At 42.8% G+C, this 72089-nt stretch overlaps 2 protein-coding genes across 3 annotated transcripts; one reads left to right on the forward strand and one right to left on the reverse strand.

The window, feature by feature from the left end:
* Nucleotides 1–20862: 20862 nt before the first annotated feature.
* Nucleotides 20863–53905, reverse strand: pdgfaa (platelet-derived growth factor alpha polypeptide a). 2 transcript variants are annotated; one of them, XM_084006528.1, is made up of 6 exons: nucleotides 53163–53769; nucleotides 52859–52955; nucleotides 34802–34909; nucleotides 31798–31991; nucleotides 22880–23006; nucleotides 20863–21376 (listed from the first exon to the last, which is right to left on the reverse strand). In XM_084006528.1, the coding sequence occupies exons 1-6, from the start codon at nucleotides 53223–53225 to the stop codon at nucleotides 21366–21368; spliced, it is 600 nt and encodes a 199-aa protein (XP_083862654.1). In that variant the 5' UTR covers nucleotides 53226–53769; the 3' UTR covers nucleotides 20863–21365. The 2 variants fall into 2 exon arrangements, with proteins under 2 accessions (XP_083862654.1, XP_083862655.1); XM_084006529.1 differs by lacking the exons at nucleotides 20863–21376; nucleotides 22880–23006 and adding an exon at nucleotides 28137–28260 and having other exon boundaries at nucleotides 31780–31991; nucleotides 53163–53905.
* Nucleotides 37413–49806, forward strand: LOC311010808 (uncharacterized protein; the record flags this gene model as incomplete). Its single annotated transcript, XM_084005457.1, has 7 exons — nucleotides 37413–37498; nucleotides 37615–37672; nucleotides 37878–37949; nucleotides 38038–38103; nucleotides 38344–38545; nucleotides 48919–49106; nucleotides 49762–49806. The coding sequence occupies exons 1-7, from the start codon at nucleotides 37443–37445 to the stop codon at nucleotides 49804–49806; spliced, it is 687 nt and encodes a 228-aa protein (XP_083861583.1). The 5' UTR covers nucleotides 37413–37442.
* Nucleotides 53906–72089: the final 18184 nt, after the last annotated feature.

The raw sequence follows: 72089 nt of genomic DNA on the forward strand, positions 1-72089 counted from the left end.
GAATATCAGGTTTAACAGTCATGTAATACAATAAACCCAAATATTTACTTAACAACACCAAGCAAAGAGGTCCACAACAAGAGGATGGTATAACATTCATGTCTCACGTTATAATCTCATCGCAACAACAACGTTGAATGGATGTCAGTTTGTCTGTGACCTGATGAAAGAGAAGCTCACACTCCCTTTCAGCTGCTCCACGCCATCTCTCTCCCATTCCCCGCCGTCACCAAGGCGATCTGCACAACAGCATCCCAGCTGTGTGTCTGTGAGGAATGTATCATCAGAGGAGGCTGACATTTGCCACTAATTCATGTAAATATCACAGAGAGCAACGAGGCATATCTTGATCAAGATGTTCTTACTGGTTAATGGTAATGATGTGTGTGTGTGTGTGTGTGTGTGTGTGTGTGTGTGTGTGTGTGTGTGTGTGTGTGTGTGTGTGTGTGTGTATGTATGTGTGTGTGTGTGTGTGTGTGTGTGTGTGTGTGTGTGTGTGTGTGTGCGTGTGTGAATGTTGACCAAATAAGCTGAGTGATGGTTTATGTCTCATGTGACTGAATCATTTGAGCCATTGTTTCTTTGCTTTTTAATCTCTCCAGCTATGGAGACGGAGGCTCCGAGGTCAAGTCATCCAACCAGTGGGTGGTGGGGCCGCGGTGTCAATCTCCACTCAGCTGCTTCTGCTCCTCCGCTGCGTTTTTCAGAGCAGCATGCTCATGGGAAGTCTGTGGAAGTAACCAGTGTGTTGGAGGTTATGAACGCTCAGCACGACCGACACACATATGCTCCTGTGCAACGCAAACAAAATGCAAAAAACAGTTGAATTATAGTGCCTACTCTGAGAATTCTCCATTCTGATTGGCTGCAGGAGTCTCTTTTAGTAACCATATAGTATAACTGGACACCCATAGTGGTTTTACTGAACGGGCTGATTGGACCCAGGACAAGGAGCCCAAAGTCCAAAGGTCAAAACCGCGTGCTCACCAACAAAAGTCACTCAAAGAGACATTAACCAACAAGGTGGAGACTCAAACACACCACGAAGAAGCATAAAATGACTGCGGAGATACAGAAAGATGACAAAGACACACACAAAATAGACAAAAGAGACACAAACACACAATCTATCTATCTATCTATCTATCTATATGTATATTTATGTATCATCACTTGAGTCACTGGTAATGACATTTTCTTTCCTTCATTCTCATTACGTTCCAGTAATTCAGCTGATCTGTTGAATGTTGAGGGTTAGATGAGATAGTGTGTCCTCCCAACAGCATGTAGGTGGTCCCCTCCATTATAAGACACTCAATATAACCCATCCACTCATGTGAGTCTGGGAGTAGCACCTGCTTTGCCTTTTTTACCATTTGCAAAGTGCAAAAGAGTACAGACATAGACTACATCAAAAGTTTGTGATTAGCGTCAATTTCGTCAACGAAAACTGTGACTAAATATGGTCGTCAACAAAGCTTTTTTCCCTGACGACAACGAGACGTTAATGGAGATCATGTGACACTAACGTGACTAAATAATACATGCAATGTTGTTGACTAAAAAGACGAGACAAAATGTAGTTTACAAAATAGAAACCAAAGCCAAAATCTTTCCATTTTGATTGACTAAAACTTGATTAGACAAAATTATCATAACTTTTAGAATAATTCATTTTATTATTGTTGTGGTATTTCCGTCTCCTGTTGTTCGGCTCAAGCACCTGCGACGTTCGTTGTTTTGGTTTGGTGGTAGACAGTAGCTGTGGACACAACAGGAGATTTTAATGGAATAATGGCAGGGTGACAGGGTTCCGGTGAGCTACGCTACAATGGTTGTGAAGGATCCTGTCTGGGGAAAGAGATGAAAACGACTGCATAATTGAGTGGCATATGTTAACATAGCTAGCATTAATGTTACCTAACTCGCGCTGATAGGTTAGCACTAGCTGAATTAGCAACATGTGGCAAATCGGCACTTTTAACTTGTAACTAAAAGCAAGGTAAACGTTTGAGCTTGCACACCTGTGTTTCTCTGAGTCTAGGAGTGAATAAGAGGCTTTATATGATGATATGATGACTGGGAATTAAAAAAAACACTGATGTTTCAGCTAGGTTTATTGGTCCTTGATAGCCATCATCACACTTAATCGTGACAAAACAAAAAAGACTAAGATGAGAATAAAATGCTCAGACATGTAGTTAACTAAAACTTGACTAAACAAAAAAAGGAGGAAGGTGACTAAATATGATAAAAACTAAAAAGCGCATTTGACACATGACTAAGACGAAAACTTCAAATTAGCTGCCAAAATTAACACTAGCTGTGATGACCTTCCGCCATCATCATTCCTTGCGTGTCTCCATGCATCCCCGGTAGAGGGGGACTAAAATGCAAGTGAGGGAAATGTGGATGCAATTAGGAGACTTGGGATGGGGCGATACAGTTTCTGCTCGCGTCAGGCATCGTGTCTTTTCAGAATAAACTTCTGTGTTCACAGGAAGGGGTTAGGATTAGGTTAGGGTTAAAATGTTTGCTTGTTACATCAAACAAGTCCACGTTTAATTGATTGGACGGGAACATCTTGTGAACGTCTTGTTTGTTTGGTGTTGGTGATGTTTGTTGGACAAACCCTGAGTTTTTCCCTACCTGTCTCCTCCCGTTTGCTGATCTTGAACCAGCTGTGAAAAAATGGGATGTCCTTTCCTCGCCAACCCTTCGATATGGAAACACAACTGATCTGAGCAGCTTCACGTCAGGGGAGGATGTTGAGACCCAGCATAGATGTGCTTTTCATTCCCTGACCATTACTTAGTTTGAATATATAGGACAGCAGCATTTCGATTCATCACAAATTAATCAAATGAATACCGCCTGCATTGCCAGGGCCGAGATATTGTGCAGGCTTGCCATGCTCACCTCACAGCCATGAGGCTATATGGTGAAATTAATAAAATAGCAAACCTGCGTCTGTTTACCGGTATACAGTTTATCAAAACTACATCTAATCAGCATCTCAAGGTGAACTTTTACAATCAAGAGTCCAAATGAAACAAAGGTTTGATAATATCTCGTTATAGTTTCTCAGAAGCCTTTCCAGAAAGAGCCCTCAGGGTTTCAGTCAGTCTATTACAAGTGTGGTGGTGGTAGTGGTAGAGAGAGAGCGAGAGAGAGAGCGAGAGAGAGAGAGAGAGAGAGAGAGCACAGAATATAAAGTATACACAGAATATAAAGTCAGGAATGTGTATATATTTTATTTGCTGGTGAATAAATGCTACAACTCATCAAGACACAAAAGTTCCTGTGTCTTTCGAAGGGAGTCAGCAGTTGTAACTGATTGTGTTAAAGGACCATCCCAGTCTAGTTCTGATGCTGCTGAACAGATGCTGTTTAATGACGACACACAGACTGCCTGTCTTTTATTAATCTGTCCTATATAAAGGAACTTTTTTACAATCCACTACTTTCAGTCGTACACAATGGGGATCGTCAACTCAGAGTTCCTTTTGACAGTTTTCCTGGAAGCATTTTGTAGGAGACAGAATTGTCTGAGCTTTAACAACATTTTATGAATTGATCTAGAATATTAAAATGTTATGGAATGGATCAGCTTCAAAAACCTATTGTATTATATTATACATTTGTAAACATGTAGCTTCTATAAACAGCTGGAACAAGATACAGGTTGATATGTGATTATGTCAGAAAGTATGGAATAGCAACCTTAAGGTCACTTCAGGGATCAGGGAAGGCTGTATGTATTGGCGGATTAGTGGCTTAATACCTGTCACTGTGAAGGTATATCACAGGTAGGTGTATAAGCTTTTACGGGTGTGTCTGTAGGTTCGGTGAATAAAGCTTGGTGTACTGGACAAGATTTCTGCTATTTACTTTTTGATGGACTTGAGGTCAGCACCTCGCTATGTGTACAAAAGCATTGCAATCACAAATAAACACATTAAAGCACTTGTGGTTGATTAAAGCACAGAATTAAACTTTGCGCCCTGCGGCTGGGAAGTGTGTAAAGGTCCCGTCCATGTTAGTTTGGCAGCTTTCCATTGGCTGTAACACTCATCATCTGGATGGGTGTGTGATGAAACAGCACCAGCACTTTACAGTAAAAGCAGACTTGCGGTCAGTGTGGACATCAGATTTTTCAACACAGTTTCACCACAGTTTTTGAAGTAGTCATGACATTTAACTATTGATTTATGGACCTAAAATTTAATTCAATTTCCATTTTCCCCATTCAGCAAGACTTTCAAATTAGTGTATTTTGATTGGAAGTATCTTTTGTGCCTAGACCACGTTTTTTATTTTCTGTCAACTGGGACGACATTATGCAATAGAACGTTTAGGCAACAAGCTACTTAGTTTAGAAAGAACTTCATGTTTGGTGTGATGGCCACAGACGTGGCCACACAGCCATGATACAAGGGTAGTAGCCCTTTGCACCTACACTCACACTATACACCATGTTTCTATATTTGTTACCATATTTTGTTTATGGGCATTATACATTCAATAGGTTAACATTTAAATATTGAAATAACTCCCACAGGTTTTGGTTGTATACAATATACTTTATTATTTGACAGTACATTAGTTTCTATTTGAGCACACATGTTTAGTTAGCTTTTGTTCAGTATTGTTTCTAATTTCTCTTTTGTTCTTTTGAGTTACCGGTGCTGCTGGTGCTGTTGGTGCGGCTGCTGGGATCCTCCAGATAAAAGGATCCGCCCCCACAAGCTCGACCCTTTTATAACAGGCAGCACTAATTGGGCCAACCCAAGGACCGGTGCACCGTGGGGGGAAGTTTAGTGGTTTAGTTATGTTTATTATTTTCCTTAGATCATTAGCAATTTCAGTTTTGTTTGGTTATGTATAGACTGTGTTTATTTTATAAGTTACCTTTCCTAAGTTGTTTTGTTTGGGAATTAGCTGTGGTCTTTTGTGTTTAGGGTTAAGTTAACCCCTCTTTTGGTAGTATGGGCTGACCTCCCAGTATATAAGTTCGCCCTTGTGTTCATTAGTTAGATCTGTTTAATTCTGTTCTGTTTTGTCTTCTGTTAGTTTATTCAGTTGACTTTTGTACAGTTCTGTTAATTTGACCTCTTTTAAGGGCCCAGACCTTATGTTCATTTGAGTAATTTTGTTTCTGTGTATTTTGGGTAAATAAAACCCCCTTTTTTTGAAGTTACTATCTGTTGTCCTCATTGCAACCGACTCGGTCCCTCACATTTGGGTTAAAAATAAGTATGTAAACGTTAGGTTCAGGAAACAAAACCAACTTTAGGTTTAGGCAACAAAAAAATGTTAGATTTAGGCAACAGCGAGAGGGTCCCGGGTTCAATTCCCGGGTCGGGTTTGGGTTCCTTCTGTCCCTTAGACCCTGCATAGACTATAGCCCATTGAATGACATTGCAATAAAGAACAGTTACCCACTTCCTCTTATGTCTTCTGTCTTCGACCAGCTCCAGCAGGCCAAGGTGTGCTCCAACTGTGTTTCAAGCCATGATAAACGATGTACTAAGAGACTTTCTTGACCATTTTGTTTGTTTATCTTGATGATATTCTTATTTATTCCCCTGACCTTGACACACGAGACCATGTGACCAGGGTTTTAAAAAGACTGTTGGTGAACCAACTCTATGTCAAAGCCGAAAAGAGTGCATTCCATGCCGACACTGTCTCCTTCCTGAGCTTCATCATAGCCCCTGAAAGAGTACAGATGGACCCAGCTGAAATTAGCACTGTGGCTGAGTGCCCCACACCTGATAGCCGCAAGAAGGTTCAGCAGTAAAGGGTTCACTAACTTTTACAGGCTTGCAATAGCTGCTCCCCTCCATGCTCTTACCTCCTCCCAGGTGCAGTTCCACTGATCTCCAGAAGCAGAGATTACCTTCCAGGCCCTCAAGTGTCGCTTCACCTCGGCCCCCATTCTCACCATGCCGGACCCGCAGTGTCAGTTCGTGGTCGAAGTAGACACCTCCAACGAAGGGGTCGGGGCGATCCTCTCTCAACACTCAGAGCAGGATGGCAAGATGCACCCCTGCGTCTTCCTGTCACGGCGGCTGTCCAAAGCCGAGAGGAATTATGAAGTTGGCAACCGGGAGCTGCTGGTGGTCAAGGTCGCTCTAGAGGAGTGGAGACACTGGCGGAGCTAACCATCCATTCATCGTCTGGACTGATCACAAGAACCGGTTCTCCTTTTCTCTCTCTTACAGTCCGGGGTCCCGGAACATCAAGCCAGGCGCCCTGTCCCTACTCTTCGAGCCCGAACCTGTTGCCAAGGAACCAGAAACCATCCTTCCACTAACCTGTGGGGTTGGAGCGGTAACTTGGCAGATAGAAAAAGAGGTTAAGCAACGGTAGAGTCCCACCAGTGGGTGCCCGGAGAATCGTTTTTTGTCCCGGCTGAGTTGCGCCCATAGGGGATCCACTGGGCCCATACCTCGCTGCTTTCTTCCCACCCAGAAGTTCGGAGGATGATGTGCGTCATATGCCGGTGCTTCTGGTGGCCATATATAGAGGGTCTGGGAGTAAGTAGAGGCGTGTTCGCTCTTTTAAAGCATGTCATCCCTCTCTCTCGCCCTTTTCACTCTTATGCTGTCCTCCCGCACTAAAAGGCCAGAAAAATAACTTTAAAAAAATGAATGTGAAGCTGAGATGTATGTTTATACTATATTTGAAATGTTGCTGTTTTCATGACAAAAGCTGAGGAACCCCCCACCCTCCTCTGACGAGAAATTGTTGGGTGACCCACCCCTCAACAAAGAATATTAAGACATAACCCCCTCTATTTTCCTCCAGTGGTTCCAGAAATACTGAACGGTCCCTTAGGCAACAAAACCAACGTTAGATTTAGGCAACAAAACGAACCTTAGACTTAGGCAACAAAACCATTGTTAGGTTTTGGCAACACAAATGCTTGGTTTAGGCAACAAAACCATTGTTATGTTTAGGCAACAAAACAAACATCAGGCTTAGGCAACAAAACCAACGTTAGATTTAGTTAATTTAAAATAAATATATTTAAATTAGTTTATTTAATCTAAAAGGGTTAAAAAGGCAGTTTTCATTTCAGCTTGACTTTAATATCAATATTTTAGGGCACACTCTCTTGTGGTATGTTTTGCCCCAACACACGCTATAAGAAGTCTTTGTCTACATCACTAGCTCTGGACATTGTGTAGTCACATGGGTGCATGTGTCCATCAGGAAAAGGGATCTTTAATAACGTTCCATTGGCATCGTTTTGCTGCGTCACACGCTTTGTCAACGTTCCCTTCACTTTTAGATGGCCATTGTTAAAGTTGCAGCGTAACTACTTTGTCCATTAAAGAGATTATATAACCAGTCTGCTCCTTCTTCACATATTCCCTGAGCGCAGCAGAGAGAAAGGCAGCCTTTGTGTGGTTATATTAAGTCACTAATCTGCAGAGTCAACAGGCGGAGGGTTTCTCTGCCGCTGTGGTTGTGTGGCAGCCGTCCTGTTTGGCTGACGGCTGCCATGAGGCTGCTCGTAAATGTCTTTGTGGTCACCTATTTTCTTCCCAAGCCTATGAGTGTGTGTTCTGGTGGATATCTGCTGCTTCAAATAAGAGGGTCTCTCCAGCGGTAGAGGACATTTTGGTTTTGGCGCACAACAAGTTATTACCACCAATATACTGAGGCATTATTGCTTTTTCACTGAAAGCAGCTGCAGATGGATAAACGCTTCGGATGAGAGCGGTGAGACTCAACAAATCAGTAACGCCTTCGGAGGCCATCCCTGTTAATTCTGATGAAATAGGTAAATCGCAAGATCCCCTTCGATCCTCAACTATAAGTGGAGGTTCAACATAAATTAAATGACGCAGGAATATGTTACTTAAAATTTCAATCAGCTAGCAAATAATCAGCTCATAAATAAATATAGTTTGAAAGTAGTTAAAGTTGTAAGACAAAGACATGGTCTATCTGACTCTAAATGGTAAATCATCATTTACAAAATAGAGATTATGCTGTATTGAAGAAGACAAGAAACAACTGTTAACAATGGAAAAGCAAAAGAGGAACAATGTTGTTGTGAAATGGAGGAATGGATTTATGTTACTATGGCTACAGCTCAGCCTCTCTTGTTTCCTCGAGGGACCATCACAACAGATTGAAGAAAGGAAAATGAGAGAAATGGGGAGAAATAGTTCTTCAGCAACCAGGTGAGAAGGGATGGCGTGTAGTGAAAGTCAACCAGTGATTGGATTTAATAGGTGGCAACCTCTGGTTCTGAAAAGTGAATCCAGTGCTGAAGTGCTTTAAAATTGCATTGTCTCTCCTGGCCATCAGGGGGCGACACCTTTGGTTGCAAAAAGAAGTCTGAATGCATCTGATATGACCTAATTTCTCATTTGATTTATGATCGCAGTAAACATTGTGAATATGAGTTTATGGTCTCGTTTCAAGTCATGATTCATGGTTCATGAAGTAAATTATGGTCCGTTGATATTCAAATAGACCATAAAGCAGGGGATGCTTTAGGGAACCTGGTCAAGTCGTCTAGTCACTGTTTATATCTGCTTTAAACATTTATATGTAAGTATGTGTTATTTATAAGTTTTGTTGGATACCAACCATTTAAGCTATTTTATAAATATATTATTTTCCCTTTCAATAAAAAAAGCTCATAGACTACTGAATGAAAATCATTATTATCTTTCTGCTGCCCAACTGCCTTGTTCCTGTTTTTATCCATCTCTCAATCAGCCCTGAAGCCCTCTGAATGCTGCGGTGACGTCTTGCGGTTGATTGTTTGAAGCCCTCGCTGCCAGCTGGGCTTCCAGTTTGAGGAGCATTTTTGTGGTTTGCCGATTGGTGGTTTCCACAGGGAGAACATTATAATATTAACTGATAAAACCCCTCAATAAGTGGAACACAGTGTATGTTTTGTATATGTTGTGTACGTGCCTGTCAGTGTTGGTTCATGCAGATCTGGAGGAGGCCACCCACTCTGACTGTGGACTGGGCAGCTCCCAGGACTGTGACCAGGCCAAAATTATCCCGGCTCCATCCGGATCCAGGGAACATGCTGTACCTGCACTAATGAACACTTATGTGCTTTCTGAAGATGTTTTCATAAGGACTTATTTAACAAGGGAAAGTATTACAAAAAAAAATACTGCTGTGGGCATCACTATCCTCCTGCAATAGAATAGCTGGATAGCAAGAAACAGTGCTAGTAGTACATCAAAAGCAGGAAGGAAAAGTTTGTGAGGGAAAGAAAGGTGCAAGTCTGGCTTTACTGGCAGAAGGATACAGTGAGCGTCAGGTTGCTTTACCATATCCAAGACGATGGTTCATAAGAACAAGGTCAAGGTGCACACATTGGGGACAACAAAACCCTCAACTGCCCGGGATGACCGCTGACTCATATGGGACTGGTACCAAAATGCGGCCCGCTTACCGTTTTTTTCCACATTAACTGGCAACCCCAAAGACTCTTGACCCCTGACTACGCAGATACCACGTGATACCAACGTCATTATTCTATTGGCTCACAAGCCTTGCTAGCCACACGTCACACATCTACACAGAGGTAAACAAAAAATGAATTATGGACCGACAACATATTTTTGAAATGATTAATCAAAGAAATTGTGCTAATGCAGGGGTGATGCTAATGCAGGGGTGGTGCTAATGCAGGGGTGGTGCTAATGCAGCGGTGGTGCTAACGCAGCAGTGGTGCTAATGCAGCGTGGGTGCTAACGCAGTGTGGGTGCTAACGCAGCGGTGGTGCTAACGCAGCGGTGGTGCTCACGCCATTCCTGAGCGTAAACCCATTTATACCGTTGCTGCGTAGCGCAACATTGTTGATTTGTTGACATTTTCATGACGCATGCAGCATAAATCAGTAGGCACGTTTCGAATCATGCATGCGCATGCATTTGCCTCGCAAAACCAGGCATTCTGGGAAAAAAACATCAGAAATGCTGGTGATAACTTCCCTTTGCGACATGTCACATGACTTTAAAAACTTGCGGTATCTCCAGGGTACCTCCCTCCGCATGCTTTTCTGTGCAGATGGTCTGAAATAAGTGCGGACATAAGACACTCCCCTCAACGTTGCCCTAGTTGGTTAGAATTATCACGTGGTATTTCCCACATGAGAAAATTCCTCAGCCTCCGTCAACAACGGGACTTCAAATGCCTTGGCTCGAGTTTGTCAGCGACAAAGAAAGCCAGCATTACTGAGCAGGCCATATTCTTTGTGCAAAGTCCGTGAAGTTTCCCCTGGCGCGACAGTTTTTGTTATGTATATAATTATTAATAAAGTTTAAATTAAAAAAATTAATTAAAAAAAGTCAGTGAAGTGCACCTGTGTCCGACTTGACGTGGTGGGAATTTGACGTGTTTATGACGAGTTCCGGCGGATCCTCTCAAGTCTCGTGCATGCATAGGCGCAAATGCATGCGATCCGAAACGCAGCCATTGGTTCAAATACACATGTGGTGGGTCTTGTTGATATTTTAAAACCATGTGACCAACAAAATGTCGTGTGATTCGTCGACAATAATGAGTCAATTAGGCATACATGTGCGTTTGTTTAAACAAACAAAACAGGAAGGAAAACACGTGAGCTTCCTGCGCGATAAACTAGTGTTGCCATGGCGACTGAATGGCTGCAGGTTGTAGCTTTTATTAACAAACTGTGTCGTCACACGTCATCGGTTACACACAGTAAACTGTAAAAGGATCTCTCGTGTTAATACCTGAGGGTGAACTAGACTACCACCCTGTCTAATTTGTAAAACTTTGTGAGACAACTCCCTGACCTCCAAGCATTCATTTCCCAAATAAAGTAAGTCACTATCTTCACTATCAGCTCTGGAACAAAGTGTCCTACTGCAGCCTTGGGCAACCTGGTCCAGCCCGTCGTTTCTCCCATTTCCTTCCCCTCCCTCGGGTGATGAATCGAACCCACCTGAGTGCAGCCCCAGGTCATTGAACACCTCATTGTGTGTGGAGCAAGAGCTCACCCAGGTCAGAGAGAAACAACCTTTCCAGAAAAGTTAGAAACACATTGCAACAAGAAGTGGAGGTGAGGCATGCAAGTGTTCCCTTCCTTCTCTCAGCAGGAAGCACCCAAACTCCTTTTTATCTTTGTCTGAATTTGACAAGTTCACTTGAGTCCTGCGGCAAAGTGAGCGAGGCTCCAATAAGCGAGGGATGAAAGGTGTGCGGTGAGGGGAGGACGGACACGGTTGTAAACGCCAGACTTGGCAGGATGTTACGTTCTCTGAGTTGTTTTGGCAACACTTGAAGATATAATTGCACACTTGACTTGAGATGATCTCACTGAAGTCTTCACCACTCCACAGCCGCCGCAAAGGACGGCGTTTTAAAGAGAAAGGAGGCTGTCGGGTCGCTCAGTTGCGAGTTGATGTGATAACACTTCCCCCCGTCACTTTTAATTGTTTTCATGACACGGTTCAGGCAACGTTGTACCCATAATTCCTCCTGTCAGACCAAGTGTGAAACTCACAAAAGAGAGTGAATCAGAGCAACGGAGCAATTCAAGATTGTTGTTTTTTAACATGGTGCAATCTAAAATGTGTTAGAGGTGGTTTTATTTCGTAAAACAACATTTCGTTCCATTGTCAATGGAGCAGATTCATTAGTTAGACACAGCAATGTTTGTATATGCTGTACAATAAACGAGGCTTTTTCTCTCTTCTGTAAGTTAGTAAATTGTTTAAGTTCCCAAAGTAAGGGAGAATATTTATTTCTGTAGTTTTAAACTACAACAACATGGATTACTTTTTCTTTTTTCTTTTTTCTTTTTTGATTGCTAAAGGACAGCAGGCACAACTGGAGTCACATGTAAGACTCTAACAGTCTGCATAGCACAGTTCATGAAGACCAAACTCTAGTTCCTGTTTCATTGTTGGAACACAGTTTTATAAACTCTCCACACTTCTCTGCTGACGTTAACCACAACCTGCACAACACTGTGGATTTACAGCACTTTGTTCACGTGTAGTGTAATGGGTAGCACGGTCGCCTCACAGTGAGAGGGTCCCGGGTTCGATTCCTGGTTTGGGTCTGAGTTCCTTCTGTGGAGCAACCCAAACTCAATATATTTTTACAATATAGGACCCAGGCCCAACAGGAGGAAAATGCTGTTGTTGACATGGTTGTTGTCAACAATAGCATTAGTAAATGACTATAGACAAATTAAAACTATATAGTGTAGCTGCAAAGGGTGGACCGACGTCATATTAAACCCTATGGATTAAGAATGGGACGTCACTTAAGTTCATATGCGAGTCAAGGCAGGTGAGCCAATACTTCTGGCAATATAGTGTATGATGTTTGTGAAAATGTTTCTGAAAATTCAAGTCCAGAAAGTCCCAGTTTGACAAATATCGTGTGTAATTCATGGTACATCTCAAATGGGATCGAAACATTTGTTGATTCGTGCCGTTTTTTTTTTTACGAAAATAAAGCCGTTAACCAGGTTCTACGCATTCATTCCTTCTGACCACCTGATAAACATAACTCCAAGAACTCTCTCCTTTAGCTCTATTTTGGTCTGAAGGGAATATCTTTTTAGCTGCTAAAAGCTCCACTGTGTTTGTTATCTTTGTCACCAAGTCATGTGCTGCTGGGCAGGAGGTGTACAGACAGTATGAGAGTGGTGAAGCAACACAATCAAGTTGTTTGTCTTATAATATATAAGCATCCACTGGCAAACCTTATTTACATTTTTTTCATCAATCCTTTTTTTTGTGTCAAATCATTCTAACTGACCTCGTAATCATTCCACGAGATTCAAGGAAACTACATCCAACATATAAACTATAACTTGTTCTGGTTTTATATATTTCACTTGGCAACAGGAGCGCTTATATAAAAACGTCCCTCTGTTACGATAGTAATATGCATGGTTGCATGTGCAAAAATGCATTTACTATCTATAATAGATTTGTTTTCACCTCAAGACATTCAAATGTTCTTAATGGATATTATCAAAACATTGTGTTTGTTATTCCTGCTTCTTGTGAATGGAGAATCTTTTTTACTAATTTAAAGGCACACTAAGTGGTGATCTTCCTCACTTTTCTGTCGGCTGTTGACGCAGCCACGTGCAAACATGCAGTTGAACTATCGATGCCCTGGCCTAAATCAGCTTACCAGAGGAATGAAGCAGAAATGTTCCTCAAATGTAAAGTGCTGTACGGAGAAAAGCAGGCTTAATAAATTTAAATTGTGGAGGCTCCCTAAAATGGCAGCAGATGTTTGAAGGAGACGAGGCTGAGTGAAGATGACAGTGGAATTACAGCGAAGATAAAAAACAAGACATTTTGAAAGAAGGAGAAAAGCCGGCGAGAACGAGAAGAAGACTGAAGTCAGTGAAAAGGATTATGATCATCAACTTACAATTCACCAATATGTAAACCTTATGACAAGATTTTTGGTTTTGAATTGAGTTCAAATGAGCTGAGAGAATGCTTCTCCTTGTATAGACATAAATAAGGTTCATTTCCTGAGCTAAAAGTGGTGAATTTGTTCACCTCTAATACTAGTATGCATTCGCCCTGCACATACATTCTCCTTATAGAGGTCAGAGGTCATTGCCTGTATCATCTGGCTCCTGCAGTCTGTTAATCATGATGGATGTGACACCAGCCGCCCTCCTGCTCACAGGTGCCATAAAATGTCCCGTTGGTTCCTGGTTCACCTCGGCACCTGCAGGCCGACCTGCCCGCCTCCATGTGTAGAAGAAGAGAATGACAAGACAAGTGTGGAGAGGAGGTCAGCCTTCAGGGTCGTACCAAGCACTAAGCAAGTTTATTTGTAGACACCAACCAGGTTTCCTCCATCAGCTGAAATCACCACTATTGCTGCTTTGTACATGTTGAAGTCCCAGATCCACCAGGAAACCAAACTCCGTTCTGTGTGTTCATGACATCATCCAGAGGTGCTCGGTGAATTTCATTGAACTGGATTCACTGTGAATACAAGGCTGGTTTACTACAGCAGTATGAACCCAAAATAAACTTTTTGTTGTGATTAAATTGCAATAAACTGATGAAAATGATGCTGAAATAACAACATGATGACCACGATATGTAAATAGTCCAAAATCATGGTTTGTTAGGTCTGCCTGCCAGATGATAAGCAAACAACTGTTTAACTGCCTGTTTCCTGAATGGTGTTCGGATCGAGGTAGTTTATGCTAACACTGTAACATTGTAGCTGCTTCATCAACGAATACGGCAGCGATCTTGTTGTTTGTACCATAGACAGCCTCTGGTTTCTCCTCAGTCACTGTACTATCCTGAATCTTACGGACCACAAACCACTACAATATGTTTTGTTTCCACTTCTGATGCAGTAACGGCAGGAGGGGAATCTTAACGCTGAGGCTTTTGTGTCACGGCGACATGCAAATTATTCGCTCAAGTTGAAATATTTCCACTAAAACTAGAGATTGAGACCATAAACTAATGTTTACAATGTTGACTGAGATAATGCATCAAGTGAGAAGTGGGCTCATTTGCTCGTAGACTTCCATACATAGACTTCTGTTTTGCAACTAGAGGAGTCGCCCCCTGATGGCCAGTAGAGAGAACACAAGTTCAAAGCACTTCCAGAGTGGGAGGTTGACCTCTTTTCTTCCAGTTGATAAAACTAATGATTAACTCTGATTAACTTTTACCCTCGTTCGTTTCTCTGTCTGTCTCCACTGACCCTCCTCTCTCTCTTTACAAACAGCAGCCATGAACACACTTCCCGGCCTTAATCCTCCCTGAGTTTAGGAGCCTGACTTTGATCCCACATTTTGTGCTGCTCTGGTCGGCAGAAGGCGAGGCGAGAGAGGAAGGTGGAGAAAGACTCGGAGGGGGCAAAGAACAAAGAAGACTGTGAAAACAATAACTAGGTCCACTGCTGCCTAGATGGATATCTTTGGTTTCCAAAGGCAGGGAGGATTCGACTCCACCACCAGCCTGATGCAGTTAATCGTGATGAGAGATGGATGGAGAACAGAAGGGGAGGAGGAGGAGGCATGTGTGATATGAATTCTTGTTGGGGAGGACAGCTATATCAAAGCCAGTGGGCAAATGTGATTTGTGGTAGAACCGGCATGATATTCAGACAGAATGATATGTGTGCAGCACTTTGACCTCAGCTAGGAGACTGACAAGATGCCCACAAGATGTTACAACTCCTCCAAATGTTGTAACGTCTTTCTCCGGGAGAAGGGAGAGAGACGTGATGAAAACCATGCACAAGTAGAAAAAACCAACACAGTGTCGTTCATGGACATGGGAGTGTGATTGGTCCTTTCTCTTTCTTTGTCCAGGAAGGACAATACTAAACACCCTAGGGCAAGCGCATCTTGAAGGAATCCCGAAGGCAAGCTGGCACCTGATGGCCAAACAAAGGCGAGGTCGAGAGGTCAGGAGTCAAAGGTCGGGAGCGGAGTCCTGATGTGGACGCAGAAGGAAAACCAGTGAATCACCTTATATGATGTCTCCTTATTAACTGTGGAGCTCCTTGGGAGGCAGGGGTGCAGCTGCTTCTTTCTGTTTGGGGAAAAGGTTTGGCTGATTGATGATGATCTTTCTGTCTCATCTTCTCTCATTCTGCCTGTATCTCTGTTGTCGTTTAACAGTTATGTTATATTTTTAACATACTAACGGCCAGAGCTGCCAGGGCTCAGGCTTTGACCATGAGACACACGCAAATCAACGATCTCTCACGCTCACACGTTTCTCACGCCGAAAACCCCAAATAATAAAAGAACAAAAGAAGAAGATACTCCATACCATACAAATTATTTATAATATACTTTTTTTATTAAATGATGACAGCCGCGGCCCAAAAATGTGTGTCACACACAAAAAGAAAAATAATTTCTTCAAAAATGGGTTGATTTGAAGAAAATGGTTCAGGGTAGAAACTCTGTTTTTAAGAGTGTATATATTTTCTTGTCAGTATCAGTTTGTTGTTGGTTTTGGGGATTTTTTCACAATATAAAGAACATTGAATATGTCTTGAAGCCAGAGTCAGGATGACGTCAACACATGATTCTATCAGTGTAGGAAAAGTACTTCATGCTTCACATTCAGAGAAGTGAAAAGGATGGTTTATGGGTAATAAAGAGGGTAGGCATTGTAGTCTTCTGGGGATCTCTGCATGGTTTTCTCTCTGAAGTCAGGCCCCCTTTATGCCGACTTGAATGAAGCACATTTACTGGCCTTAGTCATGTGACGGCTATTTCTTTTATGTTGTGTGTCTTCCACAGTCAACAAAACACAAGCTGCTGTAGCCGCTGGACATCTCACTCTTCCTCTTGCTACTTCGTCACTGTGAGGAATGTGTTCTCTCTTTAGTTTTAGTGTCAACTCGGAGAGCTATAGAATTCAATGAGCAACAGTAAAACACTTGGACTGAAACCTTCGAATTAGCATTATTACTATAAACAACTGACTTCTATACTAAATGCACAAGTTGTTGACTTTGACATCATTTCATATTTAATTTTTTTGATTAAAAATGTTTCACTGATGTCATTAAAAATCACTTTCCCCAAACTGCCTCACAAGCAAAAGCATGTATTTATTTTAAATTTTTAAAGCAACTATTTTATCATAACCGCTACATTCCTCCTGCATCTGGGACCGAAGTCGGCTATTTTATATGGGTTCAAAAGTCTCGACCGAACACCAGCGAATGTGTCTCAAGTGCAACTTGAACGCACCACCATCCTTTTGACCATCCATTAATTTATACTTCCTGTCAACCGTGTCTCCTCCTCGCCATAATTCCCAAGATTACCATCTCATGAACTGACCTCATTCCCGCATGTAAACGGCAGCTAATCCTCTTGTTGCAGCAGCAAATGGTTTGCATGAATGTGGGAGGAGAGATTCCTCCCATCGCTTTGTCTCAATATCATACAGTTTATTGTGTAATTGGAAGAAATTAGGTTTTCTTGTAATTTCATAACTTCAACAGAAGTCCGTATACAAACGAAAACCTGAAAATAAGTATTTTCTAATGTCACGGAAATTTGAATTCTCTGAAATGTATTTTACTGATTTGTTTATTTTGTGAGATAAGCAAGATTACATCTATTTCCTTGTTCTGTGTTATAAAAAAGTTCAAAATGACATCGACATAGCCTAATTAAGTGAAGGCATGCCAACGCAAATGTCTTTTTTAATTCACTCTGGCCCTTTTAATCGAGTCCCCAGTTAGAAATGTGCTTGCATGAATAGATATGAAAAAGATGAGGAGAGTTGTAGCTCTCACATGTACAGTAATATTCATATTCTAAAGGAGATTGTTGGTATCACAATGACTCTTAATGGATTTGTGGTAAATGAGAGCGGATTAAAGAGGGCGACACAAAAATAACTTTGCTCACATGTGACATCGGGCTTAATCTCTGAGCACAGCTCCTGCAAAATAGGTTAGAGGAGAGTCCCAGCTCGTTGGCTCTGTGGACGACATTTTCCTCATGTTGTCTGAGTTTGATGCAGGCGTACACACCGTCATCCTTTAACAGTCCAGCTCCCTCCCCCCCAGAGTCCATCAAAAGCGTGTTGCCCCCTCTCTCTCTTTATTACCCTGTTCATTTCCCTTTGTGTTTCTCAGCGGTAGCAGCGGGCCTCCTGCTCAGCCCAGACAACGGTGAAGCTGCAGGAGACGGAGACGACCAGGAGGAGAAGAGGGAGGAGGTTTATTTTGCTGAGTGCTTGATAGCAGGGAGGCTTTTTTGTGTTGTGTGTGTGGAAGAGGCTTAAAAAAACTGTGCTGAAGTCAAACAGTGACCAGCAGGAGGTGTGTGCAACACAGTCTCACGGCAGTTTGTGGAACAGTTGTTAAATAGTATCTTTTGCTTTTGTGTTGAGAGACGGGAATGGCAAAAAATGTTTGTGTTGCTTGGCAAGACTTATTTTTCTGTCAGTCAGGACGATGACACGCTACAAACACAAACATTAGGACGGAGGCAACAATAGCATTTATTTAGCTTCCGCAATCCAAGAAAAACTTTAAGTTGTTCAAGGGCCATTTGATCAATCGTGCCTGGGGACGGAATGGTTGGCCAAGTGTGAGTAACTTATTACATTGGTAGCGAAGGCAGAGACGATGGAGAAGGTTGAGAAGGTAGAGAAGATAGAAAAGGTAGAGAAGATAGAGACATTAGAGAAGGTAGCGGAGGTAGAAAAGGTATAGAAGAGACGGGAGAGAAGTTAGCGAAGGTAGAGAAGGTATAGAAGAGTTGGGACTTTGAAATTGTGATGACTCTTGAAATTTTGAGCGTATTCTAGTCCTGCTCAATGTTAAGTGTCCTGAGATGACTTCTGTTGTTTGACACTATAAAATTGAATTGAATTGAATTTATCATGTAAGGTGACCCTGGGTGTTTGAAAGGCGCCAACAAATAAAATGTATTATTATTATTATTAAGAGACGGTAGAGAAGTTAGCCAAGGTAGAGAAGGTATAGAAGAGACGGTAGAGAAGGTAGAGAAGGCATAGAAGAGACGGTAGAGAAGGTAGAGAAGGTATAGAAGAGACGGTAGAGAAGGTATAGAAGAGACGGTAGCGAAGGTAGAGACGGAAGAGAAGGTAGAGACGGTAGAGAAGATATAGAAGAGACGGTAGCGAAGGTAGAGGCGGTAGAGAAGGTAGAGACAAAAATCATATGTTCATGGTACAATTCCAATGGGATCAAAACTTTGTTGTTGTTTCTAGTCGTTTACTACCACACATATTTATTCTGAAATTAGGTCCCATGGGAGAAACAGGAAGATGCCTTTCTATGGCCTGTAGGTATACTCGGGTTTGTGAATCTGATCTGAGGTCTGTAGCTAATTTCCTTCACTTGATATCAGGTTGTATTTGACCTGTGGAGTGTTCAGCAATTTAGCATGTTTTAATCTGCTTAACTGAGCTTTGGAGTTTCTGTCTGTTTCACACAAATCCACCTCCATCCTGTTTTCATTTCCTCCCTTTCACCTTTCAGACCTTGTTGAACTGTCTTATCGCCATCTGTCTCTTCTCTCTCTTTAGTCTTGACATCCACCAGACTTCCTCTAATATATGTTCACATGTTGGATATTCAGCTGCATCTTTAGAAAACAAAAGGAAGCGTTTCGCTGCTGCACATTTCAGATGGGGGCCAAAAACCAAAGCTTTTTTTTTATTATTAAGTCTCCATGCACAGTGTCTTCTTTGTGAAGCTCAATGAGAAACCACTCAATTATGAACTTTATATATTTACCCACTCTGGTTCCAGTGTTGGCCGGCGTCTCCATGTGGGTTTATGACGGCTCCACCAGCGAGTTACGCAAAGTCACCTCAAGCTCGCATGACGACTATCTGCTCTTCCACCACCGAAACCACCAAAAATGTGTCCTCGGCTTGCTGTGACTGCAGTCAGCTGTAGAAGTCTGTCCCAATAGGTGTTTAAAGCTTGAGACCGCAGCATCACATTGTGGGACGCCAGCCGTGGTTTGAACACCCTCCTGGCTCAGAGGCTTGGCTCTGTGGCTTCACCACCACAAATAACAAACTACTTCCCTTTACTTTGCTTGTTCACTGAACGGCTGCCGTCCCCAAATCAGAGTCGCTTTTACGTAACAATGATTTGACTTTTGCAGAATGAAACAAAGATGACGACAGCTTTCTCACCATTCAGCGTCCGTCCTTTGGAGGCTGCGGTTGAACACTGAATGCGTCACAGTGGCTGAGACCAGGCGGCCCAGTGTCAAATGTGACCTTCTTTTCCCGGATTCAGAGGATCCCACTGATGGATCCTTCACAGCCCATTATATCCCATGATGTATTGCGTGCCGGTGATGATTGTTTATTAAAGAGTGGGTCTACGAGCACGTCAGCAGCAGCAGGAGATGCAGCAGAATACACTCTCTAAGCCTGAAACATCATGGAGCACATCCTCCATCAGAATAGAACATAAAAAGAACAAAATGTGATGTCATAAAATATGAAATATGATCTCTCTCTCTCTCATATAGGCTAACGTTAGTTACCTTTTCTATGCTCTTTGCTGTCAACAACAACAGGTAGCTAGCTGATGGGAGCAGCAGAGGGTGGGGGTGGGAACAGCTGGTGACGCTAACAGGAAATCCTCCGTAAACCGTACCGTCTCATTTCAGAGAGCGCTTGGTTCGGCCCTAGTAGTCTTCAACACGACGCAGCTGAAAGGACGACGCTAATTGGGACTCAACTAATATGTCACAACTCGCTAACATTACGGCTGTCAGACTGGTAACAAGCAGAATCCTCTGGTTGCTGATGGCAACAAAAGGCCAATGATTGGTTGCCAACAGCCAATAACGTGTCAACTGTTGTATCGAGCTGTGCACACAAAGAATAATGAGGACGGACGCATGGCGAGCAGCTGTCGGATGTGTGGTGTTAAAATATGAAGTCATGGTTTCCTCCACTCCATCACCCTGAAGACATTTACCTTCATCTGTACTGAGTCACCTGTCATTATATGTTATTCCACCGTGTTAACAGCATGCAGGTCAATCTGTTAGCAGGGTATTATGTGTGTGTGACTCAACTCACAGGGTTTAACTTCAGTAGCATGATCTCTCTCTCACACACACAGAAGCCTGCTCGCTAACCCTTTAGGTTGAGATTCTGTTTTTCAGCCTTAAAAATAACAGCTGAAAGACATTTTATTTTTTAGCCATATCAATTAAAGGGTAAAATAATCTAGTAAAAATAAAAGCTGAAGGCACTTTGTTTTCAGCATTAAAAATATATAAATAAAAGCATTGTGTTTCTGCTTTCAGCATTCATCAAACATGATGTTCTGATCACCACGCTCACTTAGTTTTCATATAAATAGTTTATTAGTATCAGTAACGTGTTTATTTCCCTCCATTCTTTCTGCTGATAATGTACCAGAAATACAGAGAGCCATAGAAAATGAGAGGTTATAAAAATAAGAGGATATACATGCATGCGTGTGTGTGAGAGAGTACAAAAACCTAATCCCAGTCACTGTTTCTAGAAAGGATTCCACCCCATTTATAATCCAAGTCACTGAGCGGTTTATACTCGGAAGAAGGAGCAATATATCCCAGAATCCACCTCACTTCTTTTCTCTGTCGAGGAATCACAGCGAGGAAACCGTCGGCATGATTCTCGTTCTGTTGCAAAGCAAAGTTTCAAAGTGCAGCGTGGGTCCGTCATCCATCAAAGCTCCCAAAGGTCACAGTTCAGAATATAAACTCCATCCAACCCTTCCCAGGCAGCTGAGGGAGATGTTGGAGGCTGAAGGTGCTGGTCCTCATCTTCCCGTCCTCCACATGTCCTCCATCTGTCCATCCGTCTTCACCTGACACCTGCCGGGAGAACAAAACTCAGAATTCAACATAGTTCCTTTTCAAAAGAATGTTGATGCTGTTTCACAGCTGCACCAGTTAGCTCAAAATATATGTTATATTTTTGGACAGATGTTACAGAGTCACACTGAAAAAAGATTTGTTATATTTATTTATATTATTTCTAAATTATGAAATATTTATAAGATAACATAACAGTGAAAAGAGCAGTATTTTTTGTCATTATTTCAGCATATGTTGTACATTAGTGAACTTTAAAACAAGACATCAAGTAGGCTATTGCATGTGCAGAATGTGATGTACTTTTCTGGATATTCACAGTTTGATGCAGTTGGCATGGATGAAAATCTAGAAAAGAAGTTCTGCTGTGATTATTAATGGAGACAAGTCACCGTTTAAAAACAACCTGTGGTTTTACACATTAAAAAGGAAAAAGTGCATCGGAAGAAGAAAAGTGGGTTTCAGCCTGGATTTGATACAAACATGGTGGCTGATTGAACTGTGAGGAAAGCGGTTCCAGGAAGGGATTAAAATATGAGAACCTGTTCTTCAAACACCACTTGAACACAGCCAGAGCTTTCAACAGTTACTGTGGTGTCTTCCTCACAGAACTGAGTACCACCCTCCACCTGAACCGTTCCTGTCACACAACAATGTGTGATTTGTAAAGAGGTTGAGAGAATCACTGATAGGCCTTTACAACACATCGTCATGCAAATGTTTTGCTTGAGTTTAAATATCTCAACTCCAAAGAATATGCAAATGAAGCAATTTTCATATTCACCTCATTCACAAATTTGCGTCTATGGTAATCGCCATGAAAAATTTGCCCCACATTTGGTGAGAAGTTACGCAACATTATTAATCAGTTGACTGCGACCTCTTTACTTCAATAGTCATTTTGTTGAGGTTTTATTTTGTATTACTTATATTATTTGTATTACTTGTATCACTTGCATCACTCTTATTACTTGTGTAAAGAGCACATCTCTGGTAAAGTGGCGTTTCTGTGTGACTCTGTTTTACAGATCTGTCCATTAAAACAACTAACACACACACACACACACACACACACACACACACACACACACACACACACTCACACTTTGTGAGTCCATCTCCATTTAGCTTGATGCATGTTGGAACTGTGAAAAAGCATTTTTATCAAGTCGGCTTTCTGTAGTTGGCTCTAGTTCAGGAAAGAGATTTGGATAATCAAGAGGAGTGTGTGTGTGTGTGTGTGTGTGTGTGTGTGTGTGTGTGTGTGTGTGTGTGTGTGTGTGTGTGTGTGTGTGCGTGCGTGTGTCTGCGTGTGTGTGTGGTTACCCTGAGGGAGGACTAATTCAAGCAGAGAGGAGAAACAGTAAATACCTCAGATCTCTTATCAGCTCCTTTTGGTATCAGAGACACATTAGGACAGGAGCAGCCTTCACACTCTCTCTCTCTCTCTCTCTCTCTCTCTCTCTCTCTCCCTGTGAGTGTGTGTGTGTGTCGTGTGCTCACCGTTGTCTGTGTCTACGTTGAGGCTGATGTGGCGTTTGTTGGTGCACATACATGCCAGGTGATCCTCCAGTCTCACCTGAACCTCCCTCAGCTTGGGCCGCCGCCGCACGTACTCCACCTTCGCCACCTGGAGACAAGCAGACAGACAGACAGACAGACAGACAGACAGACAGACAGACAGACAGACAGACAGGCAGACAGACAGACAGACAGAAAAAGACAGACAGAGAGAGAGAGAGAGAGAGAGAGAGACAGAGAGAGAGAGAGAGAGAGAGACAGAGTAACAGAGACAAAGAGAGAAAGACAGACAGACAGACAGACAGACAGAGAGAGAGAGAGAGAGAGAGAGAGAGAGACAGAGAGAGAGAGAGAGAGAGAGAGAGAGAGAGAGAGAGAGAGAGAGAGAGAGAGAGAGAGAGAGACAGAGTAACAGAGACAAAGAGAGAAAGACAGACAGACAGACAGACAGACAGACAGACAGACAGACAGACAGACAGACAGACAGACAGAATGTACTTTAAAAAAGACATTTTTGAAAGTTTGGTTCTATATTTTAACTAATTCCGTCTCTCTACCATCACACTGTGTTAATTGTTGTTCACCACGGACAATTAAAAATCTAACTTGTAGAAATAGAATCACAATCACATTTATTAATGTGAATATATACAAGGATACAATGTTTTACATCTCTCACACTGAAGCTAACAGAAATAGAAACAAAAGTTAGGATTCTATGAATAAGACGACAAAATGTCTGTCTGTAGGATTTATATTGACAGTGCCAGATCATATACACGTTGCAAACTTTTAAATTATAATCTACAACGGCAGCAGCAGATGCTTGGATAACAAACTGATTCTCAGAGACAGACATGCAGGACATTTCTAAATGACAAAGAAAATACTTGCTTGTATCTTTTATTCATCACTTATTTAATTATTTATATATTCAAATTCCTTAATTTATTCTTTTCTTGTGTCGCTGTATAGCCTTTCTTTAATCCACGATATAGCACTTATTTTATGCATGTTTTAAATTTAGAGTTTGAATGAATACATTTTAAGTTTATGTTTATTTTTTTGCTTTGTGTTGCATATTCACACTACAACACATGGTGCTTAAATTACAACCCCGATCACGTATAGCAGGTTTTTATTTGTGTGATTTGCCCTTTTTAATTATTATTTCTGTTATTGTAATATATTCATGCATCGTATTGCCTGAGCATTACCTTATAAAGTTATGAATCTTCTTGATATATCAAATATTACACTTCTTAAAGGGACAGTGTGTAACGTTTTAAGTAATGTATTAGCTAAAATCAATATCTTTATTCATAAATAGGTCCTCATAAGTGTGTATGGTAATCTGATTTATCCTCGGAAGCAAAGAATTTCTTATTTGTATTTACATGGACGAGTAAGTCCTCAGGAGGCTTCCGTGTCGTTCCGCCATTTTGAAGACTATGACGGCCGAGGAGGGACATGACGCCTGAACGTGTTTCGTTTAGAGCCAGCATGAATGAAAGGAGATCACATCAGCGAGAGACGCTTCCAGACACACAGGGGTGGCGTGGAGGACCGGCTCTCCCAAGCTTTTCATCCGCCCATGGTGGACGTCCCGGACATGACCTCTTGCCTTTTACAGTCAGTGTTGTAGAGCAATATAAGCACTTTAGTAACATTTGTTTGTGTTTGTTGTGTCTAGTTGTTAGCTGATGCTATAGGCTACGACATAGTAATGGAAGGCTACAAAAAATAAACCAATATAAATCACTATCTTGCTGGAGGAGTAATTACTTATAGATGCTCACATGTTTGTTTGAAATACCAACCTCATCCCCTGAAGGAATACTGGTGAAGTGGTGTTAGATGACATGCTTCTTGGAACGTAACGGCTACCGTATTTGCAACAAAGCGATGCGCTAGAGAGCACTATTCATCTGAATGCAAAATATAATTTCACCACTAGATGGGAGTAATTCCTACACACTTTAAGAAGTGGACGTCCCCCAAAGGTTTGTGGACTACGGCTTTGAAGCCTCGAGTTCAGCAGTTTGGCAGACAACATCTTGGATTTTAGACATTGCCATCTTGGAATCTTTCCAACCAGTGACCATATTTGGACTGTGGAGGAGCGACGGGTGGATCTGACGAACACAAGCAGCAGATTGACACCCTGGGCAGAAACTCACTGGATCTAGATCCATCTGGATTCTGGTGTGAAGCTGCTAACAAAGTTAGCGTCATAATTCAAGGTCAACTTTACAGCAAAGTGTTAAAGTCTTAGGGCACGCTCACACCAGGGCCATTTGATCAGTACCATGCCGAAGCACGATATTCTCCCCTCCCCTACCTGCACACTGCTGCAGACCCCAACTGGGCCGAAGCAGCCTTTTGTACATATGTTATCACGTCGTAATACAACACATGTATTTAGTTTCCAAGAAGCGCCGTCTAAAAGTCATCACAACAGAGAACATGTCTGACACTTTACTGCCGTCTACACATATTTCTAGAAACACTCGATCTCTGCATCAGAGCAGAGAGTAGCGCAGCATTTATATTATAAAAGGAGCGGTTCCCGGTTCTGCTCTGGTACAGCTCACACCACGAGTCTGAAATGTGCCCAAGCCAAGGGGGGGGGGGGGGGGGGGGGGGGTTGAGTACATGAGCAACCTTTTCCAACTGTGCCAGGGTCAAGAAAATGTACGGAGCACTCACACCAGTAAAAAAAAAAGGACTTTTAAACGTGCTTAGGTACGGTATGGATTGCCTGTGAGTCGCTAATTGGTAGGACGAGTAGCTCCGCCCCCTAAATCATCCCCTGCTTTCTGGTCTGTTGGACTCTAAATGGACCATAATGTACTAAATGAACATCATGCTGGATTGAAGAAGACTTTGAATAAGCAATTTACACCATGAATGCATTTTTTAAATGTTAACTGAGTCTAACTAAATCAAGTGAGACCTCCATGCAATTTGACCTCTTTCTGCAACCAGAGGTTGTTTCTACATAAAATACAACAGTGTACATTATGAAGCATTTCCAATCTAGTGCACACATATCACATTTGTATTAATATAATTTATGTATTATTATCCCTCACATTTTAACTACAGCTATACTCTTAGCGTGCCCACAGTCCACTTCCAGTGCAGCAGAACAGGACCAGGACCCCAAACCCAAACCTCCCCCAATATGCAGCCGTCCTATCATAGCTTAGCAACCATAACCAGCCACAGTGGGCCAGTCAAGTTCAGATGGTCAAATATTTACAGAAACAAAAGAAACGGCTTAGTGATTTGTCTGCTGAGTGAGGAAGGGAGCACCGGATGCAGAGCAACACTTCAAATAGAATACTACTGTGAATATGTAGTACAAGTACTACAAATGTCTGACAGCCTTGTCTCTATTGCGGCTGTAAACACACAGGTGTGTATCCATGAATGAGTCGCTCCACATACCCGACAACGAGCCAAGTCAGTGGAGCTCCAGTTCTGATTGCACAAGTATCTCTGCTTCAAGTCTGAACAGACTCAAGAGGTTCAGCTGAGGTGACGAACTGCTCTGACCAAGCACCCATCAGGCCGGGATTAAAGCTAACACCAAGTATGCTTTTTACTATATTATCCCAAAAGTCTGCACAGAAATGTATAAAAACAGATTTTGTTTTGTGGGTTCTTATGAATGGAGAGTCCAAGTCCTTCCACTGGACCACTATTCATTTCATGAATTACACATATGATGTTTGTCAATTGAAAAGATAATATTACACATCAAGAAACTCACATTTTGTAGTATAACTGTAGTATACAACTGTGAAAGATGACACACCCACCTTTCTATAGCTACCCTGCGTGTGTGTTGGGTACCAGGATGTAACGTTACTATAACAACAGGTCTCTCTGTGTGTTGGGTACCAGGATGTAACGTTACTATAACAACAGGTCTCTCTGTGTGTTGGGTACCAGGATGTAACGTTACTATAACAACAGGTCTCTCTGTGTGTTGGGTACCAGGATGTAACGTTACTATAACAACAGGTCTCTCTGTGTGTTGGGTACCAGGATGTAACGTTACTATAACAACAGGTCTCTCTGTGTGTTGGGTACCAGGATGTAACGTTACTATAACAACAGGTCTCTCTGTGTGTTGGGTACCAGGATGTAACGTTACTATAACAACAGGTCTCTCTGTGTGTTGGGTACCAGGATGTAACGTTACTATAACAACAGGTCTCTCTGTGTGTTGGGTACCAGGATGTAACGTTACTATAACAACAGGTCTCTCCGTGTGTTGGGTACCAGGATGTAACGTTACTATAACAACAGGTCTCTCTGTGTGTCGGTTATCAGGATGTAATGTTACTATAACAGGTCTCTCTGTGTGTTGGGTACCAGGATGTAATGTTACTATAACAACAGGTCTCTCTGTGTGTTGGGTATCAGGATGTAACGTTACTATAACAACAGGTCTCTCTGTGTGTTGGGTACCAGGATGTAACGTTACTATAACAACAGGTCTCTCTGTGTGTTGGGTACCAGGATGTAACGTTACTATAACAACAGGTCTCTCTGTGTGTTGGGTACCAGGATGTAACGTTACTATAACAACAGGTCTCTGTGTCTGTTGGGTACCAGGATGTAACGTTACTATAACAACAGCTCTCTCTGTGTGTTGGGTACCAGGATGTAACGTTACTATAACAACAGGTCTCTCTGTGTGTTGGGTACCAGGATGTAACGTTACAATAACAACAGGTCTCTCTGTGTGTTGGGTACCAGGATGTAACGTTACTATAACAACAGGTCTCTCTTAGACTGGAGTGACATTGTGTTGGAACGTAGCAAAGTTATTGCTGATTGCTAGCTCTTACTCCTACATATTGATCTGTTAGCTAAACAGATGTGTTATAACCAGCAAACATTGTTTAATGTTAGCCTAACGTGGCTCAAAGATAATTTTAGTTTAGTTATGTTATAACAAAGTTTTATTATATTAATATTACCATAGCATTCAACCGCTAAGCAGCTAATTCCATGCCAGTCAATTGTAACACTTTCTACTTCTCCCCCACAACATCATAGAGGGGAAAATTGTACTATTTAATGCAATAAATGTATCTGACATTTTTAGTTACTTTACGGATTCCGATTATTAACACAACATATAATCAACTATCCATCCATCCATCCATCCATCCATTCATCCATCCATTCATCCATCCATCCATCCATCCATCCATCCATCCATCTATCCATCCATCCATCCATCCATTCATCCATTCATCCATCGTCTACCGCTTATCCTGTATTCAGGGTCGCGGGGGGGCTGGAGCCGATCCCAGCTGATATTGGGCGAAGGCAGGGTTCACCTGGACAGGTAACCAGTCTATCACAGGGCTGACATGTAGAGACAGACAGATAACCAGTCTATCACAGGGCTGACATGTAGAGACAGACAGGTAACCAGTCTATCACAGGGCTGACATGTAGAGACAGACAGGTAACCAGTCTATCACAGGGCTGACATGTAGAGACAGACAGGTAACCAGTCTATCACAGGGCCGACATGTAGAGACAGACAGGTAACCAGTCTATCACAGGGCTGACATGTAGCGACAGACAGGTAACCAGTCTATCACAGGGCTGACATGTAGAGACAGACAGGTAACCAGTCTATCACAGGGCTGACATGTAGAGACAGACAGGTAACCAGTCTATCACAGGGAGACATGTAGAGACAGACAGGTAACCAGTCTATCAAAGGGCCGACATGTAGAGACAGACAGGTAACCAGTCTATCACAGGGCCGACATGTAGAGACAGACAGGTAACCAGTCTATCACAGGGCCGACATGTAGAGACAGACAGGTAACCAGTCTATCACAGGGCCGACATGTAGAGACAGACAGGTAACCAGTCTATCACAGGGAGACATGTAGAGACAGACAGGTAACCAGTCTATCACAGGGAGACATGTAGAGACAGACAGGTAACCAGTCTATCACAGGGAGACATGTAGAGACAGACAGGTAACCAGTCTATCACAGGGCTGACATGTAGAGACAGACAGGTAACCAGTCTATCACAGGGCTGACATGTAGAGACAGACAGGTAACCAGTCTATCACAGGGCCGACATGTAGAGACAGACAGGTAACCAGTCTATCAAAGGGCCGACATGTAGAGACAGACAGGTAACCAGTCTATCACAGGGCCAACATGTAGAGACAGACAGGTAACCAGTCTATCACAGGGCCGACATGTAGAGACAGACAGGTAACCAGTCTATCACAGGGAGACATGTAGAGACAGACAGGTAACCAGTCTATCACAGGGCCGACATGTAGAGACAGACAGGTAACCAGTCTATCACAGGGCCGACATGTAGAGACAGACAGGTAACCAGTCTATCACAGGGAGACATGTAGAGACAGACAGGTAACCAGTCTATCACAGGGAGACATGTAGAGACAGACAGGTAACCAGTCTATCACAGGGAGACATGTAGAGACAGACAGGTAACCAGTCTATCACAGGGCTGACATGTAGAGACAGACAGGTAACCAGTCTATCACAGGGCCGACATGTAGAGACAGACAGGTAACCAGTCTATTACAGGGCTGACATGTAGAGACAGACAGGTAACCAGTCTATCACAGGGAGACATGTAGAGACAGACAGGTAACCAGTCTATCACAGGGCTGACATGTAGAGACAGACAGGTAACCAGTCTATCACAGGGCCGACATGTAGAGACAGACAGGTAACCAGTCTATCACAGGACTGACATGTAGAGACAGACAGGTAACCAGTCTATCACAGGGCCGACATGTAGAGACAGACAGGTAACCAGTCTATCACAGGGCTGACATGTAGCGACAGACAGGTAACCAGTCTATCACAGGGCTGACATGTAGAGACAGACAGGTAACCAGTCTATCACAGGGCTGACATGTAGAGACAGACAGGTAACCAGTCTATCACAGGGCCGACATGTAGAGACAGACAGGTAACCAGTCTATCACAGGGCTGACATGTAGCGACAGACAGGTAACCAGTCTATCACAGGGCTGACATGTAGAGACAGACAGGTAACCAGTCTATCACAGGGCTGACATGTAGAGACAGACAGGTAACCAGTCTATCACAGGGAGACATGTAGAGACAGACAGGTAACCGGTCTATCACAGGGCTGACATGTAGAGACAGACAGATAACCAGTCTATCACAGGGCTGACATGTAGAGACAGACAGGTAACCAGTCTATCACAGGGCTGACATGTAGAGACAGACAGGTAACCAGTCTATCACAGGGCTGACATGTAGAGACAGACAGGTAACCAGTCTATCACAGGGCCGACATGTAGAGACAGACAGGTAACCAGTCTATCACAGGGCTGACATGTAGAGACAGACAGGTAACCAGTCTATCACAGGGCAGACATGTAGAGACAGACAGGTAACCAGTCTATCACAGGGATGACATGTAGCGACAGACAGGTAACCAGTCTATCACAGGGCTGACATGTAGAGACAGACAGGTAACCAGTCTATCACAGGGCTGACATGTAGAGACAGACAGGTAACCAGTCTATCACAGGGAGACATGTAGAGACAGACAGGTAACCAGTCTATCAAAGGGCCGACATGTAGAGACAGACAGGTAACCAGTCTATCACAGGGCCGACATGTAGAGACAGACAGGTAACCAGTCTATCACAGGGCCGACATGTAGAGACAGACAGGTAACCAGTCTATTACAGGGCTGACATGTAGAGACAGACAGGTAACCAGTCTATCACAGGGAGACATGTAGAGACAGACAGGTAACCAGTCTATCACAGGGCTGACATGTAGAGACAGACAGGTAACCAGTCTATCACAGGGCCGACATGTAGAGACAGACAGGTAACCAGTCTATCACAGGACTGACATGTAGAGACAGACAGGTAACCAGTCTATCACAGGGCCGACATGTAGAGACAGACAGGTAACCAGTCTATCACAGGGAGACATGTAGAGACAGACAGGTAACCAGTCTATCACAGGGAGACATGTAGAGACAGACAGGTAACCAGTCTATCACAGGGAGACATGTAGAGACAGACAGGTAACCAGTCTATCACAGGGCTGACATGTAGAGACAGACAGGTAACCAGTCTATCACAGGGAGACATGTAGAGACAGACAGGTAAACAGTCTATCACAGGGCTGACATGTAGAGACAGACAGGTAACCAGTCTATCACAGGGCTGACATGTAGAGACAGACAGGTAACCAGTCTATCACAGGGCCGACATGTAGAGACAGACAGGTAACCAGTCTATCACAGGGCCGACATGTAGAGACAGACAGGTAACCAGTCTATCACAGGGAGACATGTAGAGACAGACAGGTAAACAGTCTATCACAGGGCTGACATGTAGAGACAGACAGGTAACCAGTCTATCACAGGGCTGACATGTAGAGACAGACAGGTTACCAGTCTATCTAAGGGATTATAATCAACTAACAAATGAAAAAGATGAACAATACATTTTTTCAGGTTGTTGTGAACCAAAAACCTTTTGATTGCCTTACTTCCCTCCTCATCGTCCAGCAGCAGCTGGAACATGCAGCCCCACTACACAAGCTCAGCAGCTGCTTTGACTGATGCCAAGTGGCGTTTCTGAGGCGGCAGCACCTGTTGCAACATGTCTTGATGGGATCTTAATCTCCTCTTTATTTGCACATTTGGTTAAGAGGTAATACAAAAGTAATGGAAAGGGATCAAGTACTTTAATATCTGATTAGGTTGTCACCTGATCTTCTCGGATTACATTTTTGTAATGTTCACAACGCTGGTGATGGTCGAGTGCAGAAATCTTTTCCTATAAAGGTCCTTCAGACACAAGTTCTGGTTCCTACCTTGACCGTGCGGTGGTGCTTGTGGGCTGCCTGGCATCTCATGTTGCTAGTGTTGCAGCAGCCGGTGCAGCGCTTCACCTCAACGCAGGGTGGCCAGATGATGAAGTTGGCTGATGTGGGATCCACCAGGCTCCTAGGGATCTCGTAGATCACGGTGCGCACCTTACACACCGCCGGCAAGGCCTCCTCAACCACTGCAGGGGAACACAGAAGTCAAAGGTCAATCTAACTGAGCAGGAAAGAGCACTTATGGTATATTTCACACCAAAGGTGAATGTTTTGTGCGTTCGTGATTGCATAAGAAGTGTCACTAAAGCCTATCAGTCTTAAGATTCTCCTCCTGTCGTCTTGATGTTACTGAATGAGAAATGGAGGAAACAGGTATTGTATCAGAGCTCAAAGATAGTACCTCATGTTATTACAGAGACCTGACCAAACCATGTGTAAGAATGTATGTGTATAAAACCAACAATATCGCTGTCGTATTTTTACACTCTTTGAGTGTTGATGGAGCACCCATCACTGCCTTTTAAAAGACCAAGAGGTTCAGCTGAGGTGAGGAGTTGTGCTGACGAAGCAACCATGAGGCCAACAATGAAGCTGTTTCACACCAACTACATATTATACATCCATCCATCCATTGTCTACCGCTTATCCTGTATTCAGGGTCACGGGGGGGCTTGAGCCGATCCCAGCTAACTACATATTATACATTATATAATTATAAAAACAGGTGGGAAATGAAAGGCTAGCATGGGACGACCATGCCAAAAATCATGGGCCATGAAAAAAAAGTAGTCAATTGTTTTTTATCCAGTTTGAAATGTATCATGAATTACACATGTTTGTCAATTTAAAAGATAATTGTATATACAACAATAAAGTCTCATTTTGTCAAATAACTATTGAGACAGTGGAAATACATAATTCCAAAAACGACACACCTAAAAATGTGATAAGTGACGTCTCTCAGTGAAGCTATGATGCCTGTGTGTTTGGTACCAGGATGTAAACTTACTCACACTAACTACAGGTCTTGTTTTTTCTCTTTCCATGTAAGATAAGCACCTATTAATCCAAACACCATTCAGAAAACCAGCTTTTTTCAAAGATGTTCGGTTGTCGTCTTGCAGACAGACCTAACAAAGCATTCAGACTTTTCACAAATCACATCATTATTAAGGGTGGGCTATATTGTTACGTTTAGAGAGACAGTTCTTTCAAATCCGTTCAACCAATTGATTCCTTCCTTTTCATTCAGTCCATTCCTTTTAGTCCTGGTGCAAAGCAAGGCAAGTGCCTCTAGTTGGTTTTTTGAATGGGCAGGGTCATCTTGGCAGCCTTTTCTGTCACACAAGCCAACACTTTGTCTGTTACATTCCACTCTCCAGAATTACCCTTACCACTGCTGGGGATTTCATCTTCTTCATCTGGATCTGTCTCTACCCTTTCTCTATCACTGCTGGGGGTTTCATCTTCTTCTTCTGGATCTGCCTCTACCCTTAATTGTATCAGCAGCACAATGGGATGTTTTACTTTTAAATGGCGGTTTAAGTTTGCTATAGATCCTCCACTAAAAGATCTGGATGTCTTTTATAATATGCTTGATTAAATCTTCTTTACACTTGCTAAATTGTGTGTCACTGGTCAAAAGGTCAGTCAAACCAATACAGATAAAGAGGGATGGGTATTAAGATAATACAAAATAGAATCATAAAACTCTTATTATCGGATAGAATTATCCGAAGATGACAAATGTGGTAATACGTTTATGACTTCCTCACTGTTGTTACTCTTTCCACAAATCGTGAGTCAGTGTCCATAACTCTCGTTCACCTGTAGGGGGTGGCGAACAAGAGTTCTGGAGTCAGACCTTGTCAGTGAGAATGTTATGGTTGGTGAAAGAGGAACTTGTGATTGTCGGAGCTCTCTCGCCTCGCCACTCGTTCTTGACTGAAACTGAAAGGCAGGCACAGATAGAACAGTGGTGGCAAAGGCAGAAATAAGCACACACACACAAACCTGGCTAATGAAAACGCTGCTAATGTTGAACACAACGACAACTTTATTTTCATCTATCAAATAAATTGTATCTCCAATAATAACATTGTAATGTAGTTTGTCATCTAGTTATTAACTTAAACTAATATCCAAGTCAAGTGTCAACATAGTGTGTTGGTGTTGCATGTTAGACTTGGATATATCTATCGTCAGTCACAGTTATCCTGCCTCCTCCATGAACTGTTGCCTATCTCGACCAATAAGACAGTCGATTTTCACTTCCACAGTCAAATCAGGGAGGAATCCTGCCCACAAGGCACAACTCTGCTGCACATATTTAAAAAAAAGCCTCGGGAAAGCAAGGGATGAGATGGAAGATTGACAGAATGGTTCTCGTTCACTGAAAAGATTTCATCCTGAAGACATGTTCATTCACGAACGACGCATCTCTATTACATAGTTATTTAAGCATCCTTTTTATGCTGTTATTGCAATGAAATCAAAGCTGTATTGTTTTTGGATTCATCTCGCTGTGGTAAACCAGCCATGTTTGTCTTACTAGATATGGTTATATCATAGGTAGACAGGTTTAGACAGGTTTCCCGGCATAACTGGGACTTCATTACAGGTTCAAAGCACCAATAGTGATCATTTCAGCCATGATTGATGAAACACTGCTGGTGTCTATGGACGTAAACCCCTCCACTCCTGCAGGTCTAGTGTGACACGAATAAACACAAATGATCAAACTCACGCTGAACGTTTGCTTCAGGTTTGCTTTGGTGTTAGAATCCCTTTGAACTTCATTCTGGAGAACGTTCAGTACAATGAGAAGGTACATGATATGAACATGTGATATAAATGTATTGATACATTAGACTGTCATCTTTGTGATCATTGTGGTTATTTTCATACAATACTGTATACTGTGTTTCAGTGTGTGTGTGTGTGTGTGTGTGTGTGTGTGTGTGTGTGTGTGTGTGCGTGTGTGTGTTCATCTCACCAGTGCTCCTCCTGCGTCTGGTGTGTGTGTGTGCTCTCTTCAGGTCGGGGAGGCCGTGAGAGAAGTCCTTGTGGTAGCTGTGTTTGGTCTCCTCGATCACCTCGTTCTCTGGATGAAAGACAAAACAACACATTCAGTGCTCTCGTTGTTCAACCACAACATTCACAAACAATCCCCATCAAACACACACACACACACACACACACACACAATGTAATGCTAGCATGAATGGAAGGAGTTGGAATAACGCATCAACTTTCTTGATATTCAACCTCCGACCTCAAGATATGTGAATGAGAAGGGTTTCTATGTCTCTCCTTTATAGACACGCCCACTTGATATTATAATCCAATGTAGTGTTGGGCACCATCAACAGTGTTTCCCCGGTGACTGACTGACAGGCTGCAGGTTGTAGAGACGGTTTGAGGAGAGAGAGAGGGAGATGGATTTTATTTCATGTGGTGTTTAATCAAATAATGGGTGAGGTTGAGAAGTTTATCTTATCTACAGTTAAGCACATTGACCAACACGGTCCAGCAGATACAAGGTCACCTGGTCCTGTTTAAACTTGACGTCACTCGTTGAACTGTGACCTCTAGGATAATCACCGCATCATACAACAAGACAGAGGACATTCAGAGGACGGACGGCTTTCCTCGGTCGAGTGACAATAAGGGCCCTAGTTTCGTGGCGCAGCGCAGGGTGGCGGAGCCAGCGCAATGCAAGTTTCGATCAGCGCAGCCTTGCACACGGTCAGTTTGGCAGTTTGGTGGATCGCCTGCGCCAAGATGGGTGTGGCGGCGCAGCAGGGGGAGGCGTCACAGATTCAGCTTGGTGCAGTGGAAGTTTCGCCAAAAAGTCTCGCCGAGACTTCGCCGAAAGCCCGCCAGCTCCAACCTGGTCTACTCTTGGCATAAGGCGAACCACAGCTGGCGGAGTGGAAGTTTGGCTGACGGCGCGCAGTGCGCACACGTCACCGAGACCTCACAGGCAGGTTTCCAGAGAAGCCCCTGACTGCAGCCCCGCAGACCTCAACGTGGGCGGAGTTAAACGTTTAACCCGACCCACCTCAACATTGAACTCCGCCCACTCCCCGACATTTGACACCGCAACTACAGTGATGATTCCTGAGACATGGGTCTGACCTATTCCTCCGGTCTCCGTCCACGCTTCTGACTGCAGCTTTGTAAATAATGGAAGTAAGTGTGACTTTTATAATATTGTTTATGTAATTCTAGGTGTATCGTTAGGTTATGTGAATTTAAACTAACGTAATCCTAATATAAGAGTGCATTCGGTGGTATGCACTGTAAGTTAATTAGACTAATCAGAGTACAAGAAAAAAGAGTTAATGTCAGTATTTTGTGACTTTGTAATCATGTAATCCTTTTTTTTTTATGTATAGAGACACATTACAGTGATACGTGGAGGCGACCTTCCCAAGTCCGCAACAGGCTTGTCTTGTCCGTTTTGCAAATACAGTGCATCCTCTAAATCTCATGTGGACAACCATATTAAGTGCCATGCGTCAGTGAGGCACAAAGGTAGCACTTTTGAAATGTAGTTATTGAATACACTGTAATTAAGTAATTACTGACATTTCCCCCTAATTTACAGTGCAATGTATTTCATTCAATTTATATATTTATGTTTATGCTTTAATGTTATGCCTCTTTCAGAATTCACAATCATCAAATGTGGATTGGGTTGTCGAAAGACAAGTCACTTCCACTGCTTGTATTGCCAAGCAACACTCATCAACAGGGCTCAATTTATAAAGCACCTAGTGCAACATGATCGTGATGAAGATTGTCCAGCAGCTCCTAATCAGGCCACCATGGCCCCTCCAGACCGTCCACAGGCCACTGTCGCCCCCCCAGACCGTCCACAGGCTACTGTCGCCCCTCCAGATCCTCCACAGGCCACTGTCGCCCCCCCAGACCGTCCACAGGCTACTGTCGCCCCTCCAGATCCTCCACAGGCCACTGTCGCCCCCCCAGACCGTCCACAGGCCACTGTCGCCCCTCCAGACCACCCACAGGCCACTGTCAGCCCTCCAGATCCTCAGGCCCCCCCTGTGGATCCCAAAAATGGGGTGTTTGCTGTTGAGAAGACATTTTGTGGTCCAGCAACACCAGTCCATGTTATAAAAAATACTTGGGGGCCCACACCAAAATTGATGTGCGAGGTGGAACAGTGCTGTCGCAATGCTGACTTTGCTGTGAGGTAGAGGATGCTCCCTTTTGAATGTCAACATATGCAGTCCTTAAAGTTCTGCCCGCGTGCTGACAAACCAGCAGTGGATTTGCCACAGGAGGCCTTGGTGGAAATGGTTGAAAATAAATGGTTTGGAGAGGATCGAAAAGCCAGTCTCCTTCAGCGTCAACAGGAGGCAGATGCCGCAGGTGTGCCCCTGTCTGTCAAGCTTTCTGTTGGTGGCCCATCCACAAAATTTCACATTTCTGTTTATGAGCCAAAGGTGTCATATTATTCCAAGCTTGGAAGGGTTGTGGCAGCATACAACAGCAAGCAGAACAGCAGTCAGAGGAGCCTGTCAGTCTGTGAGAAACATGTTTCCAGTGTGTTTTGGAAATGACCATACAGTTGTGTTATTTGTAATTCATTTATTCCTTAGGGAAACATGCATCAAATAAGGAGATGGTGGTGCCTGGTTCTCCTGGAAAACTTTCCCATGATGTAAGTGTCTAGAAAATTATCAAGGCTTCACTTTATATTGTAACATCAATTGTCTCAATGATAAATATATGACTACATTTTTGTTTATAATGAATGGATATCATTGACTCACACAGATCTAAAGAGGAGATGAGCAAAAACAGGACAAAACGACGAGAACTTAAAAGAGCACAGGTATGCTGTCATGATTAGTGGGATATTTTTCCATTTAAACACATTGCTCAGTAATGGTCACGAGTATCAGTAATGGGACACAGCTGTATTATGGGCTGTCAAACAGCAACTGAGGATTTCAAATACACACCTGATCACAAATGTAAAACATTTTATGTACTACAACGTTAAACAAAATAACACTGTAATGTTGGACTGTATTCAGATGGCACTGGACACTGAAGATGAAGACCAGCCATGTGCCAAGAGGCCTTACAGCTCTCCGCCAAAAGAGTTGGTTAGTGAGAATAAAGTTTATGGCACACAAACATGTTACACACCATTAAAACTTACACAATCAGTCATGCTTTTATGTACCCATTAAGGACTGTGACGTAACCATGGACCATGGTATTGGAAAACTGGATGGTGATGCTTCCAAGAACCTTTCGGTCAGTAAAGAAGTGCAAATGATAATCAAAAAAAGACTTATTCTGAACACTGAACTTCACCTATTAATTATAATTGTAAAAAACATGCATATTTAAAAAAAAAATTATATTAGTCAATTTTATATTAGACTTGGACCAGTTCTCCTCTTAAAAATTACAAATATGAACTGCCTGTGATTAACTGCAGTTATGACTGCATGTTGGATTTATTTCTGATTTCAACTTGGGTCCTGTTACCAGGTTCAGCAAGCAATCCTCAACGACATGCACAGAGCAATGAGCTGGATCGAAAGACACCAGCATTTACTCCGTGGGCAGGTGATGGAGCCTGCGGTTCTTCAAATGGACCCTGGCAATCAGTTAAAGGCAATTGAGGACGTCCTCGAAGGACAATCGGATAATGGAAAGGAGGATCTTCTCATCACCTTTGAGCACCCTCCTGGTCCGATATGGAGATGTTCTTCAAACTTTGTGTGGATGAGGAAAATTTGAAAGTCAATGCCATGTTCCTCTAAGATGGATAACAGATCCAGACCAGTACATGTACCTCAGACCCAGACCAGTATATGTCACCCTAACCCCTAACCCACCCACAAAATTATTATTATGATGATTGTTATAGTTGTTAGTATCATTTTTATTGTTAATATTGTTATTGTTGTTGTTGTCATAATTATTGGTGTTATTTGTATCATTAATATCATCATTATTGTCATTATCATCATCATAATTATTGTCACTATTATTATTATTATTGTTTTCATTTTTGTCATGATAATCGTTTGTTTGTTAAATCATTTGCTGTTCAATAAAATTAAATTTCTAAATAAAAATTAGTAGTCCCTTTCATTTTGATTTTTGATAGCATTAAGAGAGTAGCTCAGGTTATTTGTTTATGATAAATACACATTAAGACATATTACATCATCATAATTTAATGAATAATTAAGGAACATTCATTATGGGTTTTTTTAGGCATAGACACCTTGATTTTAGACAGTGGATAGACGTTTTGAAATGGGGGAGAGAGAGGAAGGGACATGCAGCAAAGAGCCGCGCCTCATTATGGTTTCTTGTCCCTCTTCGGACACCGTATTAAAAGAGTTGAGGAGTGGGCGGAGTTCAATGTTGAGGTGGGTGGGGTTAAACGTTTAACTCCGCCCACGTTGAGGTCTGCGGGGCTGCAGTCAGGGATACATGGGTTTCCACAGTTCCAGGCACATTTAAATGCAATAAATAATCACAACAAACACTATTTAATGTGACTAATTCAATCAACATGTGAATTTATATCTATATAGATTGTCCCGTCACATCTGACGTCAGATCAAAGGCGATGGCACGCGTAACGGAAACTCAGCCTGACTGAATTAACACAGCTGAAACTTGGACCAGAAACGCACAACTTTGCCGAGCTGGAACCGGAGTTGGGGCTGCAGCTGGTCTGAGCGGCCCGCAAGGTCCCGGTGTCCCGCCGTTCTGGTGTTGGACGGGGAATCCGGTGCAGCTGTGGAGCGCAGATGATGAGGACGGTGATGATGATGATGAATGGCCCGGCCGGCTCGTCCATTATGTCTACTGCTGTGCGCCCTGACCCTGCTTTGTGATAGACATGACTAAAATGTGCCTACAATTTCTATAGTGATATAATATCGGCATTATAGTTATTATGACTATACACACGCACAGCGCGTGATGCGCGTTGTGGGAGAGGCGGCGCTGCTTCTGTCATTAGGCTTGTTCGGGATGGTCTTGGCCTGACTTGACTTGACTTATCACGCCGACGAGAGCTGCAGGTGTCTTAGGGGGCGGGCTCTAAAAGAGACGGCAGCCAAACGCCGTCAAGTCGGACAACAAAGTCAACGTGACTATGTTGCTCAAGCGATAGAACACGGCAGCAAACCAAAGAGGATATGTTTTATATATATATATATATATATATATATATATATATATATATATATATGCAACACAATGCACGGAACTTTAGATCAAGCCATGAGATCAATGCGACCAAAATAAAAAGTATAATTTCACCACAAGGTGGCCGCCGAGTGCGGACCTGAACACACGTCATTGAACTTTTAACCAATGAGAACCGTTCCGCTGTAGCGGAGGTGTGGACAAGCCGGTTGCAGCCGTCGTAGACCGCGCTGCCAAGCTCTGCAAGAAGCGGCTCTTAAAAACTTGTTCCTGCGATGTTTTGGGTCACGTGATATGGTCGCGACCCTGTGACGTCTTTGCAGTCGGCTGCTAAGTCGGACACAATTCTAGCCATCATGCATCGCTTTCAACCAGGCCCGGAGTGGCTAATCGGGAGGACCGGGACAATTCCCGGTGGGCCGGTCTGACTTTTGGGCCGCGAGGGCCGGTGTTCAATTATTATTTTTATTTATTTTGTGCCGGTGTTCAGTCATGGCACTAAGTGGAGTGGGTATCACGTGTATGCTGTTACCGCTGTCGCTGGTCATATCAGGGAGCTGGCGGTCTGTTAGATCATGCCAATGAAACTGGGACGCGGACGCAGGTTAAGGGCACGCCCACCAACAAGAAACAGACGCAGACGCAGCCTGACGTAACGTACGTGTCGTGCACTAGTCCGCACACTTCAGTGGTGTTTGCCTAGCTCCAACCACAGATGTACAAGGAAAATAATAACCCAAAATGGAAAATAAAAAGAGCAAGGGTGGCGCAGAAAAAGTGAGGATTAAAAAGAGAAAAGCCCTGGAGACAGATGCAGCCAAATGTGCAAAAATCGGCAGCTTTTTCATTCAAACGTGCTCACAGTCTGAAACGACCAATGAAGACGATGAAACGGGTAAGACAAGATAATGAACAAAATGCAACTTTACCTGCACCGTTCAAGTGAATTAATTAGCCTATCAAGTCAAAGAATTGCGTGGCATTGTAACTAGGGATGCACCGAATTTTCGGCCACCGAAAATCTTTGGCCGAAAATGGTCCAAAAGCGCATTTTCGGTTCTCGGCCGAAATACTTTTTATCACCGAAACAACAAAAAAGCGCGGCCAGCACACGCTTGTCTGGATAAGCGCTAATATGTCTGCGGTGTGGACGTTTTTCAATGATTCTGAGAAAGACCCACGTATAGCGATTTGTAAACATTGCAATGCCTTGATTTTAATGAAGTTAGTACACAGTCATAGCCATAAATGCAATGGTACTAGGGTTGCCGCGCTGTGGACATTTTCACACCGAGTAATACACTCGTGTCAACACCGGTATTACCGAGTTTAAACTTTGAAACTAGGTCAACCACCATCTTCTCCGTCAACTCTCCTCTCACACTCGGTGACAGCGCCTGGCAGCGCGCAAATTCTCGGTGACAGCGTCTTATAACGATCATATAATAGTATAATATAATTTTATATATAATATCACGGCCAAAAGCTCTGTGCGCCTCCGGATGGCCGTAGCACGAGGAGCTCTCGTAGGGATTGGGCTTCGCGGGGTTTGTTTACCGGCGTTGCTGTGTGGAACCGGTCTTCCGCGTTCCACACAAGACCGGATTTTTTTTTTATTACTGGAAAAAAATAATACAAAATAACTCGGTGTTGGCCTCAACCACTGGTAATACCGCATACCGCGGCAACCCTGAATGTTACTAATAATTGGCATAATAATTTCTTTCGGTGTTTCGGTTTTCGGCCTTGGTTTCCTCATTTTCGGTTTCGGCCAAGAATTTTCATTTCGGTGTATCCCTAGTTGTAACATATAGCCTGTCTAACCTAACGTTACATAATTTAAATAATATTATGATGCAACGCCACATAACTGGCCACAAACTTTGATTTGTAGCCCCTCAGATACAAGATGCATCACCAAGCACCAGCCATCAGCCCACAGGTCCAGAGTGTGCAGGTAGGATTGCTCATTAAGTGAATATTATTAGAATTAATATAATGAAGAGTATGGTGTAGACCTAGCCTGGTCCTACCAGACTCGTACTTCATTTCATTTGCACAGAGAGTCTGGACCTCCTCAATTGATAAACGTTAACTCACTTGGAAGGCAGGTGTCTGTTGAAATTTAAAACTATTGGATCTGCCCAGTGCCACTCTGGATCTGCCATAACCAATCGCTAACGTTTGGCCGGGAATCACGTTGCGCGCAGGCTGTAAACAAACCAAACACTGCATGAAGATGTAAACGAGAGCTGATTGGACCCAGATTGCAATTGATGATGATAGAGGATTCAGCACTACAATAATGAAACTGACTTGAATTTTTGACTTGAAAAAGGGGAGATTTGTGACGAGATTTATGAACATTTTTATGATTTAGAGTCAGAGGCAGAGCCAGGAGCCAGTGGTGAGGAAGAAACAGGTGAGCTAGTGTGTGAACAAGCAAGCATCAGTTCCAATAAAACCACTTTCTATGCCCAAATGATAGTAGTGGCCCGTTATACTTTTGATCATTAGTAATAGTAATATGGAATAAGCCTGCTTATTTTGCCATTGAACAAAATCTTAATTGGTTCAGTTAAAACGTGTTTTCCATGTCAAATATGCTAAAGCCTTACAGATTATTGTTTTTTATGTGATACGTGCAGGCAAGTCTATGGAAACTGGAGGAAGTGTGAAAGGGAGAGCGGAGTCTACTCAGAGACTGATTACAGAGGCAGCAGCTCAGCAGCAGAACCCTGAACCACAAGATAGGAATGAGACAGATGAAGATGAGTCTGTTGATAGTTTTGACTACTTTGCTTGCCCTCAGTCACAGGATATACCTATGTTTTTTTCTTATCATCCTCAACAAACCCCTAATATTGCAATACCAAACGTTTTCAATAGCAAAGATGGAACCAACCGCAAGTGGCTGACTTACTGTGAAAAAAATCAGTCTCTGTACTGCTCTGTTTGTCTAGCATTTGCACCTCTGGTTACTGATGGCCCTTTCATAAAGAGAGGCATGAAAGACTGGAAACACATTCACCAAAGAATAATGGAACACGAAAAAAGCAAGACACACAGAGATAGTGCAGATGCTTACTTTCTGAATGTACAAAAGGCAGATGTGAAAAGCCTTTTGACTGGCAACCAAATGTCATTGCGTGCTGACCAAGTGAAACAGAAACGTCAGGTGATGGAGCGCATTGTGGATGTTATTAAAGTTATCGGTAAATGTGGCCTTAGCTACAGGGGAGATGAGGAGGCAGGTTACAGCTTAGAGAACATTGCTGTTAATCATGGCAACATCCTAGAGTTGATTCTACTCTTGAGTAGATATGACATTTGCCTACAAAAACATGTAAACACTTGCATAGAAAACAGCAGAAAACAACATGAAACTGGTGCAAAAGGCAGAGGGTCTCTAGTTACACTGCTGTCAAAAGACACATTCAATAAAGTTGTGGATGTCATCAGCCAACTGATAAAGGCCACTATAGCCGAAGAAGTAAGACAAGCTGGCATGTTTTCAGTCCAAATTGACACCACACAAGATATCAGCAGCAAAGACCAGTGCTCCATCATCCTCAGATATGTAACAGATGTCATTCATGAAAGACTGATTGCTATGGTGGAGTGTGAGTCATCTACAGGGCAGCATTTTGCAGAGCTCCTGAAAAAGGTGCTACAGGAGCTTAATATCGATATTGGCACATGTGTGGGCAACTCCACAGATGGAGCAGCTAATATGCAGGGACAGTATCGGGGGTTTTCTACATTCCTCTCTGAGCAGTCCCCCAATCAGATTCATGTATGGTGTTATGCACATATTTTGAATCTTGTACTGGCAGACACAACAGGCAGTGTTGTGGAAAGTGCATCCCTCTTCTCGCTGCTTAATGATATAGCAGTTTTCCTAAGAGATTCATACAAGCGCATGCGGAAGTGGGAAGAGATCAGTAAGGACCAGCATCACAGAAGACTGTGCCCAATAGGGCAAACTAGGTGGTGGGCTAAGGACCAGGCACTAAGTAAAGTGTTTGGGTGCTTTGGGAATCCTCAGGGAGCCTTGTTTCTTGAAGTGCTTATGACTTTGCACACCATTGTAGATGACAGAACACAACAGCCAACTGTGAGGGCCAAGGTAAAGGGATTCATAGAAGGCCTTTCGAGGTATGAAACAGTGCTCACTGCACAAACTTTCCTTCGCATTTTTGAGCAGACATCCCCTCTCTCAAAATACTTACAGACAAGGGGAATGGATATCATCACATAACAACGTCTGGTTGAGGGGACAGAGGAGGGTCTCAGGGAGTGTGCTAGGGACTTTGAAGGAGTTAAGTGTGCAGCTGATGAGCTTGTGAAGTGGGCTAAGGAAAAGTTGCAAGAGGAGGAAGAGAGTGAGCTGGTAGTGCAGACTGCCCTTCCTGAGAGAAGGTTCAGAAAAAAGAAAAGAATGCCAGGAGAGCTTGCAGAAGATGAGATGCTAGCATCAGCTGATACTGACTTCAAGGTCAAAGTTCACAATGTCATTGTGGACACAGTGACAGACAGTATCCATAGAAGGTTTTCTATCAATGCAAAACTTTGCTCAGATTTTGCCTGTCTAGACCCTAGAAATTTTGCTCATGTGAAGGAAAATGGACTCCCCAGCTCGGCTCTGGACGAAATAAGCAAATGTCTGCTTAAGTTTGACAATAGAGCTACAGTTGGCACATTATGTAGTGAACTCTACAGCCTTGCATGTCAGTGGGACAGACTGAAGATGTCCCCTCTGGAGGGTTACACTGTCAGGACAGCTAGTGAAATGCCACAAGGAAGTGAGGCGGATCCTTCCATGGAACAGCAGGATGTTGAACTAGAGAGCAAAACTTGTTCGTCCTGTAAAAACTGTGTAATTTGTGTTCATCTCATCCTCTCTCAGTACAATCTGCTAACTGATGCCTACCATGTGATTGGACTGGCCTACAGGTTGCTATTGACACTGTCCATCACACAAGTAGGCTGTGAGAGAAGTTTCTCAACAGTGAAATTCATAAAAAACAGACTCAGGAGCACTTTGACTGAGAAGAAACTTGAGGCATTCATGCTCATGTGCACTGAGAAAGAAATTCTCATGTCTTTGCACAATGATACTGTAATAAACAAAGTCGCAGAGACCAGTGCACTGCTCAGGCGTTTATTAATGTTTTAGGGTTGGCCATGTTTCTTTGACACTATTCTTGTGCAGAGGAAAAACTGATAATGGCATCTTTAGAAAGTTATGTTTTACTGTGAATAACAAACTTGTGCAATACTTATTTTATTCTTTGTTCATGTTTAAATCTAAATGTTTGTGAAATCTAAGTTCTGATTATGTTATTACAGATTATTACCTTTTATTATTTTTTCAAATTTAATATGTAATATTTTATTTATTCTTTTTATAATTTGTTGAAAAGGATGTTGTGTTGCAAAGAATAATGGTGGAGATGTGCACTCATGTTGAAATAAATCCCCATTGTGAAGCAACCATTACTTCCACTGAATTGGAATTATTTTAGAAAAAATACACGGAATTACAAGGCTTTAGAGAACAGTGCGCTATTGTATGCTTAACATGTAAAGTTATAATTACATTATTTTAATATAATAGGTCGTGATCTAAAGTGGGCCGGTCTGAGGTATGAAACTCCAGGGCTGAAAATGAGTCCCACTCCGGCCCACTTGCGCGGGTGGGAGTGACGGGAGGTGTGCCTGCGCGAGCCTGCGCGTTGCACGAAACTTGCGAAGTCCAGGCGGACACACCATGTCAGCGTGGCGCAGGTGCGCTGCGCCCCAACTGCGCTTGGTCTACTGGTTTATGAACAGAAGTCTGACTGATGTCTTAATGTGGTGTTTTGGAGTGATTTTTCTTTATCAATTCTCAAGTCGTAAACACCAAATATGTGCAATAAATCAACCCAAAAATTACTGCAACAACGTATGAGACATATTAGAGCATGGGGATGGTCCTCAGAGATTGCAATCATAGGGCCCTAGTTTCGTAGACCAGGCGCAGTCAGCTTTCAGCGCACCTGCGCCGCGCCGACGGGGTGTGTCCGCCTGGACTTTGCAAGTTTCGTGCACCGCGCAGGCTCGCGCAGGCACACCTCCCGTCTCGCCCACCGGCGCAAGTGGGAAAGAGGGAGGAGAAGAAGGCGTGAGTGGGAGACGAGGAGGAGACGAGGCGTGGACTGGGATTAACACAGCCGATTCAGATCTTCACCAATCAAATGAGCTCCTCTCCTCTCCTTTAATGCGTTAGGGGAGGTTCAGTGTAAGATCCGTCACTTGACAACCCGATGACAGAAGCAGCACCGCTGCTCCCACCACGCTCATCACGCGCTGTGCGCGCGTATCATAATAATGGGCGCGTTTCGGATCGCATGCATTTGCGCCGATGCATGCACGAGACTTGAGAGGATCCGCCGGAACTCGTCATAAACACGCCAAGTTCTCACCACGTCAAGTCGGACACAGGTGCACTTCACGGACTTTTTTTATTTATTTTTTTTATTTAAACTTTATTAATAATTGTATACATAACAAAAACTATCGCGCCAGGGGAAACTTCACGGACTTTGCACAAAGAATATGGCCTGCCCAGTGGCGCTGGCTTTCTTCGTCTCTGACGAACTCGAGCCGAGGCATTTGAAGTCCCGTTGTTGACGGAGGCTGAGGAATTTTCTCACGTGGGAAATACCACGTGATAATTCTAACCAACTAGGGCAACGTTGAGGGGAGTGTCTTATGTCCGCACTTATTTCAGACCATCTGCAGAGAAAAGCATGCGAAGGGAGGTACCTGGAGATACCACGAGTTTTTAAAGTCATGTGACATGTCGCAAAGGGAAGTTATCACCAGCATTTGTGACGTTTTTTCCCCAGAATGCCTTGTTTTGCGAGGCAAATGCATGCGCATGCTTGATTCCAAACAAGCCTAATAACAATGTCCATATTATAAAAAACAGGAGAGAGAGAGGGAGATGTTTTGGTCCGAGAGGCTGAGTTTCCGTTACGCGTGCCATCCGCCTTTGATCTGACGTCAGATGTGACGGGACAATCTATATAGATATAAATTCACGTGTTGATTCAATGAGTTGCATTAAATAGTGTTTGCTGTGATTGTTTATTGCATTAAAATGTGCCTGGAACTGTGGAAACCTGCCTGTGAGGTCTCGGTGACGTGTGCGCACTGCGCGCCGGTCCGCCAAACTTCCACTCCGCCAGCTGTGATTCGCATTGAATCAATGGACTTTATTTACGCCTTGCGCCGAAAGTAGACCAGGTTGGAGCTGGCGAGCTTTCAGCGCAGTCTCGGCGAGGCTTTTTGCCACGAAACTTCCGCTACGCCAAGCTGAATATGTGACGCCTCCCCCTGCTGCGCCGCCACACCCATCTTGGCGCAGGCGATCTACCAAACTGCCAAACTGACGGTGCGCAAGGCTGCGTGGGTCGAAACTTGCACTGCGCCGGCTGCGCCACCCTGCGCTGGTCTACGAAACTAGGGCCCATAATGTTCTAAGACCTTTACAATGTCCCAATTTAGTATATTCAATTACTTAATTAAATAATCCATTCATTGTGATTCATGACGAGAACAAGGCACACACTGCTATGCTGCATTTCAAATTACATTTCAGGTTCCACTTCTATATGCCCCCCTAGTAAAGATAAAAAATGGGTCTCAACAAGTGTGAGTCCAAGCAAAGAGGGAATATGTGGCTATCAACACATCTGGAACAAACAAAAATAAGAAAAAAGAGAAGTGCTGCAGCAGGTTGTTTAGTACAGATCAGCTCTCTCAGTGTAACCAGGTTATTGTAACTGAGTTAAAGGTGTCGACGGTTACTGAGGTCTCTGCCTGTCAGTGTAGCTGTGAGAACCGCTGCGTGCATCAGAAACATTGTAAATCTAATTCACATTAACACACAGAGTCACGCTGAGGTCAGAGCTGAGAAACACTCCTGTTCAAGTTAAAGCTCTCGTGCTCAAAAACAACGAGCAAGCTGCCATGTTGAGTGTGTTTTTATTTTTATTATTTTATTTTTTTGGTCGGAGTATTGGATTTATTGATTGAGCAACATTCATACAAAAATAAGTAATTAGTCAAATTATATTCATTAATTTTATTAATTCATTTTGTATAACTCTGCATATGCATTTTCACAATAACTTGCCCATTTATTTGATAAATGGGGCTTTAATTTATAAATGTATTTTATTATCCCTTAATTATTTTAGTAATTATTCATTACTGTACTTATTCCTTTATTTATATCTATTAAAATGAAATAGTTCATACGTCGATAATCAGACAGTATATAAGAATTGACGAAGTCAGTGTGACATCATGCATTGGACTATGGTTTTGAAGCATTTTGGCCATCTCGCTTTTAAGCTGTTACCATGGCATTTGACCCTCGCCATCTAAGTGTTAGCCATCACCATCTTAGTGTTAGCCATCGCCATCTTGGTTTTATGTCATCGCCATCTTAGTGTTAGCCATCACCATCTTAGTGTTAGCCATCACCATCTTGGTTTTATGCCATCGCCATCTTGATTTTATGCCATCGCCATCTTGGTTTTATGCCATCGCCATCTTGGTTTTATGCCATCGCCATCTTGGTTCTATGCCATCACCATCTTGGTTTTATGCTATCGCCATCTTAGTGTTAGCCATCATCATCTTAGTGTTAGCCATCACCATCTGGGTTTACGTCATCGCCATCTTGGTTTATGTCATCGCCATCTTAGTGTTAGCCATCACCATCTTAGTGTTAGCCATCACCATCTTGGTTTTATGCCATCGCCATCTTGGTTTTATGCCATCGCCATCTTGGTTCTATGCCATCACCATCTTGGTTTTATGCTATCGCCATCTTAGTGTTAGCCATCATCATCTTAGTGTTAGCCATCACCATCTGGGTTTATGTCATCGCCATCTTGGTTTATGTCATCGCCATCTTAGTGTTAGCCATCACCATCTTAGTGTTAGCCATCACCATCTGGGTTTATGTCATCGCCATCTTGGTTTATGTCATCGCCATCTTAGTGTTAGCCATCACCATCTTGGTGTTAGCCATCACCATCTTACGCCTGGTTCACACCGGCCGCGGAAGCGCCGCGAATAGGCGCGTAGCGGAGCCCGCTTCCTTTCAGCGCCCCTGTTAAGCGATAGTGTAGTTCACACCAGACGCGGAGCGCCGCGAATAGGCGCGGCCGTCCTTAGTGTTAGCCGTCGCCATCTTGGTTTTATGCCATCGCCATCTTGGTTTTATGCGATCGCCATCTTGGTTTTATGTCATCGCCATCTTGGTTTTATGTCATCGCCATCTTGGTTCTATGCCATCGCCATCTTGGTTTTATGTTATCGCCATCTTAGTGTTAGCCATCGCCATCTTGGTATTATTTCATCGCCATCTTGGTTTTATGTCATCGCCATCTTGGTTTTATGTCATCGCCATCTTGGTCTTATGTCATCACCATCTCGGTCTTATGTCATCGCCATCTTGGTTTTTGATTGTCTGTTTTGGTGAGTTACAGAAATTGCTGGAAGTCCAACATGTTGTGAAGCGGTTGGTCCGTGAAGAAACTGTGCTGATGGAGTTTTCCACCATGCTGACACTCGTGTGCTACAGACATCTGCATCTTGATCTCGGGCCAGTTAATCTCATTCATAGTGGCATTTGTGACGTCCCTGTTCTGTCTGCTTCTCGGTGCCTTCCAGGAGAACCAGGAAGCAGTGGGCCGTCCTAAGCAGACCACACCTTAGGGAGTGGTGTCATTGATAAAAGGCCGCCTCAGTCAGGCTGCTCTCTCTCTCTGGTGGTTGAGCAGCTGACTGCTGCTATGGCCTACAACCTGCTATAGTTTGTTTTCTTACATACATACACACACACATGCACACACCCGCACACACTACATTTGATGCAACACACAGCCACATTATGTTCCTTTTGGGTTGTTTAGTTTAATAAACACTGAGAAATTCTCAGAGCTCTGTGTGTGCCCTCTCCTTTGTTTCAACCTGAGAGCCAGGGTTGTAACACATTTAATCCAAATCAGTACGCACAACTTTACATGAACTATCATCTCCACCATCGTTACCAGGCTAGAAATGATAATAGCTGACTCATCTGAGCCTTTAACAGCCATCAGCATGCAGACGAATCACAGATGTATATTTATTATTCAGCAACTGTATTTCATAGCATCATAAAAACCCATATATTTCGTAAACAAGCTGTAGATTGAAGTTTGTAGTGATGCTTCCAGTGTGTACATCACCAAGGCAGGCTTGTATAAAGAGCTCTGTGTGGGTGTGTAAACACAGTATCACGGTCGTTTGGGAAAAGATTCTACAACATGGCCAACAATATTTACTGTTTTGGTGTCACTCAGCACAATTTTCAAATTAATATATTTTTATTGGAAGTATTGTTCGTCTCTGCATCACATAATTTTCCTGCCAGTTGGGACATTAAGATAATAACAACAATGTTACATTTAGGCAGCAAAATGAACATTACATCACGTAGAAAGCAAATGTTAAATTCAGGAAACTAAATCATTGTTAGCTTTAGGTAAAACAAAGAGACGTTGGGTTTAGACATAACAAACAAATGTTATGTTTATGAAAACTATCAACGTGACATGCAAAGTCCAACAACGGCCTCATGGTTGAAACTCCCCTCCCCCCACCACAATAGTCTTGCAAAATGTTTGATCCCATACCACTAGCTCTGGATGTTGCATCGTCACAAGGAGGCTTTTAATGTGTGTGTCCACCACGGAAAAGGGTCTAATTAACATTCGACTGACATTGTTTTCATGCTACAACACAATAAAATAGACAATTTGTGTCTCTGTAAACCAAAGATTATATTTTGTGACTATTTCATGACCTTCTGTGAGACTGCTGTATAATGAGACATTGCAGAAGGCAATCACGTTTTTCTAAAGTGTTCACAGATCCAGCAAAACATTTCAACACAGAATATCGACAGACTTACCTCCAGCCTGCCATGTGTGTGTGTGTGTGTGTGCAAGCAGTCACGCACACACACAAACAAACACACACACACCCGCCAATACACACAATGTGCTTCAAAAACACAACAAAGTCCACGTTGGACATCTCTCTCTCTCTCCCCGTCTCTCTCTCTCTACCCATCTCTCTCTCCTCTCTCGGCCTGCCATGCAGGAATTTGAGCATGAATTATACATAGCAACCTGGCAGCCTTGCAGCGAGCCCTGCTCTCAGAGCCATAATGGCCAGCATGACAGCAGCATAATGAAGTGAGCCACTTGACCCCCACCGAGCCGGGGAGCCGTCACACTCGCCATTTGCATCTCAATGATGCCAGGATAAATGGTGGCACAGCTTGGAGCAGCACACACCAAAAAATTAATCAAAAATGTTTTCACAGGCAGCGTGAAGGTCAGAGCAGGAGAAGGACTTTTATGTCACAGTTACTTCCTGACTGATTCACACTCATCTGATTTAGTACGTGGATAATGAGACCTGTGTTTATTCAAGGTGAATATTGGGGAAACTGAGGGTTGAAGATAATTTATTTACTTCTTGTTAACTCATTTTTCAAATTGCAATTCAACTGATCTGAAACCTACCACGAATAAGTCAGAATAATGTTTTTAAAGGGAGACTAGGTACATTGATATGGAAATGTTTTCTACCGTTTTATGGAGCTGTTTCTTCAATGTTAAGGGAATTCACTGCAGCAGCAGGAAGTTTGGTGGCAGCAGCACAAACTAAAGATGTTCCATTGTGCTTTCAGAATGTTAAAGGAGAAGAAACAGCTTTTACTAAATGAGCTGAACGAGTCTTGATAGCCTGACCTTTAGACCTTTGTATAGGTTGATTTCCAAAAACACTACAATTCAATCATGCAACTGTCTCTTCATTAGATCCTCTGCAGGTTGCAGCCTTCCACCTAAAAACCTTAGAGGCAAAGTGCCCCTTCCTGTGTCCCCTGGGACCTTTTTTAAGAAAACAGGAGTCAACGTGAGAGTAAATATATCTTGGACCTCAAATTACACGTGAAGTTTTTCAATTTAAAATATTTTACATTTCAACTAAGTTAGCCACCTAGCTGCTGTGTTGGTGACGTACATCGTGAGAGATTAGAGATGAAGTTCATTTCACACCAAACTAAATGAGACTACGATAGACCTTCTGGACTTGAAAAATGATCTTTTAAATTGACAAATGTTATGTTTAATTCATGGTACAATTTAAACAGGATAAATAACAGATTTGTCTCTCACCGCTGACTATTGTGCGTATCTTTTTTCCATGAGGGCCACAGGAAGAACGTGACTGTGCCGCTCAAATTAGCCCAAGATCAGATGACATCACTGTGACACAATCGTTCGTCCTCCTTTCAACAGACGTTACTCCTCTACACCTCGCTGATGAGCACAAAGTTAACTGAAGGCTGTGAAGAGTTCATGAAGGCTGTAAAGAGCCGGTCTCTGGTTTCCTAGCAACGACCGCTGAGACGTCCAAGTAACGAGACAAGAGGACAGCATACTGAGACCTGTGGACCATGTTTGTCTGCAGGGCTCTGAACCCTCTATGGATCTTTCAAAGCTGCATCATTGTTCGTTCTTTTGTTTTTCTGTCAATGAAATTCTAAAACAATTTTCACACAACCACTATTTCTAACGCTCACATTTTATCCTCACAATGTTTATGTATCCTGAAAAAAGCTGAGCAATGCATTATGGTTCCCGTCTCAAACAGAACATTTCGCTGTAAAGCTCCCTGACACGGAGAGTCGTATGAGAGTGAAGCGCTTTACCTACGGAGTCTATCTCGAGCAGCCGCTGGAGGTCGCTGATGCTGCGGATCTCGCTGCGGGAGAGCCGCTCCAGCAGCTCCCGGGGGAGAGGAGACTCCTGCGGGGAGAAAGTCAGTGAATTTACTGGGGAAGGAGAAACAAAGCTGCGCGTCAGTGCCTCAGTGTCAGGTCACTAGTTGCACTTCATTTACAAGGAGCAAGTCATCATATGCGCCAAGAGAAATCTGTGCGTAATTACGCATGTTTCATCGGTTGCACGTTTCCTTCCAGAAGTTGCTACAAATGTGTGTAAATGTCGGCTCACCTCAGCAGCGGTGCGTAACAGGCAGAGGCAACCGGCGAGGAGGTGGTACAGCGCGGCTCTCATCTCCTCTCAGATCCACCGCAGAGGCACCAGGACGAGGCGGGGGTCCACTGCAGGAGCCGGGCTGTCGCTCCCTGCTCCCGGGAGCCCAGAAACATCCCTCGGGAGAGCTGGCCACCACCACGACCTCAAAGACGGGACGGAGCAGGCGCACCTGAAGCTCGGACTCCCGATGAAATGCGGGTAATGTTAAAAACAAGTTCGGATCCTGCTTCCGTAAGGTGAGAGTTTCCAAAATAGTAGAACAGTGGAGTTAAGTTGGAGAGAAGCCCACCAATGAGTTAGTTCATAAAAACACGAAGCTCTTCATTTATTTTCACACATCCAACCATATCCATCAGCTTTTCCTCTATAATCCGTTCAGAAACAGAGATGTGTGCGTCCTGCAGCGCCGCCGCATCGCGTCACAGATGTGCCACACTGTTGGACAATCTGCTTCATGGAAACTTCCAGGAAGAATCACTTCTGTCCTCAATACGAAGAAGGACAACGAGAAACAGCGGTTTAATCCCGGTCCCAGCGGTCCTGTGGTCTCTGGGCTGAATGGAGTCGGGATGCTCTCAGTCACAGGATATAGCCGTGCGCGTCCCCGTGTCGCTGAGCGGCGAGCGCGCTTTGCGTAGTAGATTACACCACATGGAACCTAGGCAGTAAACTACAGCAAAGGAGTTTATTACAACTTCACACGCGGTTTCATGAACAATTAACTTATTAAGACGCAGTTTGATGTTTAATGAGCTTCAGACAGCTGAGTGGAAGGTGACACTCAACAATGAATACAGCTGCATCACGTTTTCATTAAAGTCAAAAGAACCAGTTCAAGCGCTGTTACAAGTTTTAATTCTCATTCAAAGTCATTCGAAACTATAATTTACTGGGAAACAGTCAGAAGGAGCGCAAGGAGGCACGGAGACAGATAATACAAGGAATCATCACTACAACCAGAGATGTCACTAGGAATGAAAGGGGCCATATTATGAAAAACAGGTTTTCTCTGGTCTCTACACCTATAAACTGGTCCTCCCTGAGCCTGCCAACCCCCAGGATGAGGAAAACAAGCAACTCCTGCATGGTATCTGCAGCCCACCCTCTGGTAAAACGGTGCTCCTACAGGCCGTTCAGATTCAGCTCCTTTCTTTACATAACGTAAGGAGTCATTTGCATAGACCGAACTCCGGAGAGTGCAGCCAAACTTACCGGTCATGGCGCTGGGTGATCCGGCTGGTGCTCCGTGAATAAATCCCTGTGCAGGTGAAGCTGGAGACAATCCTCCCTCTGTCTCAGGCGCTCTGGTGCGTCTTCACTGCTGCCTCCGGTCGGACGGAACCCGGGGGCGCATGTCCGACAGAGCGCCGTGCATGACAGTCCGGGTCTGGTCTCTTGCGTTTCATTTTTACGGCTACGGTCCGTGTTAGCTTGTATGTGTGTGCTAACTTCACATCGGACTGCTTCAGTAACGAGGGTCAGTACAAAGCTGGCTTTGCCTCGACACTGACCAGGGGTGGACTGCGACAAAAATTTGGCCCTGGACTTTTTGGTCCAGACCAGCCCACTACAATCCGCGCGCAGATATCGCCCCGTTGATGTACAAACACATAAGTTCTTACTAACACCACTATACTAAACAATATCCCTTTATATTCTGAAGCCTTGAATAAAATAAATGATAACTACGCATTGTGTTGCTCACTTGCTCTTAAGAAGGATACTGGAGAAAGGATTAGTGTGGAATAAGTTAAGTCTGAACAAGATTACATGCAAATAATGAGTCCGCACGCAATCAGAACTTTGGTTAGTTGGCTAAAGTATGGAAAACAATAGTATATTGATCTGAAAAATGGACAAACACTAATTTTATTTTAGAAAGATAGTACAGCTCAACATAATGTATAGACAATGAAGCATGACATAAGAGGAAATACTTGTAATTTGTGTACTGCATCATGAGTAATATGTATGCAGATGTTTTACTGTAATATAGTTAATCAGTGTTTTATTAATTTGAACTGTATGTTAAACTGTTGAAGGACAATAAACCATAAATACTGACTGAAAAAAATATGTAAAGCATACATATTTGTTAAGTTGTAAACACTTTAACTCTGGTGACCTGATTTGGGGGATGTCATTATAGGTGAATATGGTTATTGTTTTCCAATACTTTAGATAACTAGATTTAGTTGTAACACACCACACCATCCAGAGTTTGCTATTTATTATGTCAAGTAAAGTTCATAGACAGTTAAGCAACCGTTCTGAACCATTTATTTGAATGAATGTTTCTCCACACTATTCTGGAAGGCACATACCTGCTACCTCCTTCACATGGAGTCTCTTCTTCCTCAACATTTCTTTCAGCCTCCTCCTGCACCATAAAGGCAGTGATGGGAGCCTCTCTGTCACTGTCAGACTCACGTGAAGGACACGGACCTGCTTCGGTGCTGCTAGCTCCGGCCGGGCCGGCCCCTGCTGCAAACATCTGCGTGATAGTTCAACTTTTAGCAGCCTGTGCTGCTAGAGCTTTTCTTTTCTTTTCCCTCAATTTTTCTGCACCGCCTTTGCGTTTTTTACTTTCCTTCTCCATTGTTGTTTTTCGTGTGGTGTTATGTTGTTGTTGTTTTTTTCTCTCGCGCCGTCTCTCATCATCGACTCCTCATCATTAAAAGTGATTGGACGAGGGGGGGTTTAGAACATGCGTGGGTGGGACTCCTGGGCCTCTAAAGCCTCTCATAGGGCCATTCTGTAGACAGACAAGCCACCGGGCCAATCATCACCTCTCACCTGCAGCTGATCACTGTGGGCCGAGCTGGTGCACGTCTCTCTCCCCGGGCCGCCCGGGAGAGTTACACTAGTTATCAAAGCAAGGCGAGGCATGGCAAAAAAATAAATGAATAAAAAAAATAAATTAAAAATAAATTAAAAAATAAAAAACGGCCGTCCATCGGCCCATTAGTGACCGGCCCACCGGGAAAAGTCCCGGTACTCCCGATAGCCAATCCACCCCTGACACTGACCCTCGTAAAAGGATCTGTCCCAACCATACGGGACCCAGCAACTTCACCTGAGACACAGAGGCGAGCCATAGCAATACATCCAAGTAAACATTGGCGCATGCTACTGCTAGCGTAAGCTGCATCCTCTCTGTCTCTCTCCAAGTAGGCGATGACAGACGGAGCTCATTAGCATTTAAAGGTGCAGAAACAGAAACAGCCTGTTCTCAGTAGAGCTCATTTGAGCAACTTTTAGACAGCTGAACTTCAGGACCACGGATGGGTTTGGGGCAATGCATATCGAGTAGTGTTGTTGGACCTCTGACAGCTGTGTGAAATTGATGAAAATCAGTATGGGATCTTTAAAGACAGCCCCAGGAGAAGCATCTTTGTAGTCCTGTATTAGAACTACAAACAGTGAAGAAGTCCAGCTAGTAACAACTTTAAAGCAACACAACAGACATCGTCGTCTTCTTCCATTCTCTGTTGAACAAGAGTTACTGTCATGTTAACTTTTAGACACATTAAAGCTGCATACTTAGAACCTGATTATGTAAATGTGTCTTAAAGTGATACCGTATCTAATTCCTCTCTCCAATAGATAAGCTGCAGGTCTAAAGAATGTAATTTAATTACACCAGTTACTGTCCTGTAGGTTCAATCAGAGCTCAGAAATGTTTCTGTCATAAAGTACAGTAGAATAAACCAAGACTGATTTAAAGGTCACAGTGAAATCTGACAACAAAAATATGAACTTTACCCAAATAACTGTATTTTGTATTTATTTATTCTGTATTTATTCCAGCAAAATGAGGATATAGAGTCTGTAAAAAATAAATAAATAAAACGCAAAAAGACAAATAGCCTTTACAGAAATGCTTCTTTCTCAAGTATATTCTTTCCACAGACTATGATGCTATAATCCTAAAACTCCCTTTCACCAGTATGACATTATTTTGAAAATAAAGATTTAAAATTGATTTAGGGGGGCTTGGGAACCCTTAACAGAAGCTCCAGCCCCCCTAATATAGGCCTAACAACATCACTGACTACAACCAAATACAGCCGCCACCCAGCCTAATGTAACCACACCCATGTACCAGCACACCACTGTCTGCCCCAGACATCACCCTCCGTTCTGGAGTAGTATAAGTATTTAGTATACATTCAGTCAGTCATATGACATTTTATAGCATACATCAGCAAAAATAGCTGTGTAACTCACTTAATCTAGATGGGGACAGGGGACTGAAAGAGCTCAGAACGTTGATGGGATACGATAAAAAGCCAGTAGGTGTTCACGTGAGGACGCCATTGTATCACCAACATGTATATGACATGTGTATGATGCACTGCAGCTTTGTTAGAGCTTGAATAGCCGTGTAAAAGTGAACCACGAGCAAAAGTTGACCATTCATTGTTGTGTTGGTGCGCTAGAGGTGATCGTATTTGCGATGCTCATTTTATACGTTGTGCTGCAAACCATCGAGTGCAGCAGATATCGAGGGGTCATCTCTCCGCGGTTATGGCAGGATCTCTGTGTAAAAAATGCCTAGAATATCAAAGAGGTGAGGGTCAAAGGTCAAAGGCCTCCCACACTTCTCTTACGTAAGCAGCTCCCACTGACACACCTGTTCCTACTTCTGTCATCTCTTTAACCAGTCACAGCTCCTACACTAGAAGATACAGTATGACCTCATATATACATGATGTGTCATGTTTGTGTGGGGGGGGGGGATAATAAAGGTCATTAATGAGTGTCCAGAGCAGAGACTGGCTGTCCAGAGAGACAAAGACGGAGAGTTCACAGATTCCCTAGACTTTGGCCTATTGGTGGTTCTATATGCAGGGTCAAAGGTTAAGACTCCTGGAATTAAGCCTTTGGAAGACCCTCAAATGTGATGTGCTTGCTGACAGGAATCTATAGTACGGTTCAAATAAAGGACGGACACAAACCGAGCACAAGTCACAACAGCAAGAGTACTTTACAAAACGCCATGAAGACTTCATCCTGTGACTGAGAGCATCCCGACTCCATTCAGGGATTAAACTGCTGTTTCTGGTTCTCCTTCTTCGCATTCAGGACAGAACTGATTCTTTCTGGAAGTTTCCATTAAACAGAATTCCAAGGATAGCATTGAATGCCGCTTGAAATAGCATTGAAAGCATTGAAAGCATTTCAAGGATGCTTGCTCAAATGCTTACCCAGTTTGTATGTCACTGCACGTTCAGGGGAACTGATGATGCTGGCATGAAGAATTAACCGAGGGGAGGCGGGATATGAGGACCAAGGAGGCGTGGACACGCCTGGCCGCTCCACCAATCAGATGAAGCCTGAGGAAGAAAGGAGTATAAAACTGCTGGACTGTGTGATGTTTGGGAGTACTGGTGGAGGCCGGGCAGTTATCTACTGTGTGTGGTCTGTCGACGGGAAGCGAGTGTGCTCTGCTTTGCAAAGCATATTTGTACTTTTATTATTCAATATTTTTGATCAGAATTCTGGCTATTTTGTTGATGGTGATCCTTCTCTTGTAAGTGGGGATCTAGAACCCAACACCATCATGGCGCCGGATTCTTCCCCTTGTTCCACCCAAACATGAGAGCGAGCATGACCAAGGATACATGATGTCATTTTAACATCAACTTTAAGTTCATCGTTTTCTCTCATACTCAGAGGCGTAGTGGGACGGCACTACTTTTTTTGTCGTGTGAATTGCAGTTTAGTTTTTTTTACATAATAAATGGTCTACATTTAAGGTACATTGAGTTCTACCTGTGAGAATGTAACTGTTAGCAGTAAGCTTTTTTTTGTCTTTTTTTTGCAGCCTATCAATTACAAAACGTTCCAGGCTGACTCTGCTGCTGGTTGAGGCCGTGGGTCAGGTCGCTATTTTCAAAGCAATATGCAGCCTCGTTTCACCTCATGCTGGATTCCATCAATGTTGGGTCAACTCACAGTATATCACCTTCAAACCTTAAAGCTATGGTCTACATTCTGAAAATCAGTTGAGCCTCTGAGACAGATTTGGAAAAAAAAGCATCCCGCCCCTCACAACCAAACCCCCCCCCCCCCCTCAGTGTTCCACGATTCGACGAGGCGAGTGTGGGAGGGGACGAGGCGGGATGACGAGGAGCAGGGGAGACGAGGGGATTGGATGGAGGGTACGAGCCAATGGGAGCCTTCTGGAGCAATGGCTCCCATCGGTCAATTTCTATGCAGGCCTACGGCTGATAGACTGAATGGATTTTTTTTATTCCAAATCGTAGACCATAGCTTTAACATATTAGTTAACAGTTAAATACATGTGCTACAATAGGGACTTATAATATGCCTATTGATATTTTCTTCTATTTCTATATGGCTGTCTATTCAATGTAGTTATCTTGAGTTCATTAAGGGAATCCTTCTCTAGAATAGACAGTTGTATTGTGTTCTTCATAGCAGATTCATTTGATGGTGAACTTGATGACATGGCGATGAGTGGGGAAATGTTCAGGGAAATGACAGCGTGTAAAGTGAATGGCTGCAAAAATGTGAACTCAGCCATGTTTCAGTATTGTGGTACTCAACATCAGTCAACAGTCAACAAATTTGTTTCTGAACAAATCACAAATCACACTTTAACTAACAGACCTAATTCACGGTCCCTTATGCCTTATCATTCAGTGAGTTAGTAATAGCACTGAGGTGGACGATGGCAGAGAGAGATGGTGGACCAAACCAGGCGAGTGAGTGTTGGAAGGGGAAAGACTTGGTTTTGATGAGTTTTACTGTGTTTCTGTCCAGTTGGAATTAAGTTACAATTGTCAAGGTGAAATGACTGTGTCTTCACATCTAACTGTGTGATTTAAGGGGTTATTTAGACTAAACCAGAGCTAGTGATTTGTTGGAACAGTGTAAAGAGGGAACCAAGACATTTTAGATGAGTTTGGTTTTCTTTCTGTCAACTTTAAATGAAGTGTGTTTTACAATCAGCGAGGTCAAGTTGATGTGTTTTCAATGGACTCTGTGTCATTATCCATGTTTAGTCCTAGTTTGATTTCCTGTTTTATTTTGTAATTTTGTCCCCTGTGTGATTTCCTGTCTTGTACTTCCTGGTCCTTGTTGTTTCTGCTGTCTTGACTCCCCCACCCTCTCGTGTTGATCATCACTACCTGCCCTAATGTGTTTCACCTGTCTCTCGTCAGCTCCCTGCCTCCCTGTGTATATAGTCTGCGTGTTTCCCTTGTCTCACTGTCGCATCATTGTATTGTCACTCCCTGCATGCTGCACCACCCCGGTTATTTGGATTATTATTTGTGTTCCTGTGTCCTGCCTCCCGAGTCCCTTCGTGTTTTGTTTAATATTGTGAGTGTTTCTTTGACTGTCGTTTTTGCCCTTGTGGTCTTCCTTAGTTGATACTTTGTTTTAGTTTTTGTTTTGTATTTAGTTTATATTAAAATAAATCCTTTTTTACTGCATTTGGGTCCTCACCTGCTTTTTCCGAGTCCGCTCCGTGACAGTCTGGTGGTTTGGGGAAAGCATAATTGCTTGTTTTATATGTTTATAAATTATAATAACGGTAAAAATGTTTTGTTTCATGTTTTCAATCTGTTTGTATTGCTTTGAGAATGTTTATATTGCAACTAGAAATTGTAATGTACTGAAGTATTCTGAATAAAGTTAAAACAAACGACACATAAGCACCTCCGTTTCTTCTGTGTCCTCTCCCAATGCTTGAGTCTCTGTCAGACCCAACTTGGACCGATGGTTGACCTTTAGGAACACACATTGCCTGTGACCTGCACAAAAAGTTGCACTTGAACACACCGCAAAGACTAGCAGGAACGTTGTGTGCCTGCATGAGAGGAGCCGAGTCTGCACCATCGACGTATGTAAGAAGTGGACGTAGCCATCGTGATGTCACCTGTTGGTGTTGGAATGTTTCAACCAGTGAAAGGAAGTCCAACTATAGAATATTACCTTACCTAAAGAACATCACATTTTAACCAAGGGTCATGTAGACCCTGGTGTGTCCTAGTAGCCTACCATGGTCCCAAATAGACCTACTTTAAGCTTTTATGCATGGAAAGTAGGCGTGTCCTGTACTAAAGTGTGCGTGTAGTAAAATGGATGTGTCGTGTAGTAAAGCGGCCGTGTTATGTATGTCTTCATATTTCCACATTTATTTATTTATTTCTCTTCATATTTCCACATTTCTTGTACTTATTTATTCTTTCATTGATGTATCTATGTAGATAGAAAATGTATTCTTTATTGTGGTACTCCTGTGATTCCATATATCACACCCTGGAGAGATCAGCTGTTCATCTCCCTCATGTACTGAAATGAAATGTTAGAACAACAGTGTAATCCACAACAAGTAAACACCTCTAACTGCTCTTTAATATGGAGAGTCTGTGGATAAAAGCGAGGTTAGTGAGGTGAATGTTCAGGGAATGTGGAAAACATTGTGAAAAAAGCTAAAGCTTCATAAAGCAGCACTGGAATCTGGAAATCCAGCCCCGAGCATTCAGACATACACCTCCACATTTACCCACACACACACACACACACGCACACACACACACATTTTCTTGTCCTTCTTAAATTGTGCATCCAAGATCCATAATAAACACAGACATCATTTTTTTCATCATAATGAAAAAGCTATATATATACACAGAGACATTGTTAAGATTTAAAGAGTGGTGTGTGTGTGTGTGTGTGTGTGTGTGTGTGTGTGTGTGTGTGTGTGTGTGTGTGTGTGTGTGTGTGTGTGTCTAGGAAGTTTATTGTGAAAGGTAAAGACTAAAGGAGCAGTATACGCTACCATTGTCAAAGTGGAGGGGTGTAAATGTGTTTAATAAGTAAATAAAAGTACTTTGTGCTCATTTGTGTTGTCCTGCTCAAGCTGCATATTTGAATCAAAAAACTGAAGATACCATCACTTCACTTTTTTCCTCTAATGCTCCTACAGACAATTGGGAGGAAGAACCCTGAACACAATAAAAAAAAAATGGTGAATTTCCATTATTGATATAATCGTGAATATCATCATAAAAAATACATTTTTAAATAGATTTATCCTTGATTTATGCAGGGAGACCTTATGTTTATGCTTATTTCAGATTATTATTATTTTTTATTAGTAGTATTTTTCACAAAAAATAAATCTGTGATGCGATAGAACGTTTTAAGCATTTTTTGATGATTATCAGGATAATATTGGCCAGAATAATCGTGTCATGACACTTTCATATAATCCCTAACCAGCATATAACAGGGTATCGGAGCCAATCACACCGTGACCCATCGCTAGAAACACGTCACTTACAAACCTTTGCGTAAACGCTCACCTCTGTCACAGGAAGCCAATCAAATGGAGCAAGAGGCGGGCTTTACCACTTCACCACATCCTGGTACATGTGGTAGGAACAGATAATGAAAGGTTGATACGAGTGGAGAGCAGCTCAGGCCCGTTCTGTACAGTGCCTCAGAGTTCTTGGCCCAGTCCAGTTTATTGTCATGCACTCCCAGGTGTCCTCCACCATGTCCACGTTGACCCCCCGAATGGTTACAGGGGTCACCGGTCTTCCTTCTCAGGTCAACAACCAGCTCTTGGTTAGTCTTGGTCACAGTGAGTTGCAGGAAGTTGTCCTCACACCAGGTGACAAAGTTTCTCCCCGCAGATCTGCACCTCCTCATCCTCACTGATACATCCCACGAACGCAGAGTCATCAGAAAACCTCTAAGGGTGGCAGGACTGTCTGGTAGTTGTAGTCTGTGGTGAAGACGTCGAAAAGGAAGGGGGGAGAGGAGCGTCCCCTGTGGAGCCCCGGTGTTGCTGACCTCTCTGTCTGACACACAGTGTTGCAGGAAGAGAGAGAGGGCAAAGCGAGTACTAAGGAAGCAGCGGGGACAAGGTGAGCATTGCTGTAAAGCTCTCGATCAGATCTGTGAGCCATCTTCACCCCGTGTTCAAAAAGCTCTAGTCTACGATTTTTCACGAGTCAAACTTTAGCCAATAGTAGCCCTGGGTCCGCATGGCTACTATTGGCTAAATGTTCCGATCCAATCCTCGCTCACTCTCCTGCTCACGTCTCGTCCTGACTCACTTCCACGTTTGAAACTACGAGCAGACAAGACGCTTGTTGCCCTGAGCAGTTCAGGTATGGAGCAGGGCTCTCACGTGATTTTGGCTGAGGCTGCGGTGTCAGCAGGGGGGGGGGGGGGGGGGGGATTGTGGCGAGTGATCGCCGAGCAGTTTGGGATCAGGAACGTACTGCAGTCGGGGTGAGAGAGAAATCCGACCGGCACCCGCTGCATTTACACCGATAATGTTTCATCATTTGTGGCCGTAATAAACACTATTACTGCTTTGTACATGTTGTGGAAGTCCCGGACACACCGGGAAACTAAACGGCGTCCTGCCTGAGTTCATACCGGAGGGAATGTTCCCATTCATTGTCTATGTAAGAAGCCGTGTAATGCCGGCACAGAGCAGCGAGTTTCCAGACGGCGCCGCCCGCAAACTCTCAGAAATCTTTCAAACTGAATGTTGTCGATCTAAAATAAAGACAGATTCAGCAACTGCATAGCTTATTTCTCACCTAAAAGGTTTTCAGAAACACATTTCTGTGAACTATTTTCGTAAAATAAGAGGGAGGTGGGAGGCTGCGAGGGGAGAACGATACAAGCTCGGAGGAGCACAGAGGGGAGGGATGTGGGGGGGGGGGGGGGGGGGTGTTCAAACCTTTCAAATCGTAGACTACAGCTTTAAAATGGACCTTTTTTACTCACTGTGGACATTTTTGACACTAGGCTGCATGCTGTTTCTACGTTTATGTTCCAGAAATTTAACAAGATGGAAATGCAATGTGTCCTTAAAAATGAAAAATGGTAGACTGACATTATTGGCGTAAGTTTGAATGTATTTATCTGTTTGGAGGGCGGGACTTAGCCACTCAGACAGCTGACTTTAACCACACCAGAGGAATTGATACCAAAACGTTCTCATGTTTGCAATATTAATATTTATACAATCCAGGGTGTACCCTGCCTTCGCCCGATGACAGCTGGACCCTGTGACCCTGAATACAGAATAAGCGGTAGACGATGGATGGATATTTATACAATAAAAAAATTATTTTTGTATCAATACAAAATTGCCGTGGAAAATATGATACTATTCTGTATCACAAATATTCCAATACCTGTAATCGTTCATTTCTGTAATGATAACATTGGTGATTTCCAGCTCTATAATCATGCTGCAGAGTCTAATATAATAATAATACTCTAATGTAGTTCTGCCCTTAAACTGCAGATGAATTATCTCTCTTTATTCAGTCCCAGAGTTCTTCTTTCCCACATAACCTTCCACGTAGATCCTTTATTTTAATGAGTTTATATTTACAAAAACCATGGTGAACGCTTGTTGTATAACTTATCTTTTATAACTTTTCCATTTCTTTTCTTAGACGCAGACTGACGCAAATACATTTTGCACCACATTGAGGTTTGGTGACCTTGCTCAGAAGCACTGCAGCTGTGTTTGGTACACTCAACACACACTGATGTCCTATGGGAAAGGAGAATGCCACCATTGGGATAAAAAACAAGAGATTTTGGGAGGCGGGGGTTTGGAGATATGAGCAGCAGCAGAAAAGTGAGTGTTTACGAGACAGAGGGCCAGTAAAAGTTAATCCAGCTCGGGATAAAACTTTTACGAGCAGGGTGGGGGTGAAGGGCAATCCTCGAATTTATTCACAAAACCAAGCACATGATGGAAAAAAAAACCTTTATACAAATTTTCCCAACATTAATTATTAAAGCGCTTTCCAGAAAGTCAGAATGGATTTCAGTGTAAACCCGGAGCGAGTCCACAACTACTATTGTGCCAGCATGAATGTTTGGTCATCCGCCAAGTGGAGACTTATCCTGGATTACCATCTCAAATATGCTGCATTTACCTACGTATATGTAACAGTCCAGCTCACCGTCTGTCCATCATGAACGCTGCATTCAGGAGGGTTGGGGAAAACACAGGGCCCTTGTCCTGCATGAACTCAGAGTCACAGTCTTATGGAGAGGCCATACAGTAAGTGCTGGACCCCCCCCAACAAATCAGATTTACTCTGCTTTACAGCACTCGGAGAATACCTCCACAAATGCTGCACACATTTCTAACTCCACTACTTAAATAAAAGATTTACAAATGAGGAATTTTGAATCTGGATCTTAATCTGGATTGGGATAAACAGTCATAGAGAATCTAGTTAGTGCAGTTTCAGGGACAGTATTTTGTGCCACACTGAATATTAGGGGGAACGCTTGTTAGCAGAAGTAGCATGTAAACAGTTTAGCTAGTTAACGTTATAACAGCATTCAATGAATGAATGGGAAGACAGTAATATATGTGTGATATGACTCAACACAAACCTTGAGACACATAATATCATTGTGTTAAATGTGATGTCATCATCAATACTTCCATCCATAACACACAAAATTTGTGTTATGGATGGAAGTATTGAATGTGTTTTAATTGTTAAAAATGATGAGTTTTCCTTTTGTCTAGATGTTTTTCCACCAGATGTCCGTCCACTGTGACATTGTCACAGCCAGGTCAGGTTCCTCAGAAGCCACACCTACTCACTCACCCTCAGCCACACCCTGCAATCAGTCTCCCACAGCTCATGTCTCCCGTTCACTCTCCCCTGATTACTGAATCCCCTACACCTGTGTTTCACTGGACTCCTAATTCAACCTCACTTCCCCAGCATTCAGTGTCTGGTCTCGTCAGCAAGTGACACAAAGGATTCATGCTCAGCACTTTCTGGATTTCTCTGCCAATGTCCTAAGGACTCCTCAGTTAAGACGTTTTTGACTACCTCCGTTGCCTTATCTCGACATTGGACTTGTGTGCTGTTGAAGTTTGCTTAATAAAGCCTAAGAACTGTTTCAACTACTTTGGTGTGTCATGACAGACATCATGTAGTTGGATCTGTACAGTGAGAATGGCTCAGGAAACTCTCCACATTAATTAGGGCCACGGGGCAATCGCACCGAGCACTGGCCCCCTACAGCTATGAAATAGCTGAGGGGACCAGTGCTCGGGGCGGTTCGATCGGGAAACGTGCGGTTCGATCGGGATCGGCGTGCTATTGCTTTTCTTAGCCGAACACAAATTTTTCACGACGTAAGTCGCGAAAAACCAACGAAATTTTCCCATTGACTTGAATGGGACGAGCGAAAAAAACAAAACAGAAATTGTAGCTTTTCAAACGCCTGCTACTCAGGCATACTTTCACCTAGAAACTCCATTTAAACTCTAAAACGTAGACACGAGTGGTGTGCTCTAATTGGTGGACAGGAATGTACTAAAAACTACATTTAGTAGTGGGAAATGTAGTTTTTTTTTGTCAAACGTCGTCTGCTCGGGCATACTTTCACCTAGAAACTCTGTTTAAACTTTAAAATGGAGACACGAGTGGTGTGCTCTGATTGGTGGACAGGAAGGAGCAGTCAGTGGGAAATGTAGTTTTTTTAGTCAAACGTCTTCTACTCAGTCACACTTTCACCTAGAAAGGTTGTGCCAGCCTCAGTGTCACTCAAGCTCTGGCATGTACTGGCAAATGTTTGACAATACATAGTACCTAGTAGTTCTCAGTACTTGAGTCTCAGTAGTACTCGGTAGTACTCGGTAGTACTTGAGTGACAGCTGAGTTCGGTGACATGTACTGGCAAACAGTTGAGTGCAAAGTATTTGTAGTTGTATTTGCCTCTAAAACAACTCCGTCTCGTTTGAAATCTCGAAGAATCTCATCGTAATGTATATACACTCCGGCAGTAGCCCCCGTGGCCCTTTCAAAATTTCCCGGCGGGGGAATTTTCTAGTAATTCTTATTATTCATTCTTATTATTAATCCTCCTGATCACCAGTCAATGAATGGGCTATTTTTGCCTTTATTTAACGGGTAGGACAGTGAGTGGGAAGGTGAGAGGACGGGAATGACATGCAGCAAAGGGTCACAGGTCAGACTGGAACCTGGGCCGCTTTGGTGGACTCGCCTTCGTACATGGGGGGCAACCCTAAGTGAGCTATCTGAGCACCACAACATGACACACCACTCTAAACACTGTAACTATACTCCTCTCAATTATTTTGGTGAAACATTTTTACACTACAAAATATTGATGAATAAGAAACTTGTGAAATCAATTAAATATACCATTTGAATTGAGTAAATATCAGTGCAAAATTTAAGTAGACCTGAATAACTTAATTTCGTACCATTACATTCAAATTGAGTAGATCATTAAAAGCTTAAGTCAATGCAATAGTAATCCTTACTCAAAACTACTGGAAAATATGAGTAGATATAATTAAAATACTTGGTAGATGTACCTGAAAGAAACTATCATTTAACAAGACAAATGTACTACATTTACTAAGTTTTTAAGTAAATTGAATTCATACTGAACTTTCAATTGTCAAAATAAATCTGATACATTTACTTAATTTTTAAAAATGTATTTCAGCATGTTAATTATGTCAATTTATCTAATGAAACCAAATTACAAAAAACTAATTGTATACAGATTCACTTTTTAATTTAATTTATGTTTAGTTAACATTTATTCATTAAATTGTGACAGTCAACCTGTTCAACATGGGTTATTTTGCAAATTACAATTGCAGTCTAATAAGCAACTTGCAGGTGCCAAATCATAAAACTATTCAATCCACCAGGTTTATTTAATGATCTTGTGAAAAACGTCCATCTGAGGTTAACATAGAATTTGAAAAGAGATCAAATGTGCCCATATTACATTGATTATGGAATATGAAAATAACTAGTTGGCGATATACAATATACAGAACCTGTTTCACGGTCTTTACACTTTACCAAGTTTACATTTCAAGCAAAAAGCTTTATGAAGTAGAGGCTCTCTTAGTATGAGCTAAATAACATTTGTGTGTTTGTGGAAGGACAGGCTTTTGCAGTTCTGCAGTTAGGTGCTCAGGAAACTCTGTAGAATTATTGTTTCATGTTGGAAACACAGTATATCGCTGTACACTATAACTACTATAGCTTTTATTTTTTGTTATATTTACTGAGGCTCTGAAAAATATCTTAGTGTACAAGCAGATAAATAAAGAATTAACACAGAGATATAGGACTTAAAATTGAAAGTGTCCTTGTTAGTGGACGGAAGCAAGATTCTCTGTCCAAAAATGTTACTTTCATTCACGTTTTACTTCTGTTCACAGCACATTGTGATATCAGTAGGTGTTTTCATAGGGATGGGACGATATAGGATTTTATCACAGATTCCAATAAAGAATACTCACAATAAGTTGATCTTGGTGAATTTCCATCATCGGAATAATTGTTACTACTATAATGAGTTACCGGGTATCTATCCTTTATTGATGAAGTTATGATTTATGATAATCTAATTTAAAAATATTTGATTGTTTTTCACTAAAAAGGATGTTCTGTGAGATAATCAAAATATGTGTTTCTTAACTAATTAATGAAGTGATACAAGTACGTTTTAGTGCCATTTTAAGAGCTATAATCATATTCTGATGATAATCGGGATAATATTGTGACTTGTAGTCCAGGATAATTTTGACATGACATTTTAATAGCATGTCTAGTTATCCATTAGGTTTTAAAGGCCAGACCAGGCCAAGACAGACCGGTTCTACCAGTGAACAGAAGTGACCATATTTAGACTGAGGAGGAGCCACGGGTGGATCTGAGCGGCACCCTTGATCTGGATTGTGGTGTGAAGCTGCTAACAAAGTTAGCTTCATAATTCAAGATCAACTTTACAGCTAACTGTTAAAGTCATTTAAGTAGCTAACTGCAATGGAAGTTTGGTAGCAACAGCAGCAACGCAGCAACGGTAGTGAGAGTGACGACATGGTAGCAACCTGTCCATCAGCAGGTAAGCCCCGCCCCCTAAAGCATCCCCTGCTTTCTGGTCTGTTGGACTCTAAATGGACCATCATGTACTAAATGAACATCATGCTGGATTGAAGAAGACTTGAAACTAGCGAAAACAAAAACACTGAAACAAGCGTTGAGTGGAATGAAACATGTAACTTGAATCTAACTTTTCAAAACGTGCATTAAAACATGTTGCTGGAAACCCGTCTGCTGAGTCCCTGAACACATCAGTGGAGACTTTTTTGTAAAAGTTGACAGAGAACCAGGTCTGTGACTATCAGATCGGGTCAAGTCTCTCAGCCAGCTGGGAAACTGTGAATGGAAACAAGAAGCTCAGTGACCTTCAACATGCCCTTGAGCAAGGCGCAGACTTTACAGGTGCCAGCGTGTGAGTATGAGCGTGAACTGTGACGCTGATAAACACCACCTGCTTAGTTAGAAAATGAAGAAAGAAAAAACCACACACACCAAGAAAATAATTTCCTCCTGAGTTTCTATCCTAATATGATGTATCCCACACCAGATGGCATGAATACATATAAACCTTCTAATTAGACAGAAATAAACCTTCGATATGTGAACTAAACAGAGGAATGTGTCCGCTTCTTATCTGAGTCTGGAGACAAAACATGACAGTGTGATACTTCCTGTACTGTGTTCACCACAGATACACAGCTGCACCTCATCGGATCAGAAATGATGTAAATATACAGGAATTTTTATCATATTTTAAAGTTAAATGCATTTGTTTGATGCACTCTGAGTGCTAAATTGAGAGTTGAGGTCTATAAACTATAAAATGCTCGTAAACAATGCAATAGACTCACTGGCTGGTTTGATATGAAACACCCACAAAGCAGGTTAGCGTTAGCGTTAGCATTAGCGTGTTTCCAGACGGGTCAGGTGGGTTCAGGCCCCTCCCTCTCTGGACAGTCTGGCCCGGTTCACAGTCTGGCTGAGCCCCGGTCCTCCCCGCAGGGAGAGAGAGAGGGTGAAGCGAGTACTAAGGAAATGGTGAGGTCAAGATGGGGGGCTCTAAAGGTCATCTGATCCATGAGCCACCTTCAACCCAGGTCTAAGCTGAAAAGAGTTCAATATGTTGGAAAGTTTGAATGGGATTTAAATATTGAAGGACATCCTGGATGTATGAAAGAGTAAATATCAGTGTATGAATTCATGTCACGTTTGAACATGTGTCCGTTCATTTAAATGAGGGGAATTTGTGGAAACAAATATTTCTGAAAGTATAAAAAGGTATGAGAGGAAGACCAAACATAGATTTTGTTATTATAGATATAACTGGCTGCAGCACAACGGACCTGCATCTCTAGCGCGCTTCTAGCCTTGCTAGCCGTGCTTCACACTACATTCAGTCCGTTCATACATTCACAATCTGATGGCAGAGGAGCCGCCTGCACATCAGGAGCTACACATTCACACGGCACTGATGTCACTGGTGAGGCTCCTCCCACACAGAGTTCATCATGAAACTGTGACAGGCTGAACTGTATTTATGAATCAGTAATACTGGATAAGACATGGACTTTAGAATCATGGGAGTTTTCCTGTACAAAGCAGCAAAAGAGGTGATGTGTTTGACGTCCTGTGATGTCACAACGGCACATACACACATGTTGATGCTAAAACAACTTTTTAACAGCCGGCGCTGTTCCAGGAAGGAATGACATCATCGTCGTCTTTCATCAGTCCTTTAAACACAGAAAATGATGTTTCATTTGGAGGACTTGTGTTTCAGCTGGACAATAGAATAATAAATGCATGTTTTAGTGCTCGGTTGCTGATTCATACATAAATAAGCATAAATGTGATAAAAACATTTGTCTGGATGTTAACAGTCTGTGCGTGTCTCACTTCCAGCAGCTGCAGCAGAAGGTTCACACCTCTTCCCTTTTCCTCTTCCTCCAATTCTATCACCTCTCACTCCCATGTTTGCCAATTGATGTATGTGATAAGCTGATTATCACCACAACAACAACAAAAGCACTCTTATTTAGATTGACAGGGTCCAGCTGACAGCTGTTGGGTCAGTGTGCAGCTAAAAACAGCCGCAGCTGGATCTTCTGACCAGCGGAACATTTGATTCAAACGTTCATGCGTTCATGCGTTCACAATAGTTCATCGTCTCAGTTGGGAGACTTTAATCTCCTTTGTGGAAATGATTGGGAGGCGCTGAGGGAGTCAATTGTGTTTTCCATTAATGAATCATCAGGAAGTGTTGGTGAACCCTGCTGACCACACACACACACACACACACACACACACACACACACACACACACACACACACACACACACACACACACACACACACACACACGTTACTGTGAACACACATGAACAGAATGACAAGTGCACCGAAAAAACTAACTTTGTGGGAGAGCAAAATATATTAAATTAACTTTCATCATTTCTACATTGTACTATTATAATTCAAATATTACTAGAATATACTTTAAATATATTGTTATTTTGTGGAGATATAACTTTCTATTTTATTTCACTATAAAACAAAAAGTATAAAAGTTGCCAAAGAGAGGGAGACTGAGGGAAAGCAGAGGGTTCCTGCATTTCATTTGAGCTGATCCATCCATCCATCCATCCATTGTCTACCGCTTATCCTGTATTCAGGGTCGCGGGGGGCAGCTGTCTTTGGGCGAAGGCAGGGTACACCCTGGACAGGTCGCCAGTCTATCACAGGGCCGACATGTAGAGACAAACAACCATTCACGCTCACATTCACACCTACGGGCAATTTAGAGTCATTTGAGCTGATATAAATTAAATTAAATATAAACTTCTCATCTGAGTGATGCTCAGCTCAAACTGTCTAACATTATTTCAGTGGCTAAGTTACAGTTTGTTTTCTGATTGCTAAACGACAGCGGGCACTACTGCAGCTACATGTACAA

The sequence above is a fragment of the Eutrigla gurnardus genome (genome assembly GCF_963514095.1).
Source record: "Eutrigla gurnardus genome assembly, chromosome: 3".
Classification (NCBI taxonomy): Eukaryota; Metazoa; Chordata; class Actinopteri; order Perciformes; family Triglidae; genus Eutrigla; species Eutrigla gurnardus.

Excerpts from the sequence above, each read along its gene's own strand:
- pdgfaa (XM_084006528.1), bottom strand. The coding sequence starts at position 53,225 with ATGAGAGCCGCGCTGTACCACCTCCTCGCCGGTTGCCTCTGCCTGTTA. Across the intron at positions 52,956-53,162 it reads TGTTACGCACCGCTGCTGAG|GAGTCTCCTCTCCCCCGGGA; the intron begins GTGAGCCGACAT and ends TTCTCCCCGCAG. Across the intron at positions 34,910-52,858 it reads GCTCGAGATAGACTCCGTAG|AGAACGAGGTGATCGAGGAG; the intron begins GTAAAGCGCTTC and ends TCTTTCATCCAG.